The following is a 72,089-nucleotide window of genomic DNA, read 5'->3' on the forward strand; positions in this document are numbered from 1 at the left end:
TTGAAGGACGCAGACTTCAAGGATGCAGCCTATGCGTCATCTGAAGGACGCACCATGTAGCCTTCCTAGGATTTCCTAATTGTGCAACCAGGTGTTCCCGATCACCGCTCCTGGCGCCAAGCAACGGTGCGAGAGGACAGCTGCCATCCCGATCATTCATTTTGATAACTGAGTAAACAGCTATGGAGCCAGAATTGGCTATTGTCATTTTTATGTTTTATATTTTACTGGAGTACATGGTGAGGATTTTTTAGCCCCGGCGCTGCTAGGTCATGTATTTTCGGTTTAGCCCTGTTTGAATACAAAACCCAATTGAATATAAAAAGTCCAGTATTTCTCGCGCTCGTCATCTGCAGCTGTCACGGTTGCCAGGCGACAAGAACAATCCTTCGTAGGCTAGACCGTTCCGAGCGCTTCAGATGCGCCCTTTGATATGGGACGCTGCTGTAGTTAGCAACAATTTGTTAATATTGTGACAATAAGCCTACATTTTGTTACTTTAATTTTCGGAACTGCATATTTCGTTAAGTATTCACTTACAAATGTGAAGTAACCTACTGAAGTACTTTTTTCCCTCACATCACAATATGGTTACATTAAACTACACAAAAGTATATAATGTAACAACCAGATATTACTGTATATTGAAAATATACAGCAGTAAAATGTAACACAGCCTACGCAGTAATGCAGTAGTAGCCTAATATAAATGCAGTAGTTATTAAAAGTACTTTTTTCAGAAAGCCGTCGATTGAATCAGCCCTGCAAACCTGTTGGTAGACAACTTAGTGGAAATATGCACTCAAACGCTCTGGAGACCATCCCAGATGATGTCCCACCAGCAGGAGGCCTTACCAGGGGCAGCCCATCGGTCCAGCAGTTCAGCTCAATAGAGTCTACATAATTTTTTTCTTATTTTACGTATTGTAAAATTAAATGTTTATGTTGATTTTGATATGTTTAATGTATTTTGTAAATAGTTGGAAAAAGTACTTTAATGTAGCCTATAGAACAAATGATTTTCATTTACCAGTTTTATTTGAAAAAATAAAAAGGTATAGAATTTGTTTCATGCAGAAAGTATTACTGTCATTACAAAAATAAACAATGTCCAGAACAATTCATTCTCTTTTATTTACGCAATTAAAGTTGCATAAAAATAAATGTACATAATTTTTCTTTTAAAAAATAAAAGTGAAAAAGTTAAACAAGAATATGTAGAAAATTTATATATTTTTCAATCATTCTCTCAAGAAGAGAAAACGGCCTGTCCATCCTCTCCCTTCTTTCCTGTGCTCTCCTCGCCTCTGCCTCCCTCTGTAGTTGCATTTCTTCTCTGATCAAGTCCAAAAACCCGTCCTGTCTCGCCGCCTTCGTGCTGGTGCTGGTGCTCCTGCTGGTGGTGCTGGTGCTGCTGCCCCTGGCTCCTCCTCACCGTGGGTACCCACTACTGAACTCGGCCCTGGTGTGTCCTCAGGGATTGAGGCGATGAGGACAGGGGGGTTGGTGCAATGCCTCTGTCCCAACACCTCATCCATGAGGACAAACCAGGGCCAAGTTTCAGCAGTGGGTTTCCCACTCACACCCTCTCCTGTCCCAGGACTTGCAATCCTAAAGGCAGAGCAAATGAACCATGGCTTGTTAACAACAACAGGACAATACATTTTTAGCAAAGATGTGTGTATTACTTTTCTTTTTAGATATATATATATATATATATATAAACCCATTTTTTCCTGAATTGTTCTAAAAAAGCAGAAAAGGGTACTTAACACAGAGGAGCAATCTTAAGTGCATTGCTAACACTGCAAAATATGACACAAAACAAGACATGCATACAAAATACTTAAGAAATCATATTTCTGTATACTAAAATTTGGTTAAAACCACATAGCTTGCATGACAGCACTACAAAAACACATAAAAGTGAAATCCCATTGCCTTATCTACTGCTTTTCTTATTGTTTTGGGCTTTATTGGGTGAGTGATATTTCTTATAATACACAAGTGCAAATATTACAAATAGGTCGTTAAACTAATAACGTTATTACCAAGTTAATAATCCAAGTAAGTTTTGCCTAAAACTACCTGATAAATGTAGCCACGCAATGGTGACGAAGGAGTTAAGAAGAAGTTTATAAGAAATTTTAACTCGCTAGCTATTTGAGTAAATGAAAATATAATACTTACATTTAAATGTGAATTTGCTGTCCACCACCGATCTCTAGTCTCGGCCGCCTTTAAAAATAAATAAATAAATGCTGTCGTCAACGGCGCGCAATGACTTATGGGGTAGAATAGGTCGCTAAGTGTCCATTTATGTATCCTTCTTTTCACGGGGAAACGAAGGGTGCATTTGGCGTCGCTTTTGAATCAGGGAAGCCTTCGTCGCGGCGCGATGACGCAACTGGCCTTCGAATACGGCCTTCGAATACGGCCTTCGAAGGATGGAGAATTGAATTGGGACAGCCTTCATCGAGCCGCGGTGACGCAATCGGCCTTCAAATGCGACCTTCCAAGGATGCAGCCTTTGAATTGGGACGTCCTTCGTCGCGCCGCGGTGACACAATCGGCCTTCAAATACGGCCATCCGGCCTTCAAAAACGGCCTTCGAAGGATGCAGCCTTCACTTTGGGACACAGCTTACGGTGTGCTCTCGGGGTTCAATCCATTTGCATCCACCTTAAAGCATCATAGAGGCAATGCCATAAGTTTATTTATGTGATATTAGATATGTTAAAGATCATGTATTAGTAGAGATTTTGTTGAAAAGATGACGTTTGATAAGATTGTTAAAAACAATGTTTGCTATTGTGTACAAGTTCACAGCAATGCTAATAGCCTGTATAACTGCTGCTACATTGAGAATAGCATTGTATATTCATGTTATTATCATTCATAATGTAGTTTTACTCAAGAAATGGACACTGAATATTGCTGTATTGTTTTATTACAGTTTTCACCACTACATGTAAATGAGGAAGTGTGACAGTAAAGCATCAAACTTACCAGTTTACACTGGTAAGTTACACTGCCCTAAGTGACGCTCTGTCTTCATTTGCACGGTTTAACTTGGTGTTTAGTCAGAGTTTCAACACACTGCACGAGAACACTACAGATAAGTTGCTAAATATGTGCAAATTTGCATTATGATTTTGTAAAAATTGAACAGTGAAAAAGGGGTCTATACAAATTTGTCACGTTACAATTACAACCCTGACATCAACTGACCATCTTTATCAGCAGTATGGCAGTTTGGCGTGAGAAGGCCAATGACCTCGAGTTTTATCATTACATGTTATAATAAAGAACAGTAATAAAGTAACTCTCTGGTATATTCCAGCACTTTTATGGGTTCAAATAGGTAAGAATTTTGGTAATGCAGTTTCCCAGGTTACAACGTTGTTTTCTTCTAGTAATAAACTACTCCAATGCTGCATGTAGCCTATTAAAATCAGCACATTTGGAAACTGCACATAATTCATGCTTACTCATAAAGTGCCAGTAAGCCTTATCTATTTGATGAAATATCCAATGTTCCGGATGAGACCAACAAGAGATTTCCTTTCCGCCATGCTACAGAGCATTAGTTCTCCCTTTAAATAAGCCCCGCCCCGAAATCATTCGATCAAATTCGGCATCACACTTCTGAGCTGTCGACCAATCACGTTCGTTCGGGGGTGGTCTTAAGACGGTGGTCCGGGAAGACGTCATCCAATAGAATCGCGTGCTCCTCGGACAAAAAAGATGCGACAATCATCGCTTACCTTGTGAGCCGCCCATTATTCATGTTCATTCACTAGTTATTTAAGGTGACACGACAGTAGATAGCGGAACACGAATTAAGACCTAACGGTCTCACGGCTCAAGTCTTTTAAAAACACAAAAATGCCCCGCTGAGCTGTAACGTCTGTTCCAGTGGGTTCCTAAACGCTATTGTATTATTTTTAGACAAGTCTGTATAGTTTTTACAGCACATATATCCAAATGTGAAACTTCATGTAATATATGAATACATTAAATGTGAAGCCAGAGTTGTTCGGATCAGGCTAGAAATGAATATAACTCAAAGTTGGGCTATCAAAACACGTATTTATCTGTTTCTTAACCTATAAATTGTGTCAGGACAATAAAAGTAGGCTATATATTTATTTTGATGTTCTGAAATTTACACACAAAAAAGCCATACACATGTGGACCCCAATTTAGTGGCATAATAAATCTTTACTGTTACAAAAATTTGTATGCCATATTAATCATACAACACTATTATGCACAACTTAACAAGAATCAACAATGAAATTGTATTAGATTTTTTACCTTGTGGACGTTTTGGTGCCATACATGTGTGGACAATGGGACTTAGCTTCGTTGAAAATGTAAAAATGTCAGCAAGAAATGTAACTGTGAAAACGTAGAATTTGTTAGAAAACATCAATTTATAATAGTTTACAACAGTATAAATTGACATTGCATGTGTGATAAATAACTTTAATTTGATTTTTATTGTATTTTTTCTTATGATATAATTTAAAGAGCATTTTCCTCTGTCAAAGGCACTGGAATTAGCACTGGAGTCAATTTCTGGGGACAACTCAGAGGTAGAGGACTTGTCTGACAATGATGACCCCGTAGAGGATGTTGATTACCATCCTCCACAACAGGAGCCAAGCAGCAGTGAGGAGGAGAGTAGTGGGGATGAAGACCACTAAGCCCAGCCGGGGACGTAAACGCCTCCGTGGTAAAACTTATGGTTATCGTTCAGACCCTAGCATTGCCATTTTGCGCACTCCCAGACTTCGGATTCAGCAGGTTGAGTCTGATGGCTCAAACGATGACCCTGAAGAGCCAACACCAGGACCAAGCTTTCGAGGACAACCCAAGCAAGGACGAGGAGTGCGCTGGAGGGTTGCTCAATTGACCCCAAACCTAGCCCAGTTTGAGTCTGGGGTGGAAACTGACCAGGACAGAGAAGGCTGGACCACACTGGACTATATAAACCAGTATATTGATAAAGATTTAATGAAACTGATTGTATACTGCTCCAATGCTACAGCGCTAGCTGGGAGTGGGTACCCACTCAACACATCAGTTGATTAGATGTATAATTTCTTTGGTGCCTCAATTTGGATGTCCTGTGTCCCATACCCACAAATCAGGATGTACTGTTCCAGCGAGTTAAGATTCCCAGCCATCACAGAAAGATTCACAAGCGACAGATTTTTCAAACTGAGGCAATCAATAAAGGTGGTCATTGATGATGACATTCCAGAAGACCTGAGGAAATGTGGTGGAAGGTGAGGCCTTTTCTTGACCACATTCTGAAAGGCTGCAGGTCTCAGGCAAGACCCGAGAGCGTTTCTATTGATGAGCAAATGATACCATTTACAGGAGCCTGTCCTTATTGACAATATATGCCAATGAAGCCCAATCCAGTTGGCATGAAAAACTTTCTTTGTGCTTCAGCAGAAGGCATCATGCTCAAATTTGAATTATACCAGGGTGCAGATGCACTGATTGCACAGGTCCAAGAAATAAAATAAAAGAGATTTGCACTTTGTTACACAATGGTGTCTTGATTGTTTTCTGTGGATACAGACCGGGTGTCCACATATGTGGACATCATTTTTTTTCATAAAGAGCTTCATGTTGAAAGATAATATCTGGTTATTACATTTATTGGTTCCTCCTAACCCCAAATAGCTGCAAAAATGCAAGCCAAACCAAAGTTCGGGTCTTAGGAGGTTAACACGCCCCTCTCTCCAAAAAGTGTGTTTCTCATGCATGACTGGCTCATTTGAATCTGGTGAGGGAGGTGGAGAAGACCTCTGGCTGCTTTAGAGCCAGAGTTTATATAGTCTCTTATATCTCAGCATCCGAGAAACACATCCGCTAATCGCACATCATCACTGGGATCGTGTTTGCTGAATATCCCACTGATAAAAGAAGGGAAACGATTCTAGCTTTGAGAAGAACAGAGACATACCTGGAGGTTCTCGAGTAGAAGTTCGGAACAAGAAAAAAGGAGATACAAAGAATAGTGTTATTTTTTCCCCTACAGATCAGCCCATTTGAAACTATCAATAATGACTAGAAGATTGTGTGCCATTTACGCCACCGGGATCGTGTGCGCCTTTCTGGTGGCTCAAGTCTTCCAAACAATGATTCAGGAGCGGTTAAAAAGGGTAAGTCTTTTATGGAGAAAAGTGTTTAATTAAACTTCTTGTGTTATGAAACCGGCTTTTAAAGTGATTCAGTGCTGCTGTTGTCCTACACTAGGCTTCCTCTGTATTGAGCATCACACGGATGTAACTTAAGCATTGCGAAATCATACAACAGTCAAGCTTAAATGTTGTCAAATCAACCTATTCAATCATATGATGGTCCTTTGCTATACCAAAGTTCCCATTCTTACTCGCAGTGAGACCCAGGCTACACAATCTCATGTTATGTACACTAAAAAAAACTGTATTTCAGCAGTATAATGCCCCCTCTTTTACGTGTTAGGTGGTCAAAACATATGGAATTAAATTACCGTTATGTAAATGTGGGTTTGTTAGTAACCCTGATTAAAGTGGGCTGGTCTGTGACCACGAAGCCTATCATATTGCGGAAAATACTTCTTTCCACCCCGTCTCTCTCTAATCCACCTCAGCGGTTCTGTCTGTCTGTCTGATTATTAAATGCTTTTCATTGCAACACCACCGGGATTGAATCATTCTTCTTTTAATGTTACGGGAAAAGTTGTTCATTCATATAGCGCATATATATATATATATATATAAATGGCAGGGGGAGGTGTGTGCTATATGTGTGGCTGTGGGGAAGGGTCTCCGCATGTTCTCCTTGGAAAAATACTTGGAACTGTTAAAACTGCACCTCCTAGCAGTGTAAGGACTTTGGTAAAACATAGGTTGTTATCTATGAAAATATCAATTTCCAGTTGCTGGCACCATCATACGCTCTGGTATCTGCTTTACTGGCCTTTTGTAATGTTAACCACTTGCGCAAAAAATGACCTTCCTATCAAAATGCAAACATTTATTGTTTTTCTTACCTTGGCTGTATTTGCTCGAGCAAGGCTTTGAAAATGTTCTTCTGACATGGTTTATGGTTTAATGTCCATTGGGACCTTCAAAAACTTCTCTTCTCAAGGTTGATGAGCACAACAGAACACAAAATCAAATTCCTGAGGTTTATCTGTATTATTTATTTTTAAAATAATTAGTATTCATATCATATCCCATTGAACAGTTGTAAGCAGGCTAATGAGTTATACAGGATGTAACCATGTATACGAATATCATTTAAAAGTCAGTAGGATTTATTTTTTATCTAGTATCAACTGTTATCTGTTTATCTGTTATCAACAATTACCTCAGAGTTTGACTGTTTTGCCATTGCTGGAGATTTTAACATCCACATAGATAGTGCAGAAAACAATATGGCAAAAGAAATCGAAAGTGTTTTAAAAACTTGATCTGACTCAGCATATACATGGACCCACACACAATCGTGGACACACTCTAGATTTACTTATCAGTAAGGGTCTAAACATTTCATCGATTGTTATTAAGGATGTAGCGCTGTCTGATCATTTCTGTATTTTCTTTGATATATTGATCTCTCCTGCCACTGAAGCTAGATTTGTGTCTGTCAAGAAGAGATGCTTAAATGAGAACACTAGTGTACTATTTATGAAGGCTATATCCTTAACACCAAGCATATCTGCGGACTCTGTTGATTTTCTCCTTGATTCTTTTAACTCAAAACTTAAAAGTGTATTTGACCTGTTAAAGTCAGGAAGAAGAGTGACAGACAAAAAGCACCTTGGAAAAACTCAACAGCAGTGCAAAATATGAAAAGACAATGCAGAAAAGTAGAGCGCATGTGGCGGAAGACAAAACTTGTAGTCTATTATAACATCTACAAAGACAGCATCCATGCTTTCAATATGGAACTAGGCAAAGCTAGACAGACTTTCTTCTCAAATATTATAAACAGTAATTTAAACAACACACGCACTCTTTTGCTACTGTAGAGAGACTGACAAACCCCCCAAGCCAGATTCCCAGTGAAATGCTCTCAGACAACAAATGCAGTGAGTTTGCTTCTTTCTTCTCTGAGAAAATTAATAATATCAGAAAGGTGATCAGCACATCCTTGAGTTGCCCTGGGGTCAGACAGATCAGACCACCTGAGAAAGTAGTTACTATGTCTGATTTCAAAGAAATTGATGGCAAAATTTTGGAAGAAACCGTACTGCACCTTAAAACATCAACCTGCGCTCTTGACACACTTCCCACATCTTTTTTCAAAAGTGTGTTAAACAGTTTAGAAGCAGATCTTCTAGAAGTGGTAAATGCTTCACTTCTCTCTGGGAGTTTTCCAAACTCCCTGAAAACTGCAGTTGTCAAGCCCCTCCTGAAAAAGAACAATCTGGATAAGACCATATTAAGCAACTATAGACCGATCTCAAATCTTCCTTTCATAGGCAAGATCATTGAAAAAGTTGTCTTCAATCAGCTGAACAAATTCTTATGCTCGAATGGATACTTTTACAATTTTCAATTTGGTTTCCGACCGCACCACAGCACAGCACAGAGACAGCACTCATAAAGATAATAAACGATATTCGCTTAAATACTGATTCAGGCAAATTATCAGTGCTGGTACTACTCGACCTCAGTGCTGCATTTGATACTGTCGATCATAACATACTTCTTGACAGGCTGGAAAACTGGGTGGGGCTTTCTGGGATAGTCCTAAAATGGTTCAGGTCATACTTAGATGGGAGAGGTTATTATGTGAGTATCGGAGATCATAAGTCTGAGTGGAACATCCATGACATGCGGAGTCCCTCAAGGCTCAATTCTTGCGCCGCTCTCGTTCAACCTGTATATGCTCCCAATGAGCCAAATAATGAGAAAGAACCAAATTGCTTACCACAGCTATGCAGACGACACACAGCTCTACTTAGCCTTATCGCCTAACGACTACAGCCCCATTGACTCCCTGTGCCAATGCATCGATGAAGTCAACAGTTGGATGTGTCAAAACTTTCTTCAGTTAAACAAAGACAAAACTGAAGTCATTGTGTTTGGAAACAAAGATGAAGTTCTCAAGGTGAATGCATACCTTCACTCTAGGGGTCAAACAACTAAAAATCAAGTCAGGAATCTTGGTGTGACACTAGAGTCAGACCTTAGTTTCAGTAGTCATGTCAAAGCAATAACAGATAAGTAAGAAAAAGGCAGCCAACAGAGTGGGTCCGCACATGTACATAAGCACACAGTCGGGGATATATAGAGCGGCGCAGCCTGTTTGTACTGAATTTTATCGACCCATATAGTGCAGCTCAACCAGGAGAGTCGAATTGCGACTTAGACTGATAAAAGTCTAGCCTGCAAGGCGGAAACTTCCAGGTTATAGAACCTAACAAATGTAGAGGAGGAGGCCCAGCCTGCCGCCATACAGATGTCATGAATAGAAATGAGGCCATGCCTCTGGTGGAATGAGCCCTGATGCCCAGAGGGCATTGCAGGTCTTTAGACGCATAAGCTGCCGCAATAGCGTCCACTATCCATCTGGACAGACTGTGTTTCGAGGCGGCGAGACCCTTGGTGCACCCACCAAACGAAACAAAGAGCTGCTCCGAGCTACTGAAGGTGGCGGAGCGCGTGATGTAAATTCTCAGCGCTCTGACAGGGCAGAGGAGGTTACCGTCGACCTCGCTGCCGGATGCCGGCAAAGCCGAGAACGAAATGATCTGCGCTCTGAAAGGGGTGCCGATCACCTTGGGGACATAACCATGTCTCGGTTTGAGAATGACTTTAGAGTCATTGGGTCCGAACTCGAGACACGCGGCGTTAACAGATAACGTGTGTAAGTCACCCACGCGTTTGACTGATGACAGGGCTATCATAAGAACGGTTTTGAGCGTGAGGTGTTTCAGATCCACAGTTTCTAAGGGTTCAAAGGGATGAGCTTTCAGGGCCTCCAAGACCAAAGAAAGATCCCAAATAGGAACCGATGGGGGCCGCGGTGGATTCATCCTCCTGGCTCCCTTAAGGAAGCAGATGATAAGCTCGTTCCTTCCTATTGCCTGGCTGCGCATCGACTCTGCGAACGCTGCAATAGCCGCAACATATACTTTGAGCGTGGAGGGGGACCTGCCCATGTCCAGCAGCTCTTGAAGGAAGCAAAGCACCCACGAAACCCCACAAGTTTGTGGGTCTAAACCTTTGTCAGTGCACCATTTAGTAAACACAGACCATTTGGACGCGTAGAGCTGTCTCGTAGAGGGAGCTCTAGATTGCGTGATCGTGTTCACAACCCCTTCTGTTGTCCGTGTGGACCAGTACGTGGTGGCCCTGCAGGTATGGTAGGTATTCAGCACATTCTCGACCGCTATCATCTCTAGACAGTTTATGTGAAGGCTTTTCTCCCGGTCTGACCAAAGGCCATAAACCGGTCTGCCCTCGAAAAGAGCGCCCCAACCTAGGTTGGAGGCGTCCGTCGAGATCACCTTTCGGTACGAGACGACTCCCATTGTCACTCCCAACTGGTACCATTCGGCCGCTATCCAGGGCTGCAGAGCTGAAACGCAGCTCTGAGTCACTCTGATTCGCGAGCCGCCGGCAGCCCAGGCTCGGTGAGGCACTCGAGCATTCAGCCAGCGTTGTAGAGGGCGCATACGCAGTGTATCGATATTCCCGACCGTCGAAGGCGAATCTCAAGAATGGCCTGTGACAGGGTATAATCTGAATCTGAAAGTATGCATCTTTCAGATCGAGAGAAATAAACCAGTCCCTCGGGCGAATTTGCGCGAGGATTTGTCTGGTTGTGAGCATTTTGAACGGCCGCCTCATGAGAGCTTTGTTCAAATATCTCAGATCTAAGATAAGTCTGAGAGCTCTGTCCTTCTTAGGCACGAGGAAGTAACGGCTGTACAAGCCTGACTCGCTCAAAGAAGGATGTACCGGATGTATCGCCCCCTTGCACAGCAGCTTTGCTATTTCTGCTCGAAGTAGGTGTGCTACTTCTAAATTCACTCTCATCTCGGTCCATGCTCGAAAGTGCGGGAGCCGGCGAGCAAACTGTAGTGAATAGCCTTGCTTTACAGTATTCAGCACCCATTCTGACACACCCGGAATCGCTTCCCATGCTTTTGCATGCATAGCTAGGGGTAGAATGGCCTCTGGGTTCTGATCGCCGCACTGCGTGGGGTCGAGAACCTGAATCAGAGGAATCGGCGCGGTGCGCGTGCTCTCGATGCCTGAATAGGGCGGCTCGCTGACACTGATGGCTGGCCGCTTTACACTCAATGACTCGATCACTTTTGACGGAGAACATTCTGTGGCGAGAAAAGCGGGACGCGTGAGCGGCGCCGGGGGTACAGTGTTTATCAGTAAGTGTGAGCGCTCGTGAGCGGGCACAGGGCTTGCGTTCACAACATGGCCGGTATGCTTTAAAGGTTCCATCCCCTGGGATAACAGTGTAACAGAGCGGCCAGTGAGTAGGTGTGGGCACTGAATCGTGGGCACATTTCCTACATTTAACACTCGAGCGGCACGTGCCAGCTTTATGTGAGTGGGCTCTGTGAGAGGCACAGGGGGAATCATGCTTGTGTGTAGGGGTGAGCACTGGGACGTGGGCACGTTTTCTACACTCAGAACACCGTCGGCATGAGCCGGATAACCAGACATTATACTCTTTTTGAGATTTATCTGGGGCGCCGTAAACACGGCGTTTGTGTGCAGGCGAGCGAGTTGTGCAACTGACTCGTTGGCTGCGGTATACACTACTGCAGTAGCCTTTTCTAAGGGGACTGACAGAGCAGGTCGCTTTGATGGCGGTCCGGCCGCAGCGGGACTCGAGCATCTTCTCTTTGCGGGCTCAGGTTTCAACGCGATCTTAGGCCGGGGTCCCTGGGGGGGAGGTGGCCTGTGACAGCTGGTTGAGCGCGATCTAGGGCGGGCGCCCTGTCGTCGCTGCGAAGAAGGAGGCTGAGACGAGCGCTGCATAGAGCTTCGTGCAGGAGGCTGCAGTTGAGCTCGAGTGTCGTGGCAGGAAGAGGTTCATGGCCTGTGTGGTTTTCTGTACCTCCGAAAAACGCTCAACAATCCCGCTTACTGCTGGGCCGAAGAGACCGGTAGGGGAGAGTGGGGCGTTGAGGAACACGGCTTGCACAGATTCACCCATGTCGGCAAGCGTCAACCAAAGGTGTCTCTCTGTGACAGTGAGCGAGGCCATTCATCTCCCAATGGCCTGGGCTGCGGACTTAGTGGCGCGAAGGGAAAGATCCGTTGCACTGCGCAGGTCCGTGACGACAGTCTGGTCCGGGCCTTTCTCGTCCACCTGGCAGAGGAGATCGGCCTGGAGAATCTGCAGAACTGCCATCGAGTGCAGGGCAGAAGCAGCCTGTCCAGCGGCGGAGAAAGCGCGGCTGATGAGAGCTGATGTGGTCCTGCAGGCCTTAGATGGGAGGGCAGACTTTGAGCGCCATCTGGCGGATGGCAGGCAAAGGTGCGCTGCAACCGCCTCTTCCACGGGGGGAATTTGGTTATATCCTTTCTCGGCGGCTCCGTCTACTTGAGAGAGAGTTGCGGAGGCAGGAGAGTGGAGTCTCACGGAGAATGGCGCGTTCCACGATTTAGAGTGCTCAACGTGGAGCTCCGGCAACAAGGGTGCTGACCTAGAAGCAGGTGCTTGGCGGCGGCTAGGTAGAAAGCACCCGTTGAGCCTGTTGGGCGCGGGCGCCTTCGGAGGTGACCACTCGAGGCCTAGTTGGCCGACGGCCTTGGTGAGAAGGCGAAGCAGTTCCGCGTCCACGCTGGCTCGGGCCCGGCCAGACTCCTGGGTCGAAGAGGAGGCGAAGCGGTGTGATCCGGACCACTCTTCACTATCCGAAGCCAGGAGGGAACAGCCGTCATCGATGGCATCTCCCTCCGCCTCATCCCCATCCGCAAAAGGATACTTTCGCTGATGTCGCCGGATAGCGTAGCAGGCACGGCAGGCACGGCAGGCTGAAGGCGGCGAAGACAACCGGCTTCCTCAGACGCTGTCCTAAGCTTGCTGGTCGCTTGTTTCGACGGCGGCGGCTTCTCTCAGAGTCCAGCGATGCGTAGAGCTTCGCTGAAGAGATGAAAATCAGGTAAGCAGCCCCCGAGCCCTTCCTTATATATGCTAAGCCACCCCCATTCTGGCGGGCTATGACGCGTGAGGGCGTGAGCGTGCGTGACGTCACGCACGTCACGCACGCAAGGCTCGGTGGTAGGCTGCTGCAGTTGCCGCACGGCAGCCAATGAGCACGCTAGACAGCCTGCTCTAGGTCTGCCTGCTGCTGCACTGCGTTGACAATAAATACAAAAATTAAGGATAATTTTTTGGCTTCATATCTCGAGAAAAGATTACTTTACCCGTAGCGTTAGCAACTTACGCAATACGAGAGAACCTCTCGTAAGAGAACATAATCTTACTTTAAAGAAAAGCTTTAGTCTGATTTCACAACGCATGGTTGAACAAGTTAAATAGCTGCAGATTTTCTTTAGTGCTCAATACCAGTTACTTTACTCATGGTAAAGCTGATGACTGAGATCCCATTCAGAGCTTACATGTGAAAAATTCCTCATTTTAAAAGACAAGTGTCCTCTTAAATAGATTTGAACAAAGACACCTTTATGTTTTTCTCTGGGTCATAATATAGTGTAAATGGAATTGGTGATTTGACAATGATTAGATGTTGGATTGATTGATTGTTTTTCAACTTGAGGCCCTTCTTCTGATCAGTGATTCCAGCAAATCTGGATTTTTCTGAAATGCCCTTTCAGAAGCTGAAGGTCCAGTGAAAGAGGCCGTGATGTTTGTTGTTTTGGAGCGGGTGCTCTGCTACTCTACTGAAGTCATGGTTTTTGATTCTAGATAGCGTTATCTGCATTTTAAGGCAGCATTCTTGAGTAAAACCTCCTGGTTGTTACGAGTTTATCACGAGTTAGCCTTTGGAGCTTTGGAGGTTTTTTTCCAGTACTACTGTCATGTGTAGTCATGAATAACGTCCTGTGATGTAAAAGTTTGTCGTTTTAAAATAAATATTGGTTTCTCCTTCCGAGTTTGGCTCAAGACACTCAAGAAGTGAGAAGTGTTACTGCTGAACCTTATTTCTGATGGAAAATCAAAATTCAAAAACCTGTGAAACATGTTTGTTTTCGTTGCTCTCGTCTCTCATGGAGCGCTGATGTTGATGTTTTCCTTCCTCTTCTCGAACTCTGAATCAGCTCAACTGTCTGCTGAACTCTTTCCTCTTTTTCCGTCATCCCAGCACTCGTTTTACCTCATGTCTGCTGTATTTGTCTCATAACAGGTCACTGACATTTCACCAGAAACCATCACCACTCAAAAGGAAGGCGCTCAGCTTTTTGTTTTCTTTCTTGCCTAAATTATATTGAAACTCAGCTTAAACATTAAGTTCTCTTTAAACAGACATAATTGCTACAGAAGTGGTCTTTTGGTGCTCTCTCTTGAACTTTGATTGTGTTTGATTCACAGGAGATCACACTGGGTAAAAACAGCAGAGTATTGGAGGGCTGGATAAATCCACCGCCTCCTGTTTACATGCAGTATTTCTTCTTCAACGTTACCAATCCAGATGAGTTCTTGGCTGGAAAGGAAAAGGCCAAAGTCACTCAAATAGGGCCATATACCTACAGGTGATTTACAAAAGTCTCAAATTGAGATGTTCATGTTCATTGTCTTCATTCTGAGCTATTTGTTTACTAAACTGTACTGTCTGTTGTCAGTGACAACAAGTTTGGCACTATAGTCAAGAAATGACTCATGCTTTTAGAAGATTGGAAACAGGAAACATTTACCCTAACTACTTAGTGTTTTCAACATTGATAATAATTAGAAATGTTTCTTGAGCTCCAAATCAGCATATTAGATGATTTCTGAAGGATCATGTGACACTTTAGACTGGAGTAATGATGCTGAAAATTCAGCTTTGTCTTCAGGAATAAATTATATTACAAAATATATTAAAATAGAAAACCATTCTTTTCAATTGAATAATATTTCAAAATATTACTGTTTTATTGTATTTTTGATTTAAAAAAAAATGCAGCCTTAATGAGCATAAGAGACTTCTTTCAAAAACTTTTGAATGGTAGTGTTGTGTGTATTAGATTTAAAAATCTAGACCTGACAGTTGCCAATTTTGCTCTTAACATTATGCTACTCTCTTTTATCAGGGAATATCGACCAAGGGAAAATGTCACTTTCCTTGAGAATGGGACGAAAATCTTTGCCACAAATCCCATAAGCTTTGTGTTTCTTCGCAACATGTCAGTGGGAGATCCTGAGGTTGACCGTGTGACAACCGTTAACATTCCATTCATTGTAAGAAGGGTTTTGTTTTCTTGTTTTTGCACTGGCAGCTAATTATTTTGCATTTAAAATGAGTCTGCTCTTAGCATTTCTTTTGCCATTTGATTAACAGATTATCTTTGATCCAAATGCAAAGAATTTACTTTGAATTCTTTCCCTCTTGTTTCAGGCCGTGATGAACGAGTTGAACTCCTACTCCTTCTTTCTGAGGACTGCTTTGTCCATGTGGATGGGATCCATGGGCATCGGCGTGTTTATGGATCGCACAGTCCATGAGGTCCTGTGGGGTTTCAAAGACCCGCTGCTGTCCAAACTCCACGCCATGAGACCAGAAGTGGATGAGCATTTCGGCCTTATGTACAATGTGAGAATCTGCAGTTTCATCATATTTAATGCTTTAGTCAGTCTGAAAAGAGAGATAAAATGCAGTCTAAATGGTTCATATATTTATACAACCAATAGAAAGTAGCACACGCAACCTCTAAAGCACATATATACGATCTGAACAGGATAAGCAAATGACGTTATTATCATGATCCTGCAGATGTTGACCATTCTACCAAGTTTGGCCTGGTTTACTGAAATGGGTTTTAGAATTTAGGGATTATATACATATTAGGACATATATATAATATCTGCGGTTTGTTGTGCAATCGTAGGTCTCATGCGAGTGCCTTGAAACAGCGAGTTTGAATGGTTTGCATTAATAAAACATTCAGTCTTTCACTCTGTATTCACATCATGGCATCTAAACAACCTACTTTCCTACTTCCTATGACTTTCTAGTCATTTTTACCCTTATGTGACAGTTATTTTTATTGTTCTAGCGTTATATTAAATAATTTTTTTTTACTGACTACAGAAAAATGTAACCCATGAGGGTGAATTTGTCTTCCACACTGGAGAGAAGAACTATATGGACTACAGCAAGATTGACACGTGGAACGGCATCAGGTAAACGTCAGTCTTTGCGTAATCTGCGTTGCCTTACTGACATAGAGAGAATTCTTGCACACTCATCTGCTCTCCTGCCTTGAGAAATTGGGTTAAACACACAGCATGCTAGATAAGTCAATATCAAAGGATAAAGTACAAGAAAAGACCTCCTGTGCAACTGGACCCCATAACCTGACTTAAATGCACCTATATCCCAGTTAATAAAATTCCAATCAACTTTGCAGATTAAGAATATTCTGCATGTAGATTTTGGAGAAAAACGCATAATAAACCTTCCTTTTTCATTAGAACCCGTGACAAAAACAATCACCATCTATTCATTTTCTCACTCACAGTCAGATGAACTGGTGGTCGTCTAACCAGAGCAACATGATCAATGGGACAGATGGCAGTGTCTTCCACACCTTCCTTTCCAGGAAAGAACTCCTGTACATCTTTGCTGCTGATCTGTGCCGGTAAGCAAGATCCATTCATTTGAGTTACGTGAGAGACACAGAGGTGAAGGGTGTAACAAGTTAGCTCAAAAAGGAAATATTAATAATAACTCATAATTATTGATTATGATTAATTATTAATATTTGGGTCAGTTAATTGGATTAACTTGAGGCAGCTAAATTAATATTACAATCAATTAATCAGTTCCAACGAACTCTTTTGATTATTCATTTATTTTAAGAAAAGCGTATCTTTCTAGCCTGGGTTTCCCATTTTATTCACGCTGCTAGTCAGCCTGGATACCATGGACCAGATATTCCCCTCAAAAATGGAACCAATCACAGAACGGGGAGGGAGCAGCAAGACGATGACGACGTCTATGCGACATACCGAAGCAGTTTGTTTATATCTATGGATCCAACATTGCATCAGACGCGAAGTTACCTTTCGATGCAGCCTTAGATAGTGTTCTAAGTAGTTTAGAACGCAAGTTTATTTCGCTTAGAGCATGCTTAGAGCATGTAACAAGATTAAGATCATAAAAGGGACTTTGTTGCAAGCAGAGAATCAGAACCAAATACATATTGTGCACAAGTTTTATTAACTAAATCACAAACATAACTAAACTAAACAAACATAGATACATACATACATACATACATGCATAGGTAAAATTGTGAGTGATATGGAACCGGAAGCAGGAGATGGAACTATGGAAAAGATCCATTTAACTATGAAAAGAACCATCAGCTTATCATTTTCAAAGCACCTCAGTTAAATTGATACTTGCATGGTCTGTGCAGTGGACACAATTCTTGAAGTTGTTGAAAATTGAAGCTCTTAAATGGTTCCGTGAGTGTCAAACATAGAAGTTGCAATCGTTTTCTTCTCCGTTGGATGAAGAAGATATGATGAAATTGTATGGTTAGTTTGACTCTGTTCTCATAGCTAGACTGCAGCTGGACACAGAGCAAAAGGTGGGAGTTGCGATGGACTTTGTCCGTATTGAATGAAGACATTGAACTCCTGAGGTTGTCCTTGATGCTGCTGTGGTTGAGAGAGTCCTCTCTCAACCTGAGTAAGCACATGGCTGTGGTGAGTCGAAGCCTGCTGCCCTGGGGCCTGCTGAGGCCACGCTGGATGGCACGGCATCCTGAACGTACCGAGAAGCCAAGAGTTGATTGTTGCCCATTCAGTGATGGTAAGGTTGCAGTTTCTGGATTGAAGAAAAATACAGTCTGACTCTATTGGGAGAGTGAAGGCATAGCAGGCGGTGCTCAAGGCCTGCCGGGCCCATGGGCCCCTGTGGGTGGGATTCCCCACAGGATCAACCTGAAGAAGCAGCAGTTGAGTCCAGAAGAGAAGAGAGGGAGGTCACTGTGGATTGTCTAATAAAGCCTGAGAAAGGCCCAACCTCTCCGGGTTTGCTTGACCAATGAGAAGGGTGGAATTTTCCAAGTGGGAGATTCCTCTGTGTTTGATTTATGAGTCTTTGTTCTAAGCGTGCTCATTTGCAATGGCAGCAGGATTGGTTTCTGATGACGAAACTAAGAAAGATTCTTGAAATACTAATATGTTGCACAGCTATCGACATATCATGTACACAATCATTTTGATCTTCAAAGTACCAATTTATAGAGACCAAACATGGTATACGTGAGGTTACGTTGACTGTTGGTTCTATAATAAAATACATAGTATCCAAGAGATAATAGTATCAACAGATAATAGTATTAAAAGACACAACACAAGACAGTAAATCATTAACAAAATGTTCTGGAATGCATGTTAATTTCATGTTAATCAGTTCATCGATAAATGAATGCAGGAGAGTCTGTTCTAACATCTGTGGGTCTTGTGGCAGAGTTAGCACAGAGTTAGTCTTGTTCACATTGCTAAGAGTCATAAAACCAACTTATCTGATCGTGGTCATGGTAACTAAGACCCTCTTGCCCTGTTTGGGGGGATGGGGCCACAGATCCCAGAGTGAGTCCTAAATATCATTTGTTAACCTATAACAAATACTTGTGTCTGACTTGTCTCAGTCGTTACAAGGGTATCCCTGCTGTCCACTTCACCCCTCCTTCAGATGTACTGGCTCCCCCAGATGAGAACCCCAATAACGCTGGCTTCTGCGTGCCCGCTGGAGACTGTCTTGGAAAAGGAGTCCTCAAAGTCAGCATCTGTCGGCAAGGTAAGCTAGTTCTGGGACACGCCACAACTTAGCTTCAGGGCCAACAGTGTGTTTTCAGAGCAGGAATTTACAGAAAGACGTGGGATAAATTTTCAGAAGAATCATTACATGGGTAAAATGGAGTAACGTTTTAAATACAGTAATTTGTTTAACAAAGTACAGCAATCTAAGTGCAATATAGATTTTGGTGCCCTAAATAGCTGGTCCAGACTGGCATTTAACTAAAGCAAACCAAGCATGTGTAAATAAATAGTATTGAATTTCTGGCTTTCCCATTACTGATCTGTGGCTTCGTAACTGAAGTTCAAGTTAAATCGGTCTGCTTTTGTTTGCCCACTCTTGGAAAGGGAAATCAGGGTTCAGCGCTTAATGAATAACTTTTAGTACAGTTTTATGACTCAAGCACTTGATTCGCTGTATGTGTCCTCCGACAGATTACTCTGTCTTGGCCTCTATTGCTTCCGCCATAAACTAGTAGGCTAATATTATTATTGAACGATAGTAAACTCTCGCTTTTGTCATGTGAGTGCTCCTGATATGAAACAGCTGTGGAAATCTGCACATGCTTTTATTAGTCATCATTCCTAGAAGGGTTCATGACAGTTCTATTATGGTTATATTTAGGGAGGATGTTATTAAGGATTGAGAGATGGGATTTGGTACATATTATTATTAGCTAACGATAAACTAGGCACCTACCAGAATGTATGATTTTGCGTTCTTGGTGGGTGTTCAGGTACTTGCCGACCTGTCATTGAGTATGTACCAACAAAAGAGGAAATTTCATTTTCTGTTAGTGTGCATAAAAAAAAAAAAAAAAAAGTCCTAGAAAATGCCTCGGGGTTATCACTTAAGATAATGGAAAATGTCATAACAAGAGAAGTAACATCTAAAAACTGCACATTTGCAGTCTGAACTGTCACCTGCCCCATTGTGATTTTTTTTCTTTCATTGACTTCCGTACATAATTATTTGTATTTTTTTAAACATTTGTTGGTGGAAATTTTGCATCTAGAATGGGTTTTTAAATTATAAACAAACCAGTAATATTTTGCATTGTATGTTACAACTTTGAAGTATATGAATTTCTGTCATAGTGTTCTGTTATAGCTGTAAAGTTTAACAACAATAATACCATATTTGTTGTAAATGTAAAATAGAAATACCTTTTTTTGACATTTCAATGTTGTTTTGTTTTGGTAAAAATCTAAACTACTGGCCTAGTTGGACCAGCAAAAAACAAAAACAAAAAAAAACATGACGCTTGATATGACTTTAATCATCTTGATTATCTTTATGACCAGCAATTATAAATGCAATAGCTGATAAAGAAGTGATTATTATTGCCTTTTGCATACAGAGCTTTCCTAGATAGGTGCTATATATACCCGATTGTCAACTAATCTGAATAAAGGAACAGCAACTAATGCCACGTGTTCCTATTTCCCCTTCACTGTACAGGTGCACCCATTGTTGTATCATTCCCTCATTTCTACCAAGCCGATGAGAGGTACATCAATGCCATTGAAGGAATGAACCCTAATGAAAAGGAACACGAAACATACCTCGAAATCAACCCGGTACGCAGCGTTGGCGCTTTGCGATTTTCACTTTTACAGCTACAGCACTGATTAGTTAGCGCTCTTGTGGTTTGTAATCTGAAAGTAGTATAGACCCGTCATGAAAGCTTTAGCATAAAGTTCTGCCGGGAAGACTTAATTGTTACGTCCCTTTACCTTTTTATCTATCCAATCACATTCTAATACTCGTGGTATAAAAGATCGGTACTTACTCATGTTTGAGTTTGCAGAAGTTGACGTTCCAATTCACCGCCTTCCTCCCCACCACCTCCAAGTCGAATCCTTCCCTCCATCCTTCCCACCACCACCAGGATGGCCCCTTCCATACCTCACAGGGGGTCGGCTGCGCCCCTGCCTTTGTCTTCAGGCAGGATATGCAGAGTCCGGACCCTCGGATTGTGAGCGACGGACGGGGCCTACGCCAAAGAACTTTATTGCTTGCTGTGTTGTTAATAAATAGATAATTGTCACAGTATTTATTCTCCCGAGTCTTTCTGGTAGAACTTACGTGACAGAAAAAAAAACAAGGTGATTCACACTGGTAACCACAGTGAATGTGAAACAACACCTGCCTAACTTTCCCTAGAATCCCAGTGAGAGTTACTGTAACATGTCATGATGGAAACTGTACTCATTGAGTTGATGTGTGATCAACTCATCTCACTCCACACGCTGTTCCGGTGGAACTGATCAAAGTCTGTGTGTGATGTGGTGAATATTGGGTGATTTTTTTGATAGTTAATTGTCCCTTTGCTTTTTTTCTGTAGACCACAGGGGTCCCCATTCGTGCCTGTAAGAGAGCTCAACTCAACGTCATACTGAAGAGAGTCAGTGGCATCGTGTGAGTAAAACACTTCACAAAAACCTTAAATTGTGATTTGGAATGACAAAATGGCTAATGAGGCTTCCTTTTTTTTTTCTTCAGCAAAACAAAATACCTGAATGAGACCATTTTCCCCATTATGTATGTCAACGAGGTAAGTTCACTTTCTTCAGATTAGGGATGTACCCGAAGCCGAATGCTATTTTCGGAAAGGAAATGACACATTCTACGGAGCCCCCAAAGAGACATGGTGATGGAATGTCGGGATGACGTTACAACAATAACCGCCTGATGAAGGAAAGCCGCCATGGCTTGTTGTCAGAGGGCTAGTTGTATACGGTTACCCTGAGTTATGTCAATTTGTTTGCCAATAGGCCCGGGAAGTGATGGAATAATTTGAGTACAATGCAGAAGCTCATTCAAGTCCAGGTGAATTTATTAGTAGGCGCTGTCACACGTGATCCAAATAAAGTAAAAAAAAATAAACAAAACAAATCATCAAAACATGCTCAAAATAGACGGTACAAAACATAAATAAAACATGCTGAGAGCAGCAAAACCCGGCATCAGATCTAGCCTCGAGGAACAAACCTCTGACAATGAGGACTGCACAAGCTCTAGTTAGGAATAAACCTTCTGTACCAGCCTATAAAACCTAAAAAGGATCTGACACTTTTCTTTGATGATGGAGGTGACACATGACAAAATTGCTTGTAGTTTGTCCACTTGTGGTCTCACTGAACCTCCTCCAGCAATGTAGCCCAAGAAAGAAACTTCCTGTTTGGCGATCTGGCATTTCTTTGCGTTTACCACCAGGCCTGCCCGTTGAATTCTTTCAAACACCTTTGCCAGGTGTTCCAGATGCTGTTCCCAGGACCCGCTGAAAATGACGATATCGTCAATGTATGCTGCTGCAAAGCTGTCCAGACCCCTCAGCACTTGATCCACCAGCCGTTGGAAAGTTGCTGCGGCCCCGTGCAGACCAAATGGCATATACTTAAAATGATATAGCCCTGCAGGAACACGAAAAGCAGTCAAATTCTTAGCAGAATCAGTCAATGGCACTTGCCAATATCCTTTGCAAAGATCTAAAGTTGTCAAATACTTAGCTTTGCCTAGTCGTTCAATCAACTCGTCGACTCTCGGCATCGGATAAGGGTCGAAAGCTGATACTGCATTAAATTTTGAGAAATCAACGCAGAATCTGAGCGTTCCGTCTTTCTTTGGCACCAGTACAACTGGGCTGCACCATTCACTTGTTGAAGGCTCGATGATGTCAGACTCCAGCATCATTTGCACTTCTCCTTCAAGGCTGGGATCAGACGTGCTGGCACTCTGCAGTGATTTTGCCTGATCGGCTCTGTTGCAAGCAAACGAGTATTATGATGTAAAAGTGTCGTTTTTCCTGGTTTGTCAGAGACGAGACCCACTGGTACTAGATTCTGGAACTCTTTTTGCTGTTTAGGTGCTAGATGATCTATTAGTGGGAAAGATGACTTTGAATTAACAGGAAAATATTGTTCCTCCAATTCCTCTTCATCCTCCACTTTCCTTGCCCACAGCTGCTCTGACCATGAGCCTTTTCTATCATTACAAGGCCTCAAAAGATTAATATGGAAAATATGAGACTTTTTCCTACAGTCAGGTACAGCAATATCATAATTTTTGGGACTTAGCTTTCTAAGCACTTCATATGGCCCTTGCCATTTAGCCAAAAGTGAACTTTCAGTAGTAGGAAGTAATAACAGTACCTTCTGCCCTGGAGTCAGCACTCTTTTCCTACTTGACTGATCATAGCAGTATTTCTGTTGCTGCTGTGCTTTTGTCATGTTAGCTCTCACCAGCTCTGTCATTGAGTCCAATTTCTCTCTCATCTTCATGACATATGACAGAATGTTTGTTTGCTCACGTGCATTACCTCCTTCCCAGGCCTCTTTTAGCACATCCAACGGTCCACGAACCTGACGTCCATATAGCATCTCAAATGGTGAGAAGCCTGTTGATGACTGTGGAACTTCACGATAAGCGAACATCAAATACGGCAACCATTGGTCCCAATCAGTACCTGTATCAGACACAAACTTTCGTAACATTGACTTCAAGGTCTGATTAAATCTCTCCACCATACCATCAGTCTGAGGGTGATAAGGAGTGGTCTGTTTATGATGTATGCGTAACATAGAACAAACTTGTTTCATTAACTTAGACGTAAAGTTAGTGCCCTAGTCTGTGATTATCTCTTTAGGCAGTCCTACTCGAGAAAAAAGTTGAACCAGTGCATTCACAACCTGCCTTGTCTTGATGTTTCTGAGAGGAAACACTTCTGGATAACGCGTAGCATAATCAGCAACAACCAGAATGTACTTATTACCAGATCTACTCCTTTCCAAAGGTCCATTGATATCCATCGCAATACGAGAAAATGGTATGTCAATAATAGGTAAACTTACGAGAGGTACTCTGTCACTCTTTTTAGCTGGTCTCACTAACTGACATTCTGGGCATGATTTACAAAAATCCACAACATCTGTATAGAGCTTAGACCAAAATAACTTACTAGCAATTCTAGACAGTGTTTTCTGTCCTGCCCACGGTACAGAATGACCCAATTGTAATACTTTTAATCTCATTGACTCCGGTACCACCAATCTCTCCCCTTCAGCACTTATTGATTGATTGATTGATTGATTGATTATGTTTATTTCATTCATGGATATTTTTCCAACAAAACTTACTTCATCATCCTCATATATATAATTTATAAAACCATGATGAAAAGGAGGCAGGGTGAAGAATATCTTATTTTTCCTGCCCCCTCAACAATAATAAAAAAAGAAAAAACCTCAACATATCAAAAAACTCAACATATCAAGTCCCCATCAATGCATGACGATAACAAATGAAACAAACTAGAAACCAAAACATCAACCTGACACAGATTCAAAAGCAATAGCAAACCATGATCACAACCATCATCGTCAATTTCTATAAGTATTCATCCAAAGCAAAAGCAAACCATAATCATAACCATCATCATCATCATCATCATCATCATCATCATCAATTTCTATAAGTGTTCATACAAATCCATTGTTTTCTCTTTAAATGTTTTTTTAAACTGAAATATATTTTTACATTGCTTTAGTTCATTTTGCAGAGAATTCCAAACTTTCACTCCCACCACTGAAGTACACATTTGTTTTGCTGTTGTCCTTGCAATTTGATACCTAAAATGTCCCTTTCTTCTTCCTTCATTTTCTATAAGGATAAACTTATTAAGTACAACTTGTCATCTTTTATTATCAACTGATCTTTCTGAATTAATGCAGATGTTGTACTGTCAGCCTTAGCTTTCTCAAACAACGGTTTCAACGTTTCATCTTGTCTTTGTAACTGCACAATATATCATGAGGAATTTGCTCAAGATCGTCTGAGTTCTGAGATTTCCTGTGTTTAGAAACCACATTGAATGGTAAATCTTGCAAAAGCGGTTTACTAACCTCCTCTTGATTAGCCTGTGCTCTTGTTACTACCCTAACATCTGTTACTTTTATATCACTCTGCAACAAATCCACCAAGTACATCTCTGCCTAATATCACTGGATAAGGGTATTTGTCAATTACTCCAACTGATAACTTATAGGCTTGGCCTTCAATTTCAATTACAATATCAGTTTTAGGATATTCTTTTTCATACAACAGACTCGCAGCTTCTCATGTTTCAGCACATTTGACTTTCCCAAACATTCTGATCTCACTAATGTCTGGCTTGAACCTGAATCAACCAATGCTTTAAATAAAGTGTTTCCAATCTTCACCTCCACTACTGTGTCCGTGTTCAGTTCGATCTCATTCAGTTTCACTGAAGATCTTAACTCATAACACAGGCGAGTAGTAGACATATTTTGTACTAGACACTCAGCTTTTTTGTGCCCTGCCTGACTGCATGTATGACATATAATCACAGACCTTCTGTTGTACTGACTAACTCCACCTGCCCGCATACTGTCACTCGGAGTAGAACTGTTTTGTAATGTTCGTCTATCAACATAAAAATTTCTCAGACCACTACCCTTAGCATCCCCAGACTTACCGGTTGAGCTGTGTTGGACGTCCCGCCATCGCCTCGGCTGATACAGCAATCGCCTTGCAGCCATGAACGTCTCTGCCAGTTCTGCAGCTTGTTTACATGAAGTAGGGCCATTCGCTTCACCCATGTTCTTACTTCTGGGTTCAGCAATTTGAGAAACTGCTCCAGCTCTATTTGATCGCCAATATCCTGTTTAGTTCATTGCGAGGGGACCATCCACTTTTCGCACAGATCTTTCAGTCTCACATACAGTTCACGTGGCGTTTCATCCTCTCCCCAGCTGGCATTCAACTGACATTAAACGTTTAAATGTTGTTGAAATAATGTCAGTTTTTGAAAAAACATTAATACAACTTCAAAACAACGTTGAAAGCCAAATAGTTGAAGTGGTGTTGTTAACACACTATGGATTCAACATAGAAATATCTAAAATTTTTGAGTTGTACGTCAAATCAACATTTTTTTTACAACCATGACTTTTAAACATTTTGTTGAAATATATCAATAGAAAAATAACGTTGTTCCAACATCCAAACAATGCTGATCAATTAACTGTTGAAAAAGTGTTGATACATGAATAATGATACAACGCTGAAAGATCAACTCTGAATTAAACTTTTGTTGAGTCGTGATAAAAGCGCTTTCAACATCTCCCGGCGTACTTTGAGAGCAACTCCAGTATGATTGATCATTTTGGAACATCGTTCAATACAAGGGCTTGATTAGAGGACGGCGGTTGTCCATCACACAAAGGCGGTGACTAGAACTGGATTCTATTGGCTCTGACGGTTCCAGACAACACCCGCTTGCGCATGCGCGAAGTGGGTCTGTGTTGTCATCGTCAGGCTAGCAGATTCTGACCTGGACAGGTTCGGACTGAATTTGGGGCTAACAGTACCCTGGTAATCCAGAGTTCTCGCGAGAGCGCTAGTTGAATTTGCTCAGCGAGTTACTCTGGTGTGGAGTAATGATGCTCATTAAATATGCCCCTCAATCTGAGCTGCACCAATCACATCGGGTTATCTGATATAGCCGGGCCAGAGGCGAGCTAAACAGATGACGACAGCGCTGTGACGTCGAAGTCATTAGTAAACATTGTAAGATGGCTATGGATGAACACCAGTTGTTTGAAAACAGAAGAAGCCGCTCGAATCATTCCTTTGCAAGAAGGACGTTTTTGCTGTTTTGCCGACCGGATACGGTAAGAGTCTAATCTACCAGTTAACTCTGCTGGTAGCTAAGCGTATGGGGTTTATTGTTGTGATTGGTTGTAGTGTTATCCAATTGCGTGCAGTGAGATTTTCAAATGCATGCTTGGTGCCGCCCCTCGAGCTGGGCGATTTTCATTGGTTGACGATGCTGGATTTCCAGGCTAGGGTAACAGCTCAAACGGTAAGCAAAGTTTTTGAAGACATTTTAAACTAGAAAATTCCTGAATCAATTTTGAGCGTGCCTGACTCTGGCCCATATATTAATACGTATTGTGTTAATTAATATTGTGTGTATGGGCAGACTAGTTTAACCGCGAACCGCCGTTGTGTGCTAGCTTACCGCCAACCGCCATTCTGTGTGTGTGTGTGTGTGTGTGTGTGTGTGTGTGTGTGTGTGCTGGCAGACTAGTTTAACCGCGAACCGCCGTTGTATGCTAGGGTGTTAGGAATGTCTCTGTTGGTCGAACGTGGCACATATTGACACACTTTCCATCCACAAACTTTAAAAATAAGATTGAGATTTCACATTGTTTTTCCTTCTCTTTTCCAGAGATTTGGAAGAACACGACCTGAAAGTCTCCTTCAACGGTGAGTTGTCCCTATACCTAACCCAACCATCTATTTGAATCTGAAAGTAATTAACCCCTTAAAACTAAAAAAATATTTACATTTTTGTAAAATTTAAATACAGGTTGATGTGGAAGATATTATTTAAAAAATGATGAGCACAGAATTATACTTAATTTGCAATACCTGGGGCCTGTTTCAGAAAGGAGGTTAAGTGAAAACTCTGAGTATGCCAACCCTGAAATGAGGGAAACTCTGGGTTTTCTGTTTCAGAATGGGAGGTATGTCAAACCTGAGAAAGCAGAGTAAGTCAAGCCCGTTTCTGAAAGAGAGGTGACTTATACTCAGAGTCAGTTACCATGGTAACTTACTCTGTGAACCTAACCTGGTCGGGAGCAGGTTTTCTTCGGTAAACCCAGAGTTTCTTTCGGTCTCCTCCCATTTTTTAAAGAGGAAGCGGTGTTTAAACACCTCATTCATTCTTTCAGTACATTTTTATTATGTAAAATTACAGAAGAATTAAGAGTAATCCCTTTAATTAAATTACAGTATTTAGATTACTTGGTAATTAATTACACCCATCGCTGTATAACAGTAATTAAAATGTAAACTTGCGCATTTACTCAAGCAACTATTTTCTCCCTAGCTAACTCTCTGTCCTTCACTGCTGGAGCCGATATTTTAAAAAAAAAAAAAAATAATAATAATAATAATATGTGTTCATACTCTCCATATGCTTGCAGAAGCTCATCCAGTTCTGCTGGTGAGAAATAAGCAGACCTCTTTTTGTCTGGCGCTGTTGCCATGGTGACTCATAATATCTGTGCTCCATTGATAATGGCTTTTTATAGTTGTGGTGCACACACACAGAGTCAGTCAACTCAGAGTTGATTGAACTAACTCATTTCAGATGTTCTGTAACCAAAAACTCAGAGTTTCCTATCTCAGGGTAAGTCAACTCAGAGTTCAAGTTTTAACTCAGAGTTGGTTGAACCTCCTTTCTGAAACAGGCCCCTACTGTAGTGATTTCCCTTCTTTATTTTATTTTTTTAAACCAGATCATTCAGCCCTGGCCAAGAGAGTCTGTCCAGATCTCTTTCTCAGAGAGAGCGTGAGGGTTCCTCAGGGTCTTCCACTCATGGACGGAGGTATTTAATTTAAATATGATCAAAAGTAAAATATTGTCAGTATAAATGAAGCACTGTTAAGCTGCAGAGTCTGAACTACAAATCTTCCAGATGTAAGAAAATGTTTGGCACAGACCTCAACAAATGTCACATGAGATATATTTATATATAGATATATTTAAATATATTTTTTAAATAAAAACTGCAATGCAAAATGATCATTTCCACTAATTTGCGAATCAGACATAATTTGCAATAATTAATTTTGTCATAGCAATGTCCTTTTTAATTTATGTATTTTTTTTTAACCATATAAAATAGCCGTAGCCGAAGGAGTCTGTTCAAGTCACTTTTGCTGAAACGGAGGCGGAGTTCCTCAGAGTCCTTCTCACGGCGTCAGAATGCTTTTGAACCCACAAGGAGCAGTAAGAGGTGAGGGTGTTGTTAGGAACATATTCTGGCATATGGTAAAAAAAATACTGGAGCTCTTTAAGATACTTGTGTCGGTCTTGGGTGTGCATGTGCATGACCATTATGGGTGGCATAGTATGCAACCCATTTTCTCCATCAGTGACACCCCAAGAACGACTATCGACCAAAGCCTTAGGCAGACTCCTGAGAAGTCTATGAGAGCTGAAAGGGATCTCCCAAATGCAGCCAAGGCGATGTCGACGCATGCACACTCAAACAAATTGACGAAGGAAGACTTCCTGATGTCTGAAAAAAGTAATGTTATTCTCTTATTTTTGCTATAATTAGGAGTATATATATATATATATGCTATATTGAATAATTAGGAGTCTTCCAGTGTCCCTTGCTGTCCCCAAAGTTTCAGTTGAATCAGACTCAGCAGTTCAATATTACACTTTGCTGATTCTTCAAACTAACCTGATTTTTCACATGAGCACATGGTAACACATGTAAGGTTTTTTATTATTATTATTATTACAAGCAAAAAAATAAATAAAAATTGTTCCACTGCCAGATTTTTCTATTTATTTTAAGTGAAAATTTGCATGAAACAAGTGAAAATTGCCTAAATACAAGTTACTTTTTAGGTGTCTTATTTTAAGTATATGAGATTTATTTTGAATAGAAATTAGACATTTGACTAGAAATATCACAAATATTCTTGGTAAAATTGAGTTTTTGCGGTGCATTTTTATTGGGAAAATGAAAAAACTATGATTTTGTGGTGTAGAGCGCACTCACTACATTATAAAAATAATAATCGGTCGCTTCTTTTTTGGCTAGAATTCCAGAAGAGAGTTCTCCTTGTCGAAATTAAGGATACAATTCACGTTGCCACCTCATCTGCTGGAACAAGTTATGAAGTGAAGCCGACAAACACTGAAGAAGAGCTCGAAGCTTTAGAGAATCGCCTGGAGGACAAGAATGAAGGAGCAGAACTGGTAAGTTTTAACCCTCAGGTGGTATTGGGGTCTGAGTATCAGGCTAGTGAAACATGGTTTCACAACTCTAATGTACATGGGGCTAATGTACAGGGCTTAAAGTTCTCAGGCACTATTCCTGATTTCAGGCAAAGAGCACTTTTAAATTAATTCCATACATTGTGCACATTTCCTCCCGGACAACTTTTCAGGCCTTAGATATTTTATTGCTTTAAGCCCTGAATTTCAATGCTAAAGATTTTTAGAGATATTCTTATGCCTCTCCCTGATTGGGTACGCATGGGGCCCATAGAGTGTGTTATGCTAGTAGTAGCTAATGTACCCCGGAGAACAACAAGTGCTATAAAAAAAAACGAAGACAACAAAAGGGTTAAATAATTAATATTGTAAAGTGCTGGCAAAGTTTCATTATGACAATTGGCTTGTTCACCTTGGTGACCACTACAAACTCCTCGTCCTCTTCATGTGCCTGCTTTGTGGAGGTCTGGACTCTACTGACCACTTTTTCTGGTTATATTTTTTATTTCTTCAGAGTAAACATCTGAAGAGGTTGGGAGGCGTTGATGCTGCAGACCATGTGAAGAAGTCAATGGCTGCGTAAGTAACTTTGTTCCTTTTTTGCATTAGTTTATAGTGATGTTCCCTGTCATATACTGTCATGCACTCCCCCCACACACCCATTTACTCGCTCTCTGCTACATTTTCATAATGAACTTGATTGCAATATAATATTCTAATATAAATCTGTTTTACCATGGCAGAACTATGACAAATAAAATGATGGCCATAATGAGCCTCAGAGGAAGAAGTGGGAAGGTTGCCTTCATGAAGACCCATCTCTACAAGATAATCTGTGGTGAGTTTGCTTTAACATAGTAGTTTTGTAACAATGTTTTAAATAATTGAATATAGTAAGCAGAATAATAATTCATACGAAAAATCTTTTTAGTTGGAGGACTCTACAGAGCATGCTCTAATATTATATATAATTCTCCATTTTGGGCTCTAGACTAACTTCTCTATTGGCAGCACTGGTTACTACCAACTGCCTTTTGTTGCTCGCCCAAGCACATGATTATCAATAACCTTCCACATTGATAAATACTGATTTATATACTTGAAACATTGGCAATGCCACAAACGTTGATATTTGCAAAATATTTTAATTTGAGAAGTTAGCGTTTGCTAATACTGATCTGTTGTTTTTTTCCCCTCATCAGACGCTGTCTTGAGCTCATTTGATACAACTACAACAAAAGTAGACGAATACATGGCCAAATACTTGAAATATGCACCAGAGAGGATGGGTGGCGGTGGCAGAAAGAATTAACAAGAAGGGAAGATTTAACCAGTCATGTTCAATGTTTGGGCCGTTTTTCTAAAGGTTAAAGTTCGGCACGTGTAAAATTATGTTGTGTGAAATGTTGGCACACTTGCATGTTAAAGCATGTTTCTTACGCCAGTGAAATGTCTTTTGACCAATTGGCTTCTTCCTAGCTGACTGTGCGTGTCCGCAAACTTAGTGTTTATGTATCCATTTCAAGGTGTTTGGTGTTACTGTTGAACACATCAATACTTTAGAGAAAACAGTTTAACAAAATAAACTATGTTGAAAAGTAGGACTTTATACAGGGTTCATACAGATTCTGTAAAATGAAATTCCAGGACTTTCAAGGACTTTTCAAGCACTACTATTTGGGATTTCAAGGACTTCAATCAGAACTTATCAAACGATATCTTTATTATCATTTTTATTTATCTTTTACTCAATTACACATGTGATATATGGTATCTGATGTTTCACTTCATAGAGATCAATCCATTGACCAGCGCTGTCAGGCATGGGAAATCCCCTTAACCATTGAAAGGATATTGACATTTTTTTTCCATGAATATATGATTGACCTGAAGAATGAAAGTTGTATTTTATACTTTTCATATACTTAATATCATGCTCATAGCCATGCGAAATAGCTCTATATCTCAGACGTGCTGCAGCTTTAATTTAGTGTGAAACAATTGTATTTTTTCAACAACATTTTTTTTTTTTTTTTAATTAGGGATGCACCGATATCCACTTTTTGCAGAACGAGTCTGATACCCATAGTTTCATTTTTGGTACTCGCCGATACCAAGTACCGTTACCTATACCTGAATTGTCACTGCATTTGTAATTTTTAAATGTATTAGTAGCTGAACCAAAAGATTATAAATCATATTAGTTGGCTTAATTTGTTCATCAAATATATATTTATTTCAGTTATTTTCATGCTTAATTAAGCCTGCTAAAATGCAATGTATGAGCTTCTGTTACTGTTACTGTCACTGTTCATTCTATTGCTCTATCATATTTTATCTTTTATTTAATAGCACAGCACATATTTATAGCAACTCCAGCAGGGCTCAGTGCTGAGGATTGGGTCAGTGGTACAAATGTTTAGATACCAGTGAAATATAAATGATTTAATCCAAAAACTACCTGCCTAATTAATGTGAATTTAAAACATTATTAAAGACAAGTAAGCAGTCAGTAACAAAATAAGAACAAATAATCGAATTACAAATAGGACAAATAAATACAATAGACCAAAGAAAGGCTACAAATGAAATAAACAGTGTTTTTATAGTTTTCCGATCTAACAGGTACAGAAATTTGAATAAAAGTAAAAAAAAATAGAATAAAAGTGGAAAAAAAGGCATCATTACTGTTTAAATTAAATATAGATGGATATTTTTGTAAAGTTGAAAAGGGTAGCCTATTTAGTAAAGAGCAGTGTGAGGAATTTATTTGTCCTTTGTTTGATTAACATTAAAAACCGCAGCAGGTTTATTAGACTGCTGCCCCTTTAAGTCCGAACGCACGGACCCCTTTTGAACATGGCTACGTTCACTTGAGATATAACCGACTTTGTTTACTGGGATTACTCACCAAGACAGGTGTTCTCTTACGAGAGGTTCTCTCGTACTGCGTAAGCTTACGCTTGAGAAAGTCTCTTTCCGCGAGATACTGAAGCCAAAAATTATCCTTAATTTTTAGATAATGCAAAACGCGTTGCAGCAGCATGCAGCATGCCTATCGAGAAGGCCCTCTCGTGACGCCTTGATCAATGGGGGTGCTTCGCGCCCATTGCATCACGTCCCGCCGAAATAGGCGTGGCCTAGGGCTATAAATATAGCGTCGAGAGGCTGGTTCACTGATTTTTCATCTCTTCAGCGGAGCTCACGCATCGCTGGACCCTGAGAGAAGCCGCGCCGTCTGAAGAAGCCTTTCAGCGGGACGAGCCTGCATCGAAGCCGCTGGCCGCGCCGCCTTCTGCTAACATTCCTGCTGCGCTATCCGGTGCACCATATCCTTTTCAATTGCTAGTGTGTGTTCGCCCCGCGACTCACACTTCTCTCTCTTAAAGAGCCGAGCGTCTTTTAAAAAGATGCCTCGTACTTTCTGTGGCTCGTGCAGAGCCCCACTCAGCGACGGGGACCGCCATGTCATTTGCGTTTCCTGCCTGGGAGAAGATCACGCAGCTCTCGCGCTCGCTGACGGCGGATGCCCTCACTGCGAGCTGATGCCTATGGCGACTCTGAGGACTCACATGGCACAGTTTCACGAGTCTGCACCCCAGCCCGCTGCGCTGCCGCGCCGTAAAAAGCGCCGCGCTCAGCGAGGCCCTGAACCTCCTCCCACTGAGACGAGCTCGCCGGTTCGCCTGCCAGCTCCGCCGCCTGCTTCACTCAAGTCCATCACCCCCGGACAACGGCCGCTGTCTGCCGCCGGTTCCGTCGCGGATGAGTCTGATGATGTGGCATTTGCAGAGGAGGACAGCTGCTCTATCCTAGCGTCAGGCAGTGAGGATTGGTCGAGCTCTGTGGATCTCGCACCCCCTGCTCGTGGGTCGTCTGGGAAACGGGCTAATATTGAGTCAGAGCTGACACGTCTGCTCTCTCAGGCCGTTGAGAGCCTCGGCCTTGAGTGGTCGGCGCCCGTGGAGCCAGCACACAACCGACTGGATGGCTGTTTCCTTAAAGGGGACCGTGTTGCAACACCGTCTAGACCCGCGCCTTTTCTTCCTGAGCTTCATGAAGAACTCGCGAAATCCTGGTCTGCACCCTTTTCAGCCAGAGTGAAAACCACTGTATCTGCAGCATTCTCCGTTGTCGACGATGCTAAAAACAGAGGATACCACTCTCTTCCTGCAGTAGAGGAAGCTGTAGCTGCTCATCTTTGCCCGCCCTCCGCAGGACGGCGCGCTAAGACAGCGCTCCCCTCTAAAGCCTGCCACACCACCTCAGTTCTGCACGGCCGTGCTTACACCGCCGCTGGGCAGGCTGCAGCTGCATTGCACACAATGGCCACGCTACAAGTTTTCCAAGCCAACCTTCTCTGCAAACTCGACGAGGAAGGACTGGAAGCTGTAAGCATTTCAGATTTGAGAAGCGCTACAGACCTTACTCTTCGCGCTACTAAATCTGCTGCACAGGCCATAGGGCGGATCATGGCCTCTCTCACCGTTGCTGAGAGACACCTGTGGTTAACGCTTTCTGAGATGCCGGACTCGGAGCGCGCTGCGTTCCTCGACGCTCCCATCTCCTCTGCTGGGCTCTTTGGATCGTCCGTCAAAGATTTCGCGGACAGATTCGCTGAGGTGCAGAAAACATCACAGGCCATGAAGCATTTCCTGCCGTTGCGAGGCGCGAATCGAAACTACGGTAGAAAAGGGAGTAGCACATCTACTTCGAGCCGAAATAGCGAAACTATTGAGCAAAGGGGCCATAGAGCTGGTAAGTCCCGCCCCTTCCGTAAAACCCCGCTGGACCTCAAAGTTGAAAAACCGTCAATGCAAGTGAATGGGAGAAAATAATTATTTTCTGATCCCGTTTGAATTGTGCCATGAATTGAACATATGTTGTCTGTGAATTTTTTATATAACTCTCCATGTAACGAGTTTGACAGTATATGGTATGATTCTTCGGCTAGCAGTTGTGGAAAAGACATAACGAGAAAGACTACATGTCGCCTATGTGACGTCACCCCATAAAGTTGACTTACCCGTGGTTTTCACCAACTTCAACGATTTTGTCCTCTCCCTGAAAGAAGGAGGTGAAGTGCACCAAAGACACAGCCATGTTTAGCGGGATCCGTGAGCTAGTCCGTGTGCGAGTGTGTTGACGTTTCAAACGCGTCGAGAGTTGTAGTCCACAAAGTGCTCTCACACAAAGTCTAACCGTATCAAACTTCTACCCGCTAAATTGTATCATTCTTTACACGAAAAGTTACATAAAAAATTCACAGACAACATATGTTCACATTCATGGCAAAATTCAAACGGGACCAGAAAATAATTATTTTCTCCCATTCACTTGCATTGACGATTTTTCAACCTAGAGGTCCAGCGGGGTTAGGGGAAGGGGCGGGACTTACCAGCTCTATAGAACCCTTATCTCAAGCTCAGAGCGAAGGGGGCATGTACAGCAGATATTTTCTGGTATCGAAAAAAGACGGGGGTCTCAGACCTATTCTAGATCTAAGACGGCTGAACAGAGCGCTTTCAAAGCGCCCTTTCAGAATGATCACTACCAGGCAAATCCTCTCGCAAATTCACCAGGGGGACTGGTTTGCGTCGATAGATCTGAAAGACGCGTATTTCCAAATACAAATAGCGTCACGTCACAGGCGATTTTTGAGATTCGCCTTCGAGGGCCAGACATATCAGTATACAGTCCTACCGTTCGGCCTGTCTTTAGCACCCCGTACGTTCACGAAGTGCATGGACGCGGCCCTCGCTCCCCTGAAAATTCGGGGGATGCGAGTTTTGAACTACTTGAACGATTGGCTAGTTCTGGCTCAGTCTCGTACAGAGCTCATAGAGCACACGACCATTTTACTCGAGCACCTTGAGAATTTAGGTCTCAAAGTCAATTGGGCGAAGAGTTCGCTGTCTCCCAGTCAGAAAATATCTTTTCTGGGCACAGATCTGGACTCGCTGTCTATGACAGCTTAGCTATCGCCACAACGCAGACTGGCCGTTCAGCGCATGGCGGAAAACTTCCGCTGCGGCGCTGTGGTCCCGCTCAAACAATTTCAAAGGATGCTGGGCCTGAAGGCTGCAGCATCGCCAATGCTTCAGCTGGGCCTCCTTCGGATGCGCCACTACAGTTCTGGTTCAGTTCAAGAAAACGCTCACTGCCCGATATACTTCTCCAAGAGCAGGAACGCGCTGGCTCACGTATGGCCCCGCTGCCCGCTCTATGCTTTTCCCCCATCACGCTCATACCTCAGGTAGTAGAGCGGATCAGGGAAACTGGATGCTCAGTGCTACTAGTAGCTCCGTTCTGGAAAAACCAGGTTTGGTTCCCAGTTCTGATGCAGCTAGCGAGCTCTGCCCCATGGCCAATACCTTTGAGGAGAGACCTCAAGACCTCATGCTCGATCTGGCATCCTCGCCCGGAGCTTTGGGCCCTACACGTGTGGGCCATCAATGGGTACCCGCTCACCTCCCTACGGGAGTGCTAAACACGATCACACAGGCTAGAGCTCCCTCTACGAGACGGCTCTATTCCTCGAAATGGTCTGTGTTTTCTAGCTGGTGCACAGCCCGTGGCGCGTCGCCCCAGGACTGTGGGGTGACGGACGTTCTTTCCTTCCTACAAGAGCTTCTGGAAAAGGGTAGAACCCCTTCCACGCTCAAGGTTTATGTGGCAGCTATAGCGGCGTTTGCTAAACCAACGCTAGGCCAGCCACTTGGGAAGAACGATCTGGTCATTCGCTTCCTAAGGGGAGCGAAGAGGTTAAATCCTCCCAGACCCCCTTCAGTTCCCATATGGGACCTTTCCACGGTCTTGGAGGCCATGAAAGGTGCCCCATTTGAGCCAATCCAATCTGTGGATATCAAACACTTGTCCTTCAAGACAGCGTTTCTTTTGGCTCTCGCTTCAGTAAAGCGTGTGGGGGACTTGCAAGCACTTTCAGTGAGTGCGACATGTATGGAGTTTGGGCCGAATGACATAGTCAGGCTCAAACCGAGACACGGGTATGTTCCTAAATCCCTTAACACACCGTTCAGGTCCCAGGTCATTTCCCTGTCGGCCTTACCGGTCCCTGACGAGGAGAAGGACGCCAGTTTGCTCTGCCCGGTCAGGGCATTAAGAGCCTATGTGTCTCGCTCGTCTGTTTTCAGACAGACAGAGCAGCTATTTGTTTCGTTCTACGGGCGCTCTAAAGGGCTAGCTGTAACGAAACAGAGCCTATCCCGGTGGATAGTCGATGCCATAGCGCTGGCTTGCACCTCTAAGGGCCTGCAATGTCCGTTAGGTGTCAGAGCGCACTCCACAAGAGGCATGGCCTCATGGTGGGCTTAGTCTACTGGGATTTCTTTACATGATATCTGTATGGCGGCAGGCTGGGCCTCCCCGTCTACATTTATCAGGTTTTATAACCTGGAAGTTCCCGCCTTGCAAGCTAAGCTGCTTTCGGTCTAATAAGCCAGTACTATCTGCCCCGATATCGGCTCAGAATACTGGGAGCTGCTCGAGCAATGCTCGCTGATCGATCATGCAGCCCTGTGGGCAATTGTAAGACCCATAATCTTCATCAGATCAGGCCGAAATCCGCCCTGACTGTGTGGAACACTATTATCTTAAAGCACCCTGGTGGGTTGCTACTTATTCTGGAATGATGCTTTTAGCCCCTCTTCCTGGACTCTCTGTGAGTCCCTGATGATCATGTACCATATGTACTCCGGACACGTGCCCTTGGGACTTTGGTATTGGATCTCAGCACGCACGGCGTTTTACATTGTGTTGCCCAAGCGTAAGCTTACGCAGTACGAGAGAACCTCTCGTAAGAGAACGTACTCGGTTACTAACGTAACCTCGGTTCTCTCTAGAGAGGGAACGAGTACTGCGTACCCTTGCCGTGCCTGCAGTTCGCTCTGGTTCGCTCCGGCGATGAAAAACCAGTGAACCAGCCTCTCGACGCTATATTTATAGCCCTAGGCCACGCCTATTTCGGCGGGACGTGATGCAATTGGCGCGAAGCACCCCCATTGGTCAAGGCGTCACGAGAGGGCCTTCTCGATAGGCTGCTGCAGTTGCCGCAGGGCAGCCAATAGGCGCGCAAGCTGCCTCGCCTATGCCTGCATGCTGCTGCATCGCGTTTTGCATTATATAAAAATTAAGGATAATTTTTGGCTTCAGTATCTCGCGGAAAGAGACTTTCTCAAGTGTAAGCTTACGCAGTACTCGTTCCCTCTCTAGAGAGAACCGAGGTTACGTTAGTAACCGAGTACGTTTTTACATAAACCTGTGTGAATTCGTCCGTTCAAGCACAAGACGTTAAAGATAATTAAATTCAGTATTCGCGCGCTGTCTATCAAGACGTTGTATTGCGTTGTATTGCACTTCGGATGTTTGCGTTCATTAAACTTCTTGACCTGCAAACATCCTGTAATAATGTATGTAGAGAACCACTCGTTATACATAAATCAGGTAACAGTTAATGTTTTACTTAACTTACATATACGATTTAGTTTTAATCCATGACACGTGCTGAGTGAACGATCAGCAATCAAGAGCATTCAACAGAAGTGCTCTCTCTCTCTCTCTCGTCACTTAACGTTAAAGGTCCCGTTTTTCCTGTGTTTTTGAAGCTTTGATTGTGTTTACAGTGTGCAATATAACGTGTTCATGTTTCCCGTGTAAAAAAACACAATTTTTCACTCAATTTACTTACCCTATTTTCACTGTCCTAAGAGGCTGATGACTCTATGAAGTCCCTCCTTCAGAAATATATGTAACAAGTTCTGATTGTGCTAGTGGTTCCTGTGTTGTGATTCGACAGCAGCTTAGCACACGTTGCCCGGCAAGGTCACGCCTCTTACCATAACGTGGAGATGTATGCGCTCAGTGTTATTGTAAACATTTCTCTAAGTACAGCGTCTCTGGGAAGGCCAAACAAAGATGATTTGACTCCGGGATGAAAATAACAGCGTCACGATGACATGGCGACAAACACACTCTACAAACGCAACTCTTCCTCTTCTCCGTGGGAGCGCAACAAGACCACACCCACTTTTTTGTGTATTCCTGTGGGCGGAGGTTAGTCAAAAAACTGTTCTAGTGACGTCATTAAAGCAGGAAGTAGAGGGATGTAGTCCAAACCGGCCATTCGCTGTAGGCTTTGAAAGGGGACTTCTGTTAAATAAAATATCTCGCTTGGCATTGAACTTTGAGCTTTATAATTTTACAGGTATTATTTATGCTCTAACAGCAACATTACGCACTAACTAAAGTTTGAAAAATGGGATCACGAAGAACAGGACCTTTAATAATAAGCTACATGCCTCGTTTTATTTTCTTTGCCATTGACATCCGACTGAACTACAAACTTTCCACTGATGTCTGTTTGGGATGTGCTCGACCAGCTCGTGCATCTGTGCCGCTGCGCGCTCAATCCACCGCGCATTTTTCTCTTATCAGTTCGCGCACCACAGCTATGTGTTACACACCTTACACACGCTGCCTGGTAGGCCTATCGGTTGTTGGTATCGAAGTATTTTTACGAGTACGAGTACAGCTCGGTATCGGTGCATCCCTACTTTTAATAATTCAAGCACTTTTCAAGCACCTCTTCAAAAATAAGGCTGTTTTCAAGGGTTTTCCAGGACTTAAATTTCAAAAAGTCAAATTCAAGTACTTCAAGCACCTTGTACCAACCCTGTTTATAGTGACGTTGAAATTTCAACGTTGATTGGATTTGCAAAATCTAAACTAAAATCAATATTGATTCAATGTTGTCGAATTCACCTATGTTGAGAAACGTGACGTTGGGATGACGTTGCTATTTCAACGTTGATTAGATTTACAAAATCTAAACAAAATTCAACACTGTTATCCAACACTGGCACCTGACGTTGATTCAACAGTGACTCGACGTTAAAATGTAAGGACGTTGACGGAAGGTTTCTGGGTTATTCTCAAACTTGTCGAGTATCGTCTGTTTAACACAGTCATAGTTCATTGCATTATCCGGCTCCATAGCCACATACGCTGCCCTTGCTTTGCCTGTTAGCAACGGTAAGAGATGTAGCCTAAACACCCAGTCATGACTCAGCCATATACGGAGCCCCTAAAGGGACGTGGTGTTGGAAAATATTTAAGGGTACTACACGGTTATCCGGACCACATGTGATGACCTACCCCAACCCCGCCCCTTAACCTACCCGTCACTGGGGTTATGACCAACCAAGAGCGGTTGTGGTCACGTGTGGTCAGGTGTGGTCCGGATAACCGTATAGTACCGAAATGCGGTCAGTGCTTAACTCAAGGAGTTCAGTGAAGTTGACAATATTCACATAGGATATTCGAACTTCCCTATTCTTGAGCTAAACGTTGTTAAAACACAAACGACACCTATTTGCAATCTCAGTAACCTAGACAACAAGCTACAATCCAATTCTCATCAAAACAAGCTTTTATAATAATATAGGCTAAATGGATCTCTATGAGCAGGCGGCTGAGAGACAAGTTCAAAGGGACCGTCTGCAAAGTGCAATATAACCCAAAAACGACTACAGCGTCAACTCGTAGTCAAAAATAGTCATTAACTTCAATGTTACAAACTGTAGTGCCACCCAATTCAGTTTACACATCAATGGTGACCCACTGGTCATACTACACTGCTTTTGCACATTTTATATTATGAAAAATATTCAGTAAAAATCTAGTTCACCCATCACTGCTCTAATGTTGGTTATAGGCCTACAACACTTAGTTCTCTTACGAGAGGTTCTCTCATACTGCGTAATATCTTACGCTATGGGGAAATCTCTTTTCCGCGAGATACTGAAGGCAAAAATTATCCTTCATTTTGGAATAATGTAAAACGCGTTGCGGCAGCATGCATAGGCGAGACGGTTCGCGCGCCTATTGGCTGCCCTGCGGCAACTGCAGCAGCCTACCGAGAGAGGCCCCCGTGACGTCAGATCCAATGGGGGCGCTTCGTGCCCACTGCGTCACGTCCCGCCGAAACTCACGTGGCGTGGGCCTAATAAATATCTCGACAGGCTGATTCCACTGATTTTTCATCTCTTCAGCGGAGCTCACGCATCGCTGGATCCTGAGAGAAAGAAGCCACCGTCAGAGAAAGCCTTTCAGCGGGACGAGCCTTGCATCTGAAGCCGCTGGCCGCGCCGCCTTCAGTCGCCATTCCTGCTGCGCTATCCGGCGCACTATATCCTTCATTGTTCGTTGCCGCGACTCACACTCTCTCTCTAAAAGAGCCGAGCGTCTTTTTCAAGATGTCTCGTAACCCTTGTGGCTTGTGCTGAGCCCCACTCAGCAACGGGGACCGCCATGTCATCTGCGTTACCTGCCTGGGAGAGGATCATGCAGCTCTTGCGCTCACGGATGGCAGATGCCCTCATTGCGAGCTATTGCTCATGGTGATTCTGAGGACTCGCCTGGCATCTTTCGCAGAGACTGCACCTGCACCCGCTGCGGTGCCGCGCCGTAAAAAGCGCCATGCTCAGCGGGTCCCGGAACCTCCTCCAATCGACAGAAGCTTGCCGGTTCGCCCGCCAGCTTCGCCGCCTGCTTCACCTGAGTCTCTCACTCCCGGACAGCGGCCGCAGTCTGCCGCCGCTTCCATCTTGGATGATGACGAGGAAGCGGCATCTGTAGAGGAGGACAGCTGCTCTATCCTGCCGTCAGGCAGTGAGGATTGGTCGAGCTCTGTGAATCTCGCCCCCTCTGCTCGCGAGTCTCCCGGAAAAGGGCTAGCATCGAAGCAGAGCTGATGCGTCTGCTCTCACAGGCCATAGAGAGCCTCGGCCTCGAGTGGTCGGTGCCCACGGAGCCTGCGCACAACAGGCTGGATGTTTTTTTCCTGCAAGGGGACCGCGTTTCGACGCCTTCAAGACCCGCGCCGTTTCTTCCTGAGCTTCATGAAGAACTCGCAAAGTCTTGGAACGCCCCCTTCTCAGCCAGGATGCGTACCTCTGCCTCGGCAGCATTCTCCGTGGTGGACGGTGCTAAAGGCAGAGGATACCATTCTCTTCCTCTGGTAGAAGAACCTGTAGCGGCCCATCTTTGCCCGTCCTCTGCTGGACGGCGCTACCATCTAAAGCTTGCCGCACGACTTCAGCCATGCACAGTCGCACTTACACCGCAGCTGGACAGGCTGCATCGGCGTTGCACACAATGGCTACCCTGCAGATCTTCCAGGCCGATCTTCTCCGCAAAATGGATGAGGAAGGACCGGGAGCTGTCAGCTTGCCGGATTTAAGGAGCGCCACGGATCTTGCACTCCGCGCCACTAAGTCCGCTGCACAGGCCATAGGACGGAACATGGCCTCTCTCACCGTTGCTGAGAGACATTTTTGGTTGACGCTCTCTGAGATGCCGGACTCGGAGCACGCCGCGTTCCTCGACGCCCCCATCTCGTCTGCCGGCCTCTTTGGATCGTCCGTCAAAGATTTCGCTGAGGTTCAGAAAACGTCACAGGCCATGAAACATTTTCTGCCGAAGCGCTCCAGCTCCGCAACAGGCCTCTCTAAACAGCCGTCTGCTCGAAGCTCCCAGCCGCAGCCACAGCCCGCCGCCGCCTCACAGCATCGACAGGCCCGAGACTCGAGACCGCGCTCTTGCTCTGCCGGCCGCCGCCTCGCCTAGGAAAATGACAGTGTTCAAGTCCCGCTGCGGCCAGACTTCCACCAAAACTTCTCGCTCGTTCAGTTCCAGAAAATGTCTGTCCCAGTGAATTCTGCAGTAAACAAGCCAGTACCGCGGCCCGCTTGCCTGCGCACAAACGCCGTTTTTACGCCGGCCCAGATGAATCTCTCAAAGAGTGTATTTCCTGGTGTTCCGGCCACGGCCGATGGTGTTATGAGTGTAGAAAAAATGCCCACTGCCCAGTGCCCATTCCTACACACAAGCACAGCCCGCCCCACAGGGCTCGCACACATAAAATCGACTCAGGTCGATTGTGCATTAAATGTAGTGAATGTGCCCATGTCCTAGTGCCCACAAACACTACACACTGCATGTCTCACGGTTTCTGTAAAAGCGAAACCAACACACATACAGTCAGATCAAGCCGACGGTGTTTTCAGTGTAGTAAATGTGCCCGCTATCCCGTGCCCACATTCACTCACAGACATGACAAACCCCACGGGGTCCCCCCGCTCGCTCTCTCTCAGCAAACCGCCATAAGAGAGTCGAGCACGGGCAGGCTGCCCGCTGTTATCAGCGCGCACCCTGCCTCGAACGCTGCAAGCACGGCGTCTATGTTACAGCATACCGAAGCTCTCCCGCCGCCGCTATGTCACGGCCAGAGCCCAGATTTCATTCAACCCCTAGCTATTCATGCAGATGCGTGGGCAAAGCTTCCCGGGGTATCAGAATGGGTGTTGAACATTATAAAAAGAGGCTATTCGCTACAGTTCGCTCGACGCCCCCGCCGTTGCGCGGCGCGAATCAAAACTACGGTAGAAAAGGAAGTAGCACATCTACTTCGAACCGAAATTGCGATACTGTTGAGCAAAGGGGCCATAGAGCCTTTATCTCAAGCTCAGAGCGAAGGGGGTCTGTACAGCAGATATTTTCTGGTACCGAAAAAGACGGGAGTCTCAGACCCATTCTAGATCTAAGACAGCTGAACAATGCGCTTTCGAAACGCCAGTTCAGAATGCTCACAACCAGGAAAATCCTTGCGCAAATTCGCCAAGGGGACTGGTTTATGTCAATAGATCTAAAGGACGCGTATTTCCAAATACAAATAGCGTCACGTCACAGGCGATTTTTGAGATTCGCCTTCGAGGGCCAGGCATATCAATACACAGTCCTTCCATTTGGCCTGTCCCTAGCACCCTGTACATTCACAATGTGCATGGACGCGGCGCTCGCACCACTGAAACTTCGGGGAATGTGAGTTTTGAACTACTTGGACGATTGGCTAGTTCTAGCTCAGTCACACTCAGAGCTCATAGAACACAGGACCACATTACTCGAACATCTTGAGAATCTGGGTCTCAAAGTCAATTGGGCGAAAAGTTCACTGTCTCCCAGTCAGAGAATATCTTTTTTGGGCACAGAACTGGACTCGCTGTCTATGACAGCACAGCTGTCACCACAGCGCAGAGTGGATATTCAGCAGATGACGGAAACCTTCCGCTGCGGCGCTATAGTCCCTCTCAGAAAGTTTAAAAGGATGCTGGGTCTCATGGCCTCAGCATCATCAGTACTCCAGTTGGGTCTGCTTCGCATGCACCCACTGCAGTTATGGCTAAAAGCGCGAGTACCGCGCCGAAAGTGGACCTCCGGTCTTTTTAGCTTCAAGGTCGATCAGAAATGCGTCTCAGCTCTGAAACCTTGGAGACCGATCGACTGGTACTGGTACCTCCTCGAGTGTAAAGGTGGTGTCTACGGACGCCTCCACCTTGGGATGGTGAGCGCTGCTCGAGGGCAGACCATTCTTCGGCCAGTGGTCAGAACGGGAAAAGCTTCTACACATAAACTGCTTGGAAATGATGGCAGTCGACAACGCGCTGAGGCACTTTTGTCCCCAGATAAAAGGACACCACGTCCTGGTCCATTCGGACAACATGTCAGTGGTGGCCTATATAAATTACCAAGGAGGCATCAGGTCCCGAAACCTTTACAGGCTGACAGAGCGCCTCTTGGTCTGGGCTCAGCACAATCTGAGCCCCTGATGACGTGCCTGGCCACCTTAATGTGGGACCAGACAGACTGTCCAGGAACAATGTTCCAGCAGGAGAATGGTCTCTACACCCGCAGACAGTCCAGCTGCTGTGGGAGACATTCGGCAGAGCGAAGGTAGACTTGTTTGCATCTCAGGAAAATGCTCACTGTCCGGAGTTTTTCTCCAAGAGCAGGGATGCGCTGGCCCATGTCTGGCCCCGCTGCCCGCTCTATGCTTTCCCCCCCGTCACGCTCCTACCTCAGGTATTAGAGCGGATCAGGGAAAACGGATGCTCAGTGCTACTAGTGGCTCTGTTCTGGAAGAACCAGGCTTGGTTCCCGGTTCTGATGCAGCTGACAAGCACTGCCCCTTGGCCGATACCAGTGAGGAGGGACCTCCTCTCTCAGGCCAAGGGCTCGATCTGGCATCCTCGCCTGGAGCTTTGGTCCCTACATGCGTGGGCCATCAACGGGTACCCACTAACCTCTCGGTGGGAGTGTTAAACACGATCATGCAGGCTAGGGCCCCCTCTACAAGACGGCTCTATTCCTCGAAATGTTCTGTGTTCTCTAGCTGGTGCACAGCCCATGGCATATCACCCCCAAATTGTGGGGTGACGGAGGTTCTATCCTTCCTGCAAGAGCTACTGGATAAGGGCAGAACCCCATCCACGCTCAAGGTTTACGTGGCTGCCATAGCAGCGTTTACTAAACTGACGCTTGGCCAGTCACTTGGAAGGAACGATCTGGTCATTCACTTCCTTAGAGGAGCTAAGAGGTTAAATCCTCCCAGACCTCCCTCAGTTCCCATGTGGGACCTTTCTACGGTCTTGGAAGCCATGAAAGGTGCCCCATTCGAGCCAATCCAGTTAATAGATATCAGACACTTGTCTTTCAAAACAGTGTTTCTTCTGGCTCTCGCTTCAGTAAATCGTATAGGGGACTTGCAAGCGCTGTCTGTGAGCGTGACGTGTATGGAGTTTTGGCCGAATGACTCGAAAGTCATACTCAAACCAAGGCACGGGTATGTTCCTAAATCCCTCAACACACAGTTTAGGGCTCAGGTGATTTCCCTGTCGGCCCTGCCGTTCTCTAATGAGGAGAAGGACGCGAGCTTCTGTCACGGTGTGACAAAAGCCAGATAAAGAGAGAGAGTAAAATCCTCGTGAAGGCAATATTATTTGGAGACCTCTTGTGGATGGTCGTCTCATCACACCGCAAAATCTGTTGCCATGGCAGCGAGGCCAATTGCCTGATTGACAGCAGGTGAGGAGAATTACAGAGAGTGTTGTGAGAGGAACGCGCATTAAGATGGGGCTTTAAAAAGAGAGAGGAAACAGACGGTCAGGGTGGTTCTTTCTCCCCCGTGAAAGGTTGGGTTTCCCCCTGTGAGATACTGTGTTTTGTCGGCGGGCTGTTTGTATTGAGGCTGGGCTGTGAAGCAGGGCGAAGATTGAAGCCGAGAAATGGAAATGAGAGAGTGAAGTTTGTCAATGAAAATCCAGGGGATATCGTCGACAGTGGGAAAGACACAAAGTGATGAGTATTTGATCCGTTGTTTATATGCACTGACACTGAAGTGGTGTGGAGAGTCTGGAAAGCGTGTGGCACGAGTGAAGTATCACACCGAGTGAATTAATGATCTGTCTCCAACCTTTGTTCTTCCTGCACTGAATGTGACGATTACTACATCCGTTTGACTGTCTCTGAGAGAAGTGGAGCCCGTGTGAGAGACGAGAGTCGATCTGGTGGGAGAAAGACCGGTGGGTGAGTGCTGGCCCGAATGCACGGTGTGCGAGTGGAATGCAGTGCCTGAAGTGACGATTCACACGGTTTGTGTTATGGAGTGAAGTTTATCGTGTGGAGAAGTATTAATAGTCTGCTGTGCACTCTCTTCTATAGTCTTTCACCCGCTGTTTCTGAACAGGGTTTGTCACATCAAGCGCCCAACTTACCATTCGAGACAGCCCCGCTCTGTTAATGCTGCTGATCTATTAATTTCTGTTACATTGTTGCAGCGTACAGCTGAACTGGAGCGTCTTGCTTAAGCATCCTTCCCGTCTGGTGGTCACCACACGTCCCTATTGAAAGCCGCTGCCCTGGTTCGAACGAGAGAAGGTATTGCCGTTGAATGTTTCATCCACTGTGAATGGTCAAATACTGTTGCATTGTTACAGCGCACAGCTGAACTGGAGCGTCTCGCTTAAAGCATCCTTCCCGTCTGGTGGTCTCCACACGTCCCTATCAAAAGCCGCTGCCTGGTTGGAACGAGAGAAGGTATTGCAGCTGAATGTTTTATTACTGCTGAATGGTCAAATCCTGTTGCATCGATACAGTGTACAGCTGAAGTGGAGTGTCTTGCTTAGAGCATCCTTCCCGTCTGGTGGTCTCCACATGCTCCATCGAAAGTCGCTGTCCTGTTCGGAAAAGGAAAAGGTATTTGAATGAACGTTTGATATGCTGTTGAACAGTTAAACCCTGCTACCTGGTTACAGTGCCCAGCCGAAGTGGAGTGTCTCGCTCAAGTGTCTTCTCCGTCTGGTGGCCCCCACCTGTCCCATTGAAGGCTTGTCCTGTTCAGAAAGAGAGAAGGTATTGCAATTGAAACGTTCCATATGCTGTTGGGAAGTTGAATCCTGTTACCTGGTTACAGTGTACAGTCAAGTGGAGTGTCTCCCTCGAAGCGTCCTCTCCGTCTGGTGGTCCCCACCTGTCCCCATTGAAAGCCTCCGCCCTGTTCAGAGGGAGAGAAGGTATCATTGTCGAGTGTCGCATCTTGTTGAACCATTGAACCCTGTTGTATCGTTGCAGGGCACAGCCAAAGTGAAGTGTCCTCTTGCCGGGTGGTCCTCCACGCCCGTGTTGCAAAGTGTTGCTACTGTGCAGAGGGAAGAGAGTAACTACGGCATGTGTCTCGATTAAAGTGTTGTTCTGCTGTTTATGGTCCCCTCCTGGCCCGGCCCGCTCGCCACCCCTGTGACCCGTCTGAGTCGAGGATCCCCGTCCTCTGGATACTTACCTCTGGGCAGCCTCCGGCATTCGTTCCATCCTCACTGCGAATACCTACCTGGTTCCAGTCCGAATGGGGTCCGTGTAGCCAAGACTTCCTTGAGAGCCTTGTAAAGAGTACTTACCCAGTGGCTTACCTGAGTGGTGTGCGTCCTCCTCTGATTCCTCTCCGATGAGCCGCAGGGTGTCCACGAACGTCCATCCCGCTCCGGTCCAGGGGGCCCATCGAATTGCTTCTGGCGAAAGAAGAGATTTTAATTAGGACTTTTCAAATTTACCTGTTTTTAACTTAATAAAGAAATTGTTATTCCTTTATCCTCTGTTTTTGTCTGGTTCCTTGACATGCTCCTCGAGGCGGTGCCCGGTCCCCAGGGGTGGGTGCAGTCTGGCTTGGCCCACCCCGACCTGTGACACTTCCTTTGCCCGGTCAGGGCATTAAGGGTTTATGTGTCTCGCTTGACTGTCTTCAAACAGACAGAGCAGCTCTTTGTCTCGTTCAACGGACGTTCTAAGGGACTAGCCGTGTCGAAACAGAGCTTATCCAGATGGATAGTTGATGCTATAGCGCTGGCTTACGCTTCTAAGGGCCTGCAGTGCCCGTTAGGTGTCAGAGCGCACTCCACAAGAGGCATGGCCTCGTCGTGGGCTTGGTCTAGTGGGATTGCCTTGCAAGATATCTGTATGGCGGCAGGCTGGGCCTCCCCGTCTACATTTATAAGGTTTTATAACCTAGAGGTTCCTGCCCTGCAGGCTAAGCTGCTTTCGGTCTAATAGATCAGTATTGTCTGCCCCGATGCTATCGGCCCAGAGTACTGAAACTGCTTGAGCGACGCTCGCTGATTGATCATGCAACACTATGGGCAGTGTGTAAGACCCATAATATTCATCAGACCAGGCCGAGTTTTCGCCCTGGCTGTATGGAACACTATCAATATAACCGCTCCTTATAGGATGCTATTTATTACAGGAATGATGCTACTCTAGCCTCTCTTCCTGGACTCTCTGCGAGTTACTGATGATCATGTACTATATGAGCCCCAGGCACTTGCCCTTGGGACTTTGGTATTGGATCTCAGCATGCACGGCGTTTTACACTGTGTTCCCCATAGCGTAGATATTACGCAGTACAAGAGAACCTCTCGTAAGAGAACGTACTTGGTTACTAACGTAACCTCGGTTCTCTCTAGTAGAGGGAACGAGTACTGCGTATCTTGCCGTGCCTGCAACACGCTCTGGTTCGCTTCGGCGATGAAAATCCAATGGAATCAGCCTGTCGAGCTATATTTATTAGGCCCACGTCACGTGAGTTTCGGCGGGACGTGACGCAGTTGACGCGAAGCGCCCCCATTGGATCTGACGTCATGGGGGCCTCTCTCGATAGGCTGCTGCAGTTGCCGCAGGGCAGCCAATAGGCGCGCGAGCCATCTCGCCTATGTCTGCATGCTGCCGCAACACGTTTTACATTATTCCAAAATTAAGGATAATTTTTGGCTTCAGTATCTTGCGGAAAAGAGATTTCCCCATAGCGTAAGATATTACGCAGTACTCGTTCCCTCTTCTAGAGAGAACCGAGGTTACGTTAGTAACAGAGTACGTTTGGGAAGTAACTGCACATAAAATAATAAGTAGGCCTATTCTTGACACAAATTATATTGGTTCTGTACGCAGCTTTTGCATTATTTGCTTACTGAATTTGATGGCATTACACTGCATAACAGTGTGAAGTTATTTAATATTTTTTCTAAAAAGGGTGAAGTTATTGATTTTATTTCATAATAAATAATCATAAAAATTCTGCATTTTTTATCAAACTAAGTAATGTAGTATAACCAGCAGGAGAGCAGTGATGTGTGAACTGAATTTGGGGACAGTGAAGTCTGCAGTGCGTCACAGTGAAGCTATTGAATATGTTTAATAATATAAAATGTGCAAAAGGGTTTTGGGATTTGCACTTTGCAGACGGACCCTTATTTGGACTTGTCTCTCATTCGTCTGGTTAGAAACAAATTAATATTATAAAGCTCGTTTTGATGAGAATTGGGTTGTAGCTCGTTGTCCAGATTACTCTGATTGTAAATAGGTGTCCTTTGTGTTTTAACAACGTTTTAACAACGTTTAGCTAAAGAATAGGGAAGTTCGAATAGCCTTTGTGAATATTGCCAACTTCACTGAACTCCTTGAGTTAAGCACTGACCACATTTCTTTTTGAGTCTAAGTTCAAACACTATGAAATGCTCCATTAAAGTACGAAGCTCTGAAACACTGCCAGCGGGAACGCAAATATCTTTGCGAGGGAATGCAAAAGTTTGCGAGGGAACGCAAAGTTTTGCGAGGGAACCATAGACTGTAAAAAATATGGACGTAGTGTCCATGACGTCACCCGTAGGTTTCTGAAGACCGTTTTTGAAGCCTAAAGTGGGCGTGGCCGACCGTCGCCATCCTGGTAGTGCGTCACTCCCGAATTTATTTATTTTGACAGTCAGACAATTAGCTGAGTTAATGTGGCGGCTAACAAACAGCAGACAAACGGCTAATGATGACTAATGACCACAGTAGCGGGAATCCACCTGTCACTCAAAAGTGGACACCCTTAATTATGCAGAACTTTAAGGCTTAATATAATGTAAACGGATGAGTTATAAAAAAAATTCACCCCCTCACAGTTGTCATGAAGGGAAAAATAAGCTATATAGACCAAAGCCACTTTTTGCACCAGGCTGTAAACATGTTTTTTTCTGCTGTAAAGTTGGGTATTTTAACATGGGGGAGATTTGATTCACTTCTGCATCCAGCCTCAAGCGGCCAGTCGATAAATTGCCGTTGAATTCACTTCCGTGTTGGTTTCAAGAGAGAGACCTGGCTGCGTCCGAAATCGAATAATTCCCTAATATTTAGTATGCGAAAAACAGTACGCGAGCAGAGTAGTATGTCCGAAATTATAGAATTAAAAAAACAGTAGGCGAAAAGTACCCGGATGACCTACTACTTCTGGCGAGATTCCGAAGTGCGCATATGATGGACACTTTACTATCCCATGATGCCACGGGGGAGGAGTTGTCGTCGTTATATTTGAAAATGACGGAAAGCGGAGACGCGGCTGTATTCAAGTGTACTGTAAGTACTTTATAAAACAATTTTTGTTTCTTTGTGGTTAAATTGTATTTGTTTAACATCATACTGTATAAGTAAACGATTGACTTGTTAAAAGTTTAAATAATGTAAATTGAGAGGGTGTCCTTTAACAGCCAATTCAGAAACAAATATAGTTTTATCATTATTTTTACGGAATAGTCCGAGCTAATGTAAATCAGCTAGCTAACACTGTTTTCTTTAAACAAATACGTTCGTTGTTTAGCAGTTTAATGAGATGGTTACAAAACTACAGTAAATTAAAACGATTTTATTTCTCCTTTACCAGTGTTGATATTATGAAATATTTGTTGGTTACATAGCAAGCCATTGTTAACAAGTGTACCTCAGCTTGTCCATGTAACATTAATAGATTGACCATGGTTCATCACGTTAAATTCTGTGTTGATTGTGCAGGGGCTGATGAACACACCCGTGTTCTAATTGAGTGGCTAATGAAGCCCTCTTCACAGGAAAAAGAAATGCTGCAATTAAAGGTTTTGAGTATTCAATGGTAAGTTAGTTGTAGATGTAAACATTTCTACTCAAGCTCTTACTAAATTCCTTTTATGCTTGATTTCTGTGCATTTATTGCAGAGTTTTTATCACAGAGCTGAGGCTGGAGGGCAAAATGTCTGCTTTTCAGATTTAAAAAAAAAATGGGAGAACCTTAAACAAAAATATAAAGTAAGATTTTTTTATTATTATTGTAGTTCACCCTAAAATGAGAGCGACGAGAGCATTAGAAGAGACTAGAACAGGAGGCCAGAGAAAGAGAAGAAAGAAGAGACCGAGAAGTGAGAGAGAGAGAGAGAGAGAGAGAGAGAGAGAGAGAGAGAGAGAGAGAGAGAGAGAGAGAGAGAGAGAGAGAGAGAGAGAGAAGGGAGACAAAAGAGAGAGAGGAAAGATTTCTTCAGCTTCTAGAAATAATTGCAAAGAAATAATAAAGGAATCAAATGGTACACACTCTCTTTTCATTTATTTGTTAGTAAGTTCACTGTGTCATGCTGTTTTTGCAAGTTTTATTACAAAACACTTAATTCCCAGGGATTTACAGTAGCTAGATTGTCAGTTGTAAAGTGCTTAATATGTGGCATTGAGTAATTAATATTTTTTAAGTGTTTTGTGTGTGTATTTTGTAGCAGATTCCAGATGGTTTTTGAAACAAGTGCCGCACTGTAGAGAAATACCCACACACTCCAGACACTGTTAAAATGTATTTGTTTTATTTTTGTGTATATAACTTTTAAATGGATACAGAATACAAAGCTTAAAACAAAATCACGTAACTTTGGCATAAAGTAGTATAATAGAGCTTAAAGCACCACCAAAAGGAAAAGTATTAAAACATTTTTATTATAGTGTCATGATGAGGAAAGAAAATGAACTTCAGCAGCTTCAGTAAGGTAATTTTCACAGGTTTCTAAAAGATCTAAGGGGACTTTGATACTAGCAATCTCATTTGTACGGCATCACTTTAAAATAATTCAATATATGTTTCTTTCAAAGCATGTGTACAAGATGAGGACTTTACACCTTGGGTAATTTTTGGATTTCCACTTGGAAGTAAATAATTTGTAAAACATTGAGCTCAAAAATGTGATATGTATAGAATTTTAAAGATTTGGTATACAAATTCACACAACCTAAGGCAGTGTGCCAGTGGTTGTTGGGTGTCACATCTAGGGATTACTGTAACTCCGAGATCCCTTAGCCTGGGTCTGCAATATCCCCAGTTACCATGTGCAGCCGCGAGGAGGCCCGACAGGAGTCTTGGTGATGGAGAGGCTTTGTCCAGCGGCAATGAGCTGTAAGACAGAGGGATGCACACAGATAGCCATGCACCTCTCTAACTACTACTACTGCACTGTACATGCTTCCTGTTGTAGCGAGCCTGTACAGGCTCTCTGTATGGTGTCATGAGGCAGATGGGCGCACTCAGGCAAGGATACCCACCATCTCCAAGGATGCATTTTCCTGCAGGTGGAAACAGGTGGCCAGTGTACGCAGGGCTGTTCTTCAGCACCCTGGCATCGTGCACCGATCCAGGATACCCAACAAAAATGTCGAGGAACTTCCCCTGGTGGTCAGTGATGGCCTGCAGCTGTACAGAATTAAACAGCTTCCGGTTAAAGTAGCACTGCACGTCACTTGCTGGTGGTTTGATGCGGATGTGACAGTCATCTATTGCACCAGCTACTACACTGAAAGCTGGAGACCCTGCCAGTGCCAGCTGAGCAAAACCTGCTCCCACCGCCTCCATGTCATTTGCTGCCTCAAAATGCTGATGACTGCCTTGCTCATTCTGTGCACAATGTCGTGCACAGTAGACTTCGGGATGTGACACTACCCAGTATGATGATGCATGGACCAGCCAGTAAAGGAAAACCAGCACCTCAGCGTCCTTTTCCCACCCATGGTCGCAATCGGGATTCACTGCAGCAATTAAGGCCTGGATGGACTGCCGTGAGAGTCGGAGGTTGGGGCGGAGGTCAGCTCCATCTTCAAAATACAGCCGAAGAATTGGCACAGCAGCATTCAGGTGGCAGTAGGTTGTAGGGCTCACAATCTGTAAACGTGTATATAGTATTATTTTAGAATACAATTTGAATTAACAAGATACTTGTTTCTTGTGTTGGCTTATTTATAAATATAGTATGTCTGTATTTATATGTATACGATCCATTTGTTATGCATGATGTATTTGAATATATGTATGTGTGTATATATTATAAATATAATGAAGATATCAGATGTAAAAGCCTCTGTGGCTTTTCAAAGTGCCAATTGAAATTTCCTCCTAGAATTATATTTTTTATCAAGCTTGTATATTTATGTTCAGTTATTTCACTAATGGTAATGAAAAGGAGCTATTGCCATTAAAATTAAATATAAAATTGCCATTAAAATTAAATAAAAATGTATCTCTATTGATTCATTCATTGATGGTAATTTCACAAGCTGTACGCTATATATGTATATATATATATATATAACGTTATATACATACACACGCATACAGGCACACTGCTTGTGCTATTACCATCATTGAAAGGTAGTGTCATAGCGGACACTGCTCATGCTGTTCGTGCTGCTCAGGTCTTCAGCCGTTCAGGAGATTTATAAGACAGTGGACGATAAAATCATTGTGGAAGATGAGTTCCTTAATTTCCTTGCTGTAAAAATTAAGACAATGAGCCAGGACGAGATTGTCCTCTTGGCTACAAACACTTTTGACTCCGAGTGGATCGAGTCCTCCAAGAAAGTGTTGTTTGAACTATGTTCTACTACACAGAAGAACGTCTAACATAAAGGGACACAGAAAGATGTTAACAACATAAAGAGCTGCCTGGAAGTATTGAATGAGTGTAGGGAGGATATCCCCAGGTTTGTCTCTCACTATCTGAATGAACTGCCGCCGGTGACATTTACTAACATGGATGTCTCGACCCTACTTGGGAAAATGGAACAGTTGTCTGCTGAGGTCTGCACCCTGAAATGTGCAGTGCAGCTACAGACTGATGTTGGCGAAGATTTCCGTGCCATTACGAAGGAAATGAATCGCCGTGTGGGTGAATTGGAGTGTTCTATTAACCTGGCTAGAGGCGATGGTATGGACGAGACGGCGGTGAGCGTCGGGGCGGGCGGTGTGGCGGGGTGGGCTGCACCGGTGGGGGCCTTTGGGCTGGCGACTGCAGTGGAGGACGCTGCTCCAAGCGTGGAAGGTGATGATGATATAGCAACGGATGGTCCCAGTGGATTAACATCGTTGACAGGCTCTCCAAAATGGAGTCATGTTGTCAAAAAGGGTCGACACCAAGTCCAAGAGAACAACGATGCTGAAGCTAGCTTCCGATTACGCACTGGACAACCCGGGCGGAGAAAGAAAACCGGTAACGCTAAACCTATTATTGGAACTGGAACTGTCGGCAATATCAGAGTAGTCAAGACTAAGTTGGTAAGTGTTTTTGCTTCCAAGTTTTCACCAGATCTAGACACTGAAACTTTATCTGGCAATCTCAAGGAAAAACTTGGACGGGAGGTTGCCTGCCAAAGGATAGATACTGTGCACCGTAGGTGTGGTTCATTCAAAGTTACTGCTGAATGTGATGAAGTTAATGAAATGTATGATCCCGAACTCTGGCCGGAAGGGGCATTAGTTAGGCGATATTATGAGCCGCACAGGGCTGGAGTTATCAGGTCAAGCAGTGCACCCGCTGCAGGGAGATTGATTGAACATGCTGGTGCCACGGGCACTCATTAAGTACTTGTAAATGACATTCGGATTGTGTCGTACAACTGTCGTGGCCTGTGTTTGGGGCAGAACGCAGGAGATAAAGCACGCTGCCTAGTTGTTGACAACCTTCTGGAGAACTGTGATATACTCTGTTTGCAAGAGACATTTTTAGCAAAGCAAAACTTGGAATGTTTAAACTCTCTCAATGATAACTTTTATGGGGCTGGGGAGTCTACAACTGACCTTGGCATGAGAATAGTCAAGGGTAGGATATCAGGGGGCGTGGCTGTCCTATGGAATAAGAAGCTAGACTCAATAGTAAATGTGGTTAGGCTTGAAGCAGATTGGTGTATAGCCCTGCGTTTTGTCTGCAATAACAAGGAGTTCCCTTTCGTAGTCACTCCGAGTTATGTCGGATGACGACGAATGGGGTTTCGCTTAGAAAGCCTGTCATCTTCGAGTATATAAAACGAGCCAATGGCAATGAAATGCCATGGGTCTGCGGAATTTGCATAGCGTAAGTCCGCCCCACGTCGTGGGTATATAAGGAAGTACGCTGGCAACATGCAGATATGTTTTCGCTTCGGGGCCAAGAGTTTTCTTCACTCCTACAAGCCATTGTGTATCATCTTCACTCTACGAGACGAGCGGCTCTTCAGTGTGTTGGTGTGACGGTGTGTTCCAGCGAGATCGCATTGCCTGCTGCTGATCTGTGCAGTGATCTGCCGACAGTGTGTGTGTTTCTCCCTGGGCGCTTCAGCACTCTGCTGAGCTTTTCCTCTCTCTAAAAGAGCTGCACGCGGCACGTCTTTTTCAAGACGGCTCGCCCGTGTATTTACTGGATGTGGGCCCGTGATTCATCTGCCTAACGGTCACGAGCGCTGTTTCGCGTGTTGGGCTTATTCACGCTTGGCAGCGCTCGTGGATGAGTCATGTTTTCTTTGCGGGAACGTGACCATCGCGATGTTTATAGATCGAGACTCAATGATCTCCGTGTGGGTAGAGTCCCCTCTGCCACACCCCAATCTATCTCTTCCTCGAGAGGGGATACTTTGGCTGGTGGCCAGGGTGATCTGAGGGTTACAGTGTGGCATAATACCGACGAGCATTCCTCGGGCCACGCCCCCCTCCACATCGCAAACAGTGGGGCTTCCGTGTGTGCCTGGTTCCTCTCGGGGACCTAGTGTTTTCATTCGGGGCTCCAGGTGGTGTCATGTCACTCACAGCATCAAAAGGCGGGCTGGATTCCTCTGGAAATGAGGATTCGACTGCATTGCCTCCCGGGCAGCCAAAAGCATCGGTTGGAGTGGCGTCGCCCACTCCCCCCGAGCGCTGTAGGCTTACGATTGGTTCCTGGGCGCGTGTTGCTCTCAGCACTCGCTCCCAGTGCCTTTCTCCCGGACGTGCATCAGGACGCCTCTGGCTCGCGTGAGTCCCCGTGACTTATCGCGCCCCGCAGGTGTCCTCCGCTGCACTCGATCTATCGTGGCACAGGCATGCAGTGCTGTGTGTCGCCTTCGAGGCAGTGCTGACTCGGGAGTTCTGTCAGACCAGGCCGCCGTGGAACGCTGGTCCTTCCCTGGCCAACACTGACAGAACGCGGAAACTCGACCACGCCCCCACGCAGGGACGCTATGCCTCCCATGTCTGGGCTGGTCGATCCGCCACGCACACTACTGACCTCGCTCTACGGGCGACATCGGTACCTGCGTGATCCCGGGGCCAGGTGATGTCCACAGCTGTGGTCCAGGAATGGGCTCAGCCAGGTTGATGTGAGGGGGTCTGAGAATTCATTTTCTCAGCTCCCCCATGTCCCAGGCTGGGCTCGTCGGCGGTGTGGTTGAGGACTGTACCCTACAGTCTTTGACCCCTCCAGAAGCAGACTGAGGCCTTCTGCACCAACGGTCATCTGTCCGTGCGGTCTCCTTAGTCTGCTTCCCGCCGAGGCCGCCTCCCTGCGGCCCCTCCCCTCGAGCCTTCACTGGCCCCGAGCAGGAGAGGGTTGCAGGAGGGCGGCACCGCCCGTCTCCGCCCCTTAGCCGGCCGAACACCAGGCTAAGCAGCATTCTCGAGACGGGTGGCTTGCTCGGCGGAGTGGTTGAGGACTGCGCCCAACAGTCTTCGACCCTCCCCTGAAGTGGACTGAGGCCTTCTGCACCAATGGTCATCCTTCCGTGCGGTCTCCTTAGTCTGCTTCCCGCCGAGGCCGCCTCCCTCCGGCCCCTCCCCTCGAGCCTTCACCGGCCCCGGGCTGGAGGGGGATGCAGGAGGGCGGCACCTCCCGTCTCCGCCCCTTAGCTGGCCAAACACCAGGCTAAGCAGCACTTTCGAGACGGGCAGCTTGGAGTTAGGGCTCAGTTCTTCTCAGGAGTTGGTAGCAGGGCCACTCCGTCCCCCGGTGGAGGGCCGGGGGAGAATCTCTTGTTTCAAGAACTGATGCCCCTTCCTCCAAGCCCCAAGAGGCTGTGGATGACAGTGCGCGCTGCTCACGAGCCTCGCCACTCTCGTCCCCCTCTGTCGCCAGACCCCTGCCAGAGCACGCCCCCGTGGGACGCTGGTCCTCCTCTGGCAGGGTGCGGCTAATGACCGTGCCCCCACACCGGGCCGCTATGCCACCCACGTCTGGGCCGGTCATTCCGCTTCGCTGCACCATCAGTGTACGTCTGGTTCGCTTGACCCCGCTGGTACAGCTTTTGGGAGCTTTCCCAGACTGTCCCGTTGGGTCGCGAGAACCATCAGGCTCGGCTACGCGATTCAGTTCGCACGGTCTCCTCCCCGCTTCAGGGGAGTCCGCTTCACTATGGTTGGTGGCAATGCCCCTGTCATGAGAGCGGAGGTCACCACCCTACTGGCAAAGGGTGCGATCGAGATTGTCCCTCCAGCCGAAATGAAGTCCGGCTTCTACAGCCCCTACTTCATTGTACCGAAGGCAGCGATCGACCTGAAGGACGCCTACTTCCATGTCACCATTCTTCCTCGACACAGACCGTTCCTACGGTTTGCCTTCGAGGGGCAGGCATATCAGTACGCGGTTCTCCCTTTCGGGCTAGCCCTGTCTCCTCGCGTCTTCACGAAGGTCGTCGAGGCAGCCCTTGTTCCTCTACGGGAACACGGGGTTCGCATCCTGAACTATCTCGACGACTGGCTGATCCTAGCTCACTCTCGAGACCAGGTTTGCGAACACAGGGACCTTGTGCTCCGGCACCTAGCTCGTCTGGGCCTTCGGGTCAACTGGGAGAAGAGCAAACTCTGCCCCGTGCAGAGGATCTCTTTTCTCGGTATGGAGGTCGACTCGGTCGCCATGTGCGCGCAGCTTACGAGCGAGCGCACGCAGTCACTGCTGACTTGCCTTCATCAGTTCGAGGGCAGGAGTGCGGTTCCACTGAAACTTTTTCAGAGGCTCCTGGGGCATATGGCATCCACAGCCGCAGTAACGCCGCTCGGATTGCTTCATATGAGACCGCTTCAACTTTGGCTTTGCGATCGAGTCCCGAAGTAGGCATGGCAACACGGCACGCTCCGAGTCCCAGTGACTCCGACCTGCCGTCAGACCTTTTCCCCGTGGTCGAACCTCAATTTTCTACGGGCCGGAGTTCCCTTAGAACGAGCTTCCAGGCATGTTGTTGTATCAACAGATGCCTCCGCCACGGGTTGGGGTGCCATGTGCAATGGGCATGCTGCCGCGGGCTCCTGGACAGGACCCCAACGCCTTTGGCATGTCAATTGCCTCGAGTTGAGGGCTGTACGCCTTGCCCTGCACCGCTTCCGTGCGTTGCTCAGGGGTCAACACGTACTAGTCCGATCAGACAATACCGCCACAGTAGCGTACATCAACCGTCAAGGTGATCTACGCTCCCGCCGTATGTCGCAACTCGCCCGCCACCTCCTCATATGGAGTCAGAAGCATCTGAGGTCGCTTCGAGCCATTTATATCCTGGGAGGCCTGAACCAGGCGGCCGACGAGCTGTCTCGGTTTCAGCCTCTCGCTGCAGAATGGAGACTCCATCCCCAGTCGGTTCAGCTGATTTGGGATCAGTTCGGGGACGCACAGGTAGATCTGTTTGCCTCCCACGACTCGTCCCATTGCGACCTGTTTTATTCCCTGACCGAGGGCACGCTCGGCACGGATGCACTGGCGCTCAGCTGGCCGCGGGGCCTCCGCAAGTATGCGTTTCCTCCAGTGAGCTTTCTTGCGCAGACTTTGCGCAAGATCAGGGAGGACGAGGAGCAGGTAATTTTGGTTGCCCCGTATTGGTACAACCGCACCTGGTTCTCAGAACTAGTACTCCTCGTGACAGCACCTCCCTGGCCAATTCCTCTGAGGAAGGACCTGCTTGGCTACCATCACTTCCGCTAGAGCAGGGGTCTCCAACACGTCGCTCGCGAGCTACCAGTAGCTTGTGGCCTGATTGGAGGAAGCTCGCCAAGGGCCGTTCACATATCGCGTCTTTTCCGCGTTCAAGTTCATTATTTCAAATACGACGCGCTTATTTTTCCCAGGCGCAGCGAGTCAACATGAAGGATGGGGGTTCACCCAAACACTTCGTGTGTTTTTTCCTCTCCGTAAATAAATATTGTAGCAGAGCAACAGCAAACGTTTTTCGGTGGTGGAAATCATTAGCTATTAAAACTTCTGCACTCTGTGGAGAGTGCATGGTTGCAGCAAAGTCAGACGCCACAGGAAAATCGGACCGAATTTTATTATTAATAATAAAAGATAAGCTAATGTGCATTGTAAATGTCAGTGATTTATCTTTTTTTTTTTTTTTTTTTTTTTTGACTCATTCTTTTTATAAAAATGATTTAAAGGCTGAAATATGCGAGGTTTATCTTTTTTATAAAAAACTTTTTTGTCAAAACTTTATTTGAACTTGTACATGTTAGTAGATAACATGTTGCAAGACACTCCTTTAAAATCTGGCCATCATTTTTAATGTTATTATTTTAATGTTTATGTAAACAAAAAGTGCATATTGATGCTTGCTGGTTTTAGACATAAAACTTGGTGAATTGATTTTATTGTGTAGTATTAGTACTTTTTGAACAGGATTCTGTGATAACTGTGATCATTTTTGGTCAATTTTCATGCCATTTCATCATGCACTATAAAATCAACTAAGTACTTTTTTTACAGTATAATATGCAAAGTACAATATTCAATAAAAAAAAATTCATCTCTGATTCTGTTCTTTTCTCTGACATTTAAGGGTGACATATATAGGTTTACAAAAACTATTTAGGTCTAAAACAGTTTGGATTGTTGTTAATATGAGAGTTATGAGACATTATTTAAGAGATTTAAGTATTGTATTACATGAGTAGCTCTCGTCCACTTTCATTTTTAAAAAGTAGCTCTCAATTGAAAAAAGGTTGGAGACCCCTGCGCTAGAGCATCATCCACGAGACATGCCTATGCGTTGAAGTGGAACCTCTTCGTCAACTGGTGTTCTTCTAAAAATCTAGAACCCACGAAATGCCCCATCAGTGTCGTGCTTTCCTTCCTGCAAGAAGGGTTGGAGCGAAGGCTGTCTCCCTCCACCCTGAAAGTGTATGTTGCTGCTATTGCCGCACATCATGACGCAGTCGAAGGTAAGTCCGTTGGAAAGCACGACCTGGTCATCAGGTTCCCGAGAGGAGCGACGAGACTGAATCCTCCTCGCCCTCCTCTCGTTCCCTCTTGGGACCTCTCAGTGGTTTTAACTGCCCTGCAGAGTGCTCCCTTTGAGCCTCTGCAATCAGTGGAGCTTAAGTTCCTGTCTATGAAGACGCTCCTGGTTGCATTGGCCTCCATCAAGAGGGTAGGGGATCTGCAGGCATTCTCGGTTGACGAAGCGTGCGTGGAGTTCGGACCGGCTAACTCTCACGTGATCCTGAGACCCCGGCCTGGATATGTGCCCAAGGTTCCCACCACACCCTTTCGAGATCAAGTGGTGAACCCGCTGCCTTTGGAGGAGGCAGACCCAGCCTTGGCACTGCTCTGTCCAGTACGCGCACTCCGTGCTTACGTAGACAGAACGCAGTGTTTCAAGACCTCAGACCAGCTCTTTGTCTGTCATAGTGGGAAGCTGAAGGGAAAGGCTCTCTCCAAGCAAAGGTTGTCTCACTGGATAGTGGACGCCATTGCTTTGGCTTACCAGCAGCAAGGCGCCTCGCTAACAGACATCTGCAGAGCTGCAGGCTGGGCGACACCTAACACATTTGCGAGATTCTACAATCTCCGAGTGGAGCCAGTTTCTTCTCATGTACTCGCCTCAACTAGCCGGTACTAGATTCTGCTCAGGTGTCTTCGCTTGCTCGCCATTCCTCTCCACGGACGGGATACGTGCGATATTTTCCTCAGGTGAGCCTAATAAGCCCTGAGTCTCCTCCAGCACTGACGACATCAACGCCAGAGTTATGCCACCGGCAGCTTTCGCGCTTGGCTAGGTGCCTCCATGTGCATGGTTCCCCCTCTGGGTGACCCCCACATGTGGATTTCCACTGTGAGCCTCTCTGAGCATGTGTCTTTCCCTTGGCAAGCCACTTTGCCACCCCTGGGGTTGAAATATTCCACCTGCGGCTGGATACCCCAGTGATACTCCATATGCAGCCCCCCGGGGTCATATGTGTATTCCAAGTCCCCCCCTTCAGGCTGGGCATAATTGCATATTTCCACTGAGATATGCTTCCCAGTGTACCTTGGTATTCCTGTGTTAAGTAGGACTCCTTCGTCCGTGCTAGTCTCACGACAGGGAGCTCAGACTTACGCAGGGCACTGGAAGACAGTCAAGAGGTGGCGTGATTACACTGGGAACCCCATTCGTCGTCATCCGACGTAACTCGGAGTGACTACGAAAGGGAACTTCTCGGTTACGTATGTAACCCTCGTTCCCTGAGTAGGGAACGGAGACGTTACGTCTCCCTGCCACTTCCACTGTACCGCTGGAACGCCGGAGTTCAGTCTCAGCTCCTCAGCGAAGACATAATCTGCATGTTGCCAGCGTACTTCCTTATATACCCACGACATGGGGCGGACTTACGCTATGCACATTCCGCAGACCCATGGCATTTCATTGCCATTGGCTCGTTTTATATACTCGAAGATGACAGGCTTTCTAAGCGAAACCCCATTCGTCGTCATCCGACGTAACGTCTCCGTTCCCTACTCAGGGAACGAGGGTTACATACGTAACCGAGACGTTTTTTATCTTAAATGTGTATACACCATATGAATGCTGTCAGAATGAGGATGAATATTTAAATAGGCTTGCCTTCATCAGTTCCTTTATAAAAAACAGTAATACCTCATGCGTTTATGTCATTGGAGATATGAATGCGGATATTTGCGTGTGATCATATACCTCTTGCTATAAATGCTGAACACATTCCTGTGCTATCTAGATGTGGAAACGGTGTCAATACAAAAGTATTAGACTGGTCAACACTCAAAAAGGAAGACATTTCTGCCTACTATGTACATACAGACAAGACATTAGGTAATATCCAACTACCTCTAGATGCAATCCTGTGTAGGGATATTAACTGTGAGGATGAGAAGCATATAGATATATGCTCCATGTATACTGACATAGTTCATGCTCTGTATGAAGGCAGTAAGCCCTATTATAAACATAAAAATAAGAACCATAACAACAAGCCTGGTTGGAAGGAGTATGTGGCTGGATATCATACGGAGGCACGGGAGGCTAATAAATCATGGGCTATTGCTGGTAGACCTCGACAAGGTCCTGTGTTTGAGCATAAGAAGCTCACTAATGCAAGATATAAGTATGCCATTCGCTTTATATGTAAAAATGAGCAGGCCATGAGGGCTGATTCCATGGCAAAGAAGCTCATAGGTAACAATGTTAATGATTTTTGGAAAGAAGTGAGAGTTCTTAATAACTGCAAGACATCTTTACCATGCACTGTTGAAGGTATCTCCAGATCAGACAAAATTGCAGAGTTATGGCGACAGCACTATAGTACCTTATTCAACTGTATTCACACTGATTTGTATAAAGTAGAACACATTGAGATTAATACTTCGTTGGAATCAATGGTGATTATGTCACATGAGGTACACCAAGCCATACATAAGCTTTCTGATAACAAAGCTAGTGGATTGGATTGGATTTCTGCTTAACATCTTAAAAATGCCAGTATAAGAATAGCTCCTTTGCTCGCCATTTGTTTTATTGTTTTTATGATACATGGTGTATTGCCTGACTCACAGTTGGCTGTTCTATTAGTTCCAGTCATTAAGGACAAAGCTGTGAAGGTAGGTAGTCTAGATAACTACAGGCCTATAGCTTTAGCGAGCATATTATCAAAGGTACTAGAAAGAATTCTGTTGGACAGATTAAATGAATTTATTAACAGCACAGATAACCACTTTGGATTCAAAGCTAAACATGGCACTGACTTGTGTATATATGCTCTAAAGGAAATTGAGAACAAATATAGCCTAGATATAAAAACTCATCAGTTCTTATGTGTTTTATTGATGCTTCTAAAGCATTTGACCGTATAAATCATGGTAAATTGTTTAATAAATTAAGGCAAAGAGGGGTGCCAAAGTATGTTGTGAGAATTTTGGCTTATTGGTATGCCCACCAGACTATGCAAGTGAAATGGGGCAATAGTGTCTCCGCTCTATTTGGGGTTGGCAATGGAGTCAGACAAGGAGGTATTTTGTCACCTGCTCTTTTTAATCTCTATATGGATGATCTGTCCAGGCAGCTGAGAGCCTGTAATACTGGGTGCATGATTGGTAATTCAATAGTGAACCATATTATGTATGCAGATGACCTTGTGATTTTTAGTCCAAGTAGTGCTGGATTACAGCAGCTTCTTACAATCTGTTCGGTATATGGTGTGGAACATGATATCAAATATAATGCCAATAAGAGAGTCGTCATGATCAGTATAACTAAAGATGATAAATGTTTGAACCATATCCTGATTTTAAATTGGCTAATAATAAGCTTAGTGTCTGTAATAAGGTGAAATACCTTGGTCATTTTATCACTGATAAAATGACAGATGATGAAGATATTTACAGGCAATGTCGCATGATGTATGCACAAGCCAATATTATTTTACGTAAATTTAGGGCATGTACGGTTGGTGTGAAGATATCTCTGTTTAAAGCATATTGCACCGTTCTATACTGCACACTTGTGGTCAAATTATAGAAAGGCAAGTCTTTTAAAATTGAAAGTAGCATATAACGACGCAATGAGAATGTGTGTATGCATGTGTGTTTATGGGTATGTATTTATGTATTGTTGTGGTGAGATGTGGACATTGAGTCTGTAATAAAGTTATGATTGATTGATTGATTGATTGATTGATTGATTGATTGAATGAATCAATCAATAGAGATACACACACACACATACATATGTAACGTTATCTCTATTGATTTATTCATGTTTATTCATCGATGGTAATAGCACAAGCAAATAAATTACTTTTTCCTTGCCAAAAATCAACATCTGTCATCGTTCACAGGTTTGTGTGTTTTTCTGAGGTAAAATTTATTAGCTAAATATATGATAACACTTACGTTATTTGAGAAACTCCGTAAAAGCTCTCGACGAAGGCGTGATCTGCGAGTAGCTGACCGACGCCTCCTCTGGATTGTGAGCTCGAACTACGTAAAAACGCCAATGAAAGCAGAAAGCAGAACTAAAAACATTGCTCGCAGTAGGTCCAGTCAGTGGAATGGGCTCCAGAGCCCGTCTACGGAGAGCCCTGGCACTTCCTATTAGCCCCATTGTTTCGATCTTGGTTGCAGTTCCATTAGAATTCCACTGGAGGTGATTGCAGGCGAGTGCAGAATGAATGGGAGTCTATGGGGCTAGACGGCTAAATTTGTCTCTTTCACCCGATTGCTGTTGAGAAATCTCCGATTTTATTGTAGGTTTTGCAAGTTCAACATGGGTTATAGGTCGAAAATTGAATGAACGAGTACTTATGTCCTTTCAATTTCTTACAGGTTAAGTTGTTGTTGCCCATAACACGCTAGCATTCTGCTAATGAATGCTGATTGGTCAGTGAAGGACTGATTACGACCAGAGATACCGCTTGATGGCATCGTGGCATCAGAAGCGGGACCAGAAACAAACAAAACAAAAACTCATCTAGCACGTGTGTCAGCTGTGTTGTCGATGCCTCGAGAGAAAAGAAAGTGCAGAGAGCGAAAGCACCAAAGTGACTGAAGGATTGCCGTAAAGCAGTTTCTCTGGTCGTACGATGTGTATGACGTCATTGACACTTTAAAAGACTTTTTAAAGCAAATAAGTGACTCTAAAAAATCCAACACCCAGCAATGTGTAATTTCTTTGCATCTCCTTTCGAATACAACATTCAAATTACTAGAAACAAAAATATATCCTGAGAAAAGTGGATTTTGATGGGTATAGCGCCATAGACCTCCATTCATTCTGCACTCGCCTGCGAGCGCCCCCGCATGGAAAGAGATGTGTTACTGCAGCCAGTCCAGAAACCGGAAGTAACCAGAGAGTGCCAATTCTCTTCCTATTAGACATTCTCTGGTGCTGTTATGACAGCGTATGTCACGTGACCAACATGGCGAATGTAGTATGTCCGGACTCCATTCATACTATCTGTATTCATACTATATAGAACGTACTTTTTTAACGGTCACGAAGTACGTTCTAATTTAAATGTAGTACCTACTCACATAGTACGCGATTTCGGATGGGAGAATTTTTTTTTTTTCAAATCTTTTGCGTTCCCTCCAAGCGGCAACCTCCCTGCCGCTTGGAGGGAACGCAAAAGATTTGGAAAAAAAAAATTCTCCCATCCTAAAAATCTTTACACCACCACATCCCTTTAGGGGCTCCGTAGCCATTTACACGCTTGAGCAATACGTGCAAAAGTTATTAGATAATGCTCAATGTCCTCATCACTTGACCAAGGCAGCATCCTTGGGCTGTTAAAGCTTGTTGAACCATAATCTCGTCTTCCCGTTGCAGTTTCATCTGCAGCTGCTGATGGCGCCGCTTCACTTCACTTCACTTCGCTCACTGTGCCTGTTGTCGCCTAGGACGTACATTTGAATCAGAAATCAAATCTGTAGCCTCCGGTGTGTCACTCACCGCTGGCACCCCTCTTGCCATTCGTTCCAGTCTTTCATGATGAACTTCGGACTGTAGTTGAACGAATTAGTGTTGAAGTATCTGATATTTGTGCTTGTGAAGTTGCACTTCTTTTTCCAGCCGTTCTTCTCTCTGTTGACTGTGTAGAAAAGTTTGTAGCATTATGGCTATCTATCTGCTCTGACATACTACCTGAAGTCATTTCATCATGCGTCGGAGATGAACTCGTTGACTCCAGTTGCTTTGCAGATTTACCATCTTCTTTGCCCTTAGCTCCATCTTTTTTCTTTGGTGGCATTTTCCCCTCGACCAGACGTCCGCCTTCGCCGCTTTCATTTAAATGAGGCACAGCTGGGACCGCATGATTTCACCTGCATTTGGGTAGTTGACGTGAAGTGGCTTTTTCACCGTCACAGAAGATAAAAAATAATTTATTTCACATTTTCATCATTTAGAATACTGTAAATCAGTGGTTCCCAACCTTTTTTTGTCTGAGACCCCCCTTTTCCCAAGAAAATATTTTAGGGCCCCCCTTCACATTTAATGATATTATCGCTCTTGTAAGCTTGCAGCAAAGATGACAGAATATGTTGTTTTCAAGCAAACGGTATGTTTACTATACTTTATTTTTGATGCTTTTGGCACTATAGCGAGCGATAATAAACTTGCGTTTATTAACAGAATAATGCGTCTTTCGGAAGAACATTGTTGCCGGAACTACTTCTCTCTGTGTACGTCTATGACGAGTCACGCAGGTACTGGGCTACTCCGCAATGTAAACACTTATTATAGGTGTACCATTGTGGTTTAGGATAAGACCAAAACACGGATTGGAAAATGGATTCATGATGAACTCGCTCATTATATAAATTTTGTAAATTTTGAACAGAAAAAAGTTAAGGACTTTTATTTAATGCTCATTGCTCAAAACCAGAGCCATAGAGAGAAAGAGTTGCGACACTCCCATAGTAGCCTGGTAATACCAAACTCTGCTACTTCGCTTTGCTTCGTAGACAGAGGCTGTTTCTCAATTCCAAGAACGCAGAGAACGGACTTGTGTTCTCGTGGAGACCGGTCTTGCCAAGCTCTAAATGTGCAAAAATACTAATCTACAATGGGCACAAATCCGGCACGTCTGGGTTGAGGCGACACACCTGCTCTGTTCTCCCCGGTCAAAGTAAGCTGGTTTTCAAGGATAAACAACATCTCCCTACACACATTAAACAAGAAACTACAGAGAAATGTGTGGAAATGTGCTGTCTAGACATAACGCCATCTGACTTCGTCGCCGGGAAAGGCTTTGTTGATATATCGCAACACTTTGTTGATGTCGCCGCAAAATATGGCAAATTTGATGTTAAAGATGTTTTACCTCATCCAACCACTGTATCCAGACATGTCGAGGGGCGAGCCCTGGCAGCGGAGATTAAGCCTATCATTGATACATATGGATGTGCCATCACAACCGATATATGGACGGAGGATTATCATAAAACTTCCTTCATATCCGGCACCATCCATTATACAAATAACAACTTCGACCTCGTTTCCAGGGTGTTATTCGCGGCTCCCTTTGAGAGTGGTGTGTCAAAGACAGGGGAGAATATCAGGAGCCTGCTGTTCCAGAAACTCCGTGAATTTGGAATAGATGCGTCACTTCTATCTGGCCGTGTTGTGTTTGTCACTGACCGTGGAGCCAACATAGTCGCTGCCCTGCGTGGATACACCAGGCTGAACTGCAACGCGCACATCCTGAACGTCACCCTATCAAGTGCATTTGCACCATTCGTGTTGGCTGAAAGTACTGAGCTGTCTGAACTGTTGACCAGTGCAAAGAAACTGGTGAAATATTTCAAACATTCAGGTCTTCAAAACAGCTTAAAAAAATCCCTCAAGCAATCCATCGAAACAAGATGGAATTCAAATTATGAAATGTTGGATTCCATACTGCAACAGCATGATGAGATCTCCACAATACTGCTTAGAAATAACCAGTATGAAAGCCTTAAGTTATCCAAGGAAGCTACTAATGACTTAGAGTCCGACAACTCCACTCCCAGCGCATCACTTCCACTGCCGTGGTCCGTGAAACTCATTGAACACTGCCAAGCAGCAATGCTCGAGCCCTTGCTCTCTGGAGTCGCCAATGTGTGTGCCTCGCGTCTGGAAGAACTGATGGGCACCAGTGACACATCTGCATTACCTCTCCACATGATGTACAGAATTGCAACGCTCCTGACTCCTAAAATGCGAATGCTACGGATGCTGCCCCCAGATGAAAAAGACGAAGTGGTTAAAGGTAGGCTATATGTAACCTATTACAGACATAAACAAAACACAGTGCAATTACAATAGAATAAGTGAAAAGCAGTAAAAAAAATAAAAATAAATAGAAACGGAGATAAAAGACAATGAATAAATAAAAAATCTAAATGAATAACAGCATGAGCCATTTTAAAAATACATATCAATTTTTATATAAATCAAATCCTATCCAAAGGCGCAAAGGAACTTATTCAGAAGATGCAGTTTCACCTGGGCCCAGCCACAGCAGAGGATGAGCCATCAGCCAAAAAGCAAAGCACAGACCGATTCGCAGACTGGGAAGATGATGCGTCCGTTGCTTCAGTGCCAAAGCCGATCGATGATGAAATGGCTGAATATCTCAGCTCCCGGCTCTCTGATAACCCAGAACCAGACAGCGTGCTTCACTGGTGGAAGTTCAACAAAGAGCGCTTCCCAGCGCTATCAAAGCTGGCACGTTTCATCTTTAGTATCCCCGCATCCAGTGCGCCTTCAGAGCGGGCCTTTAGTGTCTGTGGGCGCATCTTGGAAGAGAGACGCACGGGATTGGGACCGCAGTCGATCAGCAACATTCTCTTCCTCCACAGCAATATTGCAAAGTGATTCATTTGTTAAATTCATTCGTTAACGTTGTTTATTTTATGTTATTTATTAGTGTTGTTTTTTGAGCACAGCCCCTCGTTGCCATTTGTTATTAGGTCAAGAGGCGTGATGCTGCCAGTGTTATTGAGCAGGCTGCCTAAGTTTAAATGTTTTTATTCTTATTTGTATTTTTTCAAACAGAATACCTGCGACATCTGGCTTTGGCTAATAATTGTAAAACTGCTGTTTTTCATGTAGCCCAGTTTATCATATTATATAAATTTTTTTGCAAAGCAGTCTATTTTTATGTGCAAAGTTTTTGATAAAAACGAAATTATATTTGAATGTATTGTGTTTTTTTTTTTTTTTTTTTTTTTTTTTACATGCAGGCCAGGGAAACGAAACAAACAACCCCATGAATCTCTTTAATAATAGCAATAGAAATACGTGGTTTTTTTCCTGCGGGACGGGAGAAGACACAAAATCAATGTATCTCTATTATTGTGCGGAAAAAAAATTCTCAGAGTTTTGCGGGTGCGGGCAGGAGTGGACATACATATTGCGGGAGCGGGCGGGAGTGTAACACATACGTTGCGGGAGCGGGCGGTAATGGTCAGAAATTCGGCGGGCGCGGGCGGGAGCGGGATGAAGAAAACAGTCCCGCGCAGGGCTCTACCGCCTACTTCCGGGATTTGAAGATCGGATTAGGCTAGTTCCAAACACTGTCATTTGGGCGTTGGACCCCATTCATTTACATTGCTGCGCGTCGAGTTGTTCCAGAGGTAAGTTTCTGAAATATCGACCTCTTTTGAATTGTCAACTGTCTATATTGTATCAGAGGCCCTTTGCGATGCTTATACTGGTCTTCATTTGTATATGCACAGCGTAATTATTTATATTTTATCTTGGTTGTTTCAACAAATTTTCTAGCATTGCCTGCTTGCTAGTTAGCTAGCGTGACTTTGCCAGCTGTGAATGTAGCATCTAATTAGTTCGGTAATGAATCGCTACCACCTATAGAAACTATTTTACAATATAGACAGTTGACAATTCAAAAGAGGTCGATATTTCAGAAACTTACGTTACCTCTGGAACAACTCGACGCGCAGCATTCACCACTCAAACTCAGCCAACAGGTCACATAATGAAAAGTTATTAGGCTATATCCCAAAAATTAAATTAAATAAAAGTTGTTACCCATGTGAACATGAACACTTGTAGCGTGGCCACATAAGAGGAAGTTGTGTCACTTCTTCAAAAAACAGTTAAAGTTCCTTGGCCACATCGTCTGAGAGAAAGGAGTGGAGGTCGATCCTGAAAAAACCAAGGCTGTGGCCGACTATCCTCCTCCCAAAGACCTTAAAGCCCTACAACGCTTCTTGGGGTTGGCAGGATGGTACCACAAGTTCATTCCCCATTTTGCCGACATCACTGCTCCATTAAATCACCTGAAGAAGAAAGGAGTACAATGGGAATGGACACCTGAATGTCAATCCAGCCTTGAGAACATAAAACAAATATTACAAGACCCACCTGTATTGATACAACCGGACCTCAATCAACCTTTCCAGGTACTGATGCCAGTGATGTGGGCCTAGGAGCTATTATCACCCAGCAAACTCCAGAGGGGGAAGAGTAATCGCTTATGCCTCAAGAACATTACGAGGACCTGAGGTAAACTATTCAACGTCGGAAAAGGAGTGTCTGACTGTAGTCTAGGCGGTGGAAAAATGGAGGCATTATCTGGAAGGGAGACAGTTTGACATTTACAGCGATCATGCTGCTTTGACCTGGGCCTTCAATAGCCCTAAGACATCTTCTCGGCTGACTAGGTGGACTCTTAGGCTACAACAATTCATCTTCCAAGTACATCACAGGAAAGGATGTCTCAATCTGGGTCCTGATGCCTTGTCGCGGGTCTGCGAGTCTAAGGATGGAGAAAGTGCACTCTGTCTAGCCATAACAACCTATAAGTGTGCATCAGACATTCCTAACACGCTGGCGGAAATCTCTCAGGCACAAAGTGTTGACAATACCATTTCGCTCCTGCAGGTGGGACCAAAAAACAGAAAGGTACAGGATCAACAGATTACCTTTGAGGTCCACCAGGGGGTGTTGTACAGCCGGGTACCTGTAAAGAGTAATGGAGACAAATTCCAATTGGTGGTTCCGCAGGCATTAATACCTGGTTTTCTACATTACTTTCATGATAACCCGCTGGGAGGACATCTGGGCCGACTAAAAACCCTTCTGAGGCTCCTAGAGGTGGCGTGGTGGCCCACGGTCCGAAAAGATGTCTGGCAATATGTAAAAGGATGTGAGATTTGTCAAAAATATAAACACAATAACACCAAACCCAGTGGCTTTCTACAGCATACACGAGTTACAGAACCGGGATACACCTTGGGTATGGATTTTATGGGACCTTTCCCTATCAGCAAGAAACAGAATACCTACCTTCTGGTAATAGTCGACTATTACACCAAATGGGTAGAGTTGTTCCCGCTTCGAGATAGTAAGACTCAGAAGATCGTCAAAATTCTCAGGGAAGAAATCTTTACCCGGTGGGGGGTGCCTAAATACCTTGTATCCGACCGAGGAGCACAATTCACATCCAATGTACTGGCAGAGTTGTGCAAATCCTAGGGAAGCATCCAGAAACTCACCACCAGCTATCACCCGCAAACGAACCTGACTGAGAGAATAAACAGAACAGTAAAGACGATGATTGCGTCATATGTGGGACAATATCATCAAACATGGGACCAGTGGTTACCTGAGCTAAGATTTGCTATCAACACGGCACACCAAGAAACCACAGGTAGAGCTCCTGCTGAATTAATGTTGGGCAGACAGCTTTACGGGCCCCTGGAGAGGTTAATACTCAAACCACCCACTCCTGACCAAGCCTCGTATAGTCTGGTGGAACGACAGAACATCATGGCTGAGGAGGTAAAACACTGAGTAGGTGTGCGGCAAGCTAGACAAGCTAGATATTACAATGCCCGACGAAAGAATGCGCAATCTCAGTCGAGAGATCTAGTCTGGATTAAAACTCACCCTCTCTCATCTGCCTCGAATAAATACTCTGCCAAGCTAGCGCCCAAGTGGGAGGGTCCAGCTGAGATAATAAAAAGGATGGGGCCAATAAATTATACTGTGAGTTGGGGCATTCCACTTAAAACAGACAATGTAAATGTGGTGAACTTAAAACGCTGGTACGGACATGCTCCTCCTATGCCGAAGGCT

The 72,089-nt window shown here is 44.6% G+C and overlaps 1 protein-coding gene across 1 annotated transcript; it reads left to right on the top strand.

The window, feature by feature from the left end:
• Positions 1 to 5,799: 5,799 nt before the first annotated feature.
• Positions 5,800 to 32,436, top strand: LOC308690723 (lysosome membrane protein 2-like). Its single transcript, XM_081365384.1, has 18 exons — positions 5,800 to 6,185; positions 14,548 to 14,708; positions 15,249 to 15,396; positions 15,554 to 15,748; positions 16,247 to 16,338; positions 16,677 to 16,796; positions 18,822 to 18,970; positions 20,432 to 20,550; positions 21,318 to 21,391; positions 21,476 to 21,527; positions 27,225 to 27,262; positions 28,300 to 28,389; positions 28,690 to 28,800; positions 28,916 to 29,094; positions 29,623 to 29,780; positions 30,313 to 30,377; positions 30,542 to 30,636; positions 31,001 to 32,436. Exons 1-18 carry the CDS (start codon positions 6,087 to 6,089, stop codon positions 31,108 to 31,110), a joined length of 2,055 nt encoding a protein of 684 aa, XP_081221510.1. The 5' UTR covers positions 5,800 to 6,086; the 3' UTR covers positions 31,111 to 32,436.
• Positions 32,437 to 72,089: the final 39,653 nt, after the last annotated feature.

The sequence above is a fragment of the Scardinius erythrophthalmus genome (assembly GCF_964197995.2).
Source record: "Scardinius erythrophthalmus genome assembly, chromosome: 5".
Lineage (NCBI taxonomy): Eukaryota > Metazoa > Chordata > Actinopteri > Cypriniformes > Leuciscidae > Scardinius > Scardinius erythrophthalmus.

What these genes read in the sequence shown, in the direction of transcription:
- LOC308690723 (XM_081365384.1), top strand. Translation starts at nt 6,087, where the DNA reads ATGACTAGAAGATTGTGTGCCATTTACGCCACCGGGATCGTGTGCGCC. An exon ending in TTTGCTGCTGATCTGTGCCG is followed by an intron (nt 16,797 to 18,821) that starts GTAAGCAAGATC and finishes GACTTGTCTCAG; the next exon opens with TCGTTACAAGGGTATCCCTG. An exon ending in GTGAAGAAGTCAATGGCTGC is followed by an intron (nt 30,378 to 30,541) that starts GTAAGTAACTTT and finishes TTACCATGGCAG; the next exon opens with AACTATGACAAATAAAATGA.